The sequence below is a fragment of the Triticum aestivum genome, chromosome 7A, assembly GCF_018294505.1.
Source record: "Triticum aestivum cultivar Chinese Spring chromosome 7A, IWGSC CS RefSeq v2.1, whole genome shotgun sequence".
Classification (NCBI taxonomy): Eukaryota; Viridiplantae; Streptophyta; class Magnoliopsida; order Poales; family Poaceae; genus Triticum; species Triticum aestivum.
Window position 1 is genome coordinate 719653233 of NC_057812.1, and position 72089 is coordinate 719725321.

General features: G+C 45.0%; 1 protein-coding gene across 1 annotated transcript; it reads left to right on the forward strand.

Moving 5' to 3' along the window:
- The first annotated feature begins 24804 nt into the window (after window positions 1-24804).
- LOC123147048 (V-type proton ATPase subunit C-like) lies at window positions 24805-27850 on the forward strand. Its single transcript, XM_044566301.1, has 4 exons — window positions 24805-25282; window positions 26421-26537; window positions 26732-26857; window positions 27639-27850. Exons 1-4 carry the CDS (start codon window positions 25187-25189, stop codon window positions 27648-27650), a joined length of 351 nt encoding a protein of 116 aa, XP_044422236.1. The 5' UTR covers window positions 24805-25186; the 3' UTR covers window positions 27651-27850.
- The last annotated feature ends 44239 nt before the right edge of the window (window positions 27851-72089 follow it).

Genomic DNA, 72089 nt, shown 5'->3' on the forward strand with positions numbered 1-72089 from the left:
CCTACAAAAGCCATGTTAATCCTGTCATTTCTTGCAATTGCACCTTTTTTATATACATATTCAACCAAGGTATTTCTTACCTTCCTTCTCCTCGAGCTGCTTCTTAGCACGCCCGAGCTCTTGCTCAGACTTCTCGAGGCTCTACTGCAGCGTGTCCACTTCCGCAGTGAGTACGGCGGACGCCAGCAGAGAAGCCTGCACACGCATATTGACTCCTTTTGTTAGACTCCTCCGAATTTTTTGATCCTCTATTCGGCTTTTCTTACCGAACGCCCAACAGAGCATCAGGGGCTACTGTCTATGCGGTAATATTATTTACATATTATTTACTTACCTCAAAGCCTGTCAAAAGGCTAGTACAAGCTTCAGTCAGTCCGCTCTTGGCGGACTGAACCTTCTGGACCACCGCACTCATAATAGCGCGGTGCTCCTCGTCGATGGAGGCGCCTTGGAGCGCCTCCAACATATTGTCCGGCGCCTCCTGGTGGACGGGGGTCGCCGGCACGGTGGACTTGCTCCTCTTGGAAGGAGGTCCCCCGCCGGACTCCCGAACCCTTGAAGGTTCCGGAGCGGTGTCCGGCCTAGAGCCGGACTTGGAGCCCTGGGGGGTTTCATCCCCTTTACTCCTGGAGTCCAGGAGGTCTCCTTGCGGCGCCTCCGGGACCACCTCCTCCCTGCTTGGAACCTGTTGGGACAACACCTCGGTGTCGTCCATAGGGCGGGGGGAGGAAGCCGTCGGAAGCGAGTTCACATCCGACGAGTCCAGTGAGCCGCTCGACGACGCGTTGAGCCGGTCTTTGGGTGGGCTGCATAAGCATGTTCGACATAAGGGAAAGCTGTGCAATAAACAAATACTATGAATTACTCCGGTATCCGGATACTTACGATTTTGCCAGGGGCTTGGCCCTGGGCTGCCACTCCTCTTCGCCATCGTTGGCGTCGTTTGAGTAGTCCGGAGGAAGGGTTTTCCCCTTCTTGCACCCTCCGGCCTCCTCAGAGAGGGCGACCTTCCTTTTCTTCTCTCCTCCCGCTGGAGGGGGAGAGGTCTCTTCTTCTTCCTCCTCGTCTTCATGAGAGGAAGGTGCTTCAGGACCGCCGAATGATGAATCCGACACCTCCTGGCGCCGGGCACTCTTTCGAGTCCCCGTGGCCCTTTTCGTGGCCTTCTTCTCCAGCACCACATAGGGCGCCGGAACCAGCAGCTTCACCAAGCGAGCGTCCGCTGGGCCTTCGGGCAAAGTAGCCGGACAGTTGATCTGTCCGGACGTCACCTCCCAATCCTGTCAAAGATAAGGGAGCTCAGATCCCGCATAGAGTTAAACTATGAAAAACTGATACCCTGTAAAAGGACAAAAACAGCTTACCGCATGAGCATGGTGCTGAGTACTGAATCCGCGATCCTCAGTAGCGGATGCGGGAGCCTCATCGCCTTTGAAAAGCATCCTCCAGGCATCTTCATATGTCGTGTCGAAGAGCCTGTTTAGATTTTGATGCTGCGCCGGGTCGAACTCCCACAGGTTGAAGGCCCGTCGTTGACACGGGAGGATCAGGCGGATGAGCATAACCTGGACTACGTTGACAAGCTTGAGCTTCTTGTCCACCAGGGTTTGGATGCATGTTTGGAGTCCGGTCAGCTCTCCTTTTTACCCCAAGACAGGCCTGTCTCCTTCCAGGAGGTGAGCCGCGTTGGGGGCTGGATCGAAACTCAGGGGGTGCGACCCATTCGGCGTCGCGCGGCTCGGTGACGTAAAACCACCATGATTGCCACCCTTCCTTTCAGGGTCTCCACAAAGGAGCCCTCGAGCCACAGGACGTTGGCCATCTTGCCAACCATGGCACCACCGCACTCCGCCTCGCTGCCGCACACCACCTTTGGCTTGACGTTGAAAGTCTTAAGCCATAGGCCGAAATGGGGGCGGATGCGGAGGAACGCCTCGCACACGATGATAAACGCCGAGATGTTGAGGACGAAGTTCGGGGCCAGATCGTGGAAATCCAGGCCGTAGTAGAACATGAGCCCCTGGACAAATGGATCCAGAGGGAAGCCCAGTCCGCGGAGGAAATGGGGGAGGAACACCACCCTCTCATGGGGCCTAGGAGTGGGGATGAGCTGCCCCTTTTCGGGAAGCCGGTGCACGATGTCGCTAGCCAGATATCCGGCCTTCCTCAGCTTTTTGATGTGTCCCTCCGTGACGGAGGAGACCATCCACTTGCCTCCTGCTCCGGACATGACTGGAGAAGGTTGAGGTGGTAGTGCGGACTTGGGCGCTAGAGCTCGAGTGCGCAAGAATGGATAGGCAAAGGAGGAAGAAGGCGTGGGTGAAAAGGTGGATCCTTATCCCCTTATATGGGTGGACGCAACTATATGTCCCCACCAGCCTGGTAAAACCCGCTTATCTCCAAGCGCCGTAATCGAAGGCGCGGTTGGGTTACCCACGCCCATATTGATGAGAATCCCGGAATAAGGGGACACGATCTCTGCTTTGACAAGACGTGCCAAGGAAACCGCCTCGCATGACGCACTGAGGTGGGATAATGAAACGACTCGGAAAAAAGCTTGGCCGTGGTGTGTCGCACTACGGAATACGTCAGCAGATTAGATTTGTGTAAATATTATTCTCTCTATGGCAATATGTGGAAAACTTATTTTGCAGAGCCGGACACTATCTTTGTGTTTAAAATGTTCTATAAAGTACTTGGAGGAGGAACCCGCCTTGCAATGCCGAAGACAATTTGCGCGCCGGACTCGTCATCATTGAAGCCTGGTTCAGGGGCTACTGAGGGAGTCCTGGATTAGGGGGTGTTCGGATAGCCAAACTATACCTTCAGCCAGACTCCTGGACTATGAGGATAGAAGATTGAAGACTCCGTCCCGTGTCCGGAAGGGACTTTCCTTGGCGTGGAAGGCAAGCTTGGCGATACGGATGTTCAGATCTCCTACCATTGTAACCGACTCTATGGAACCCTAACCCTCTCCGGTGTCTATATAAACCGGGGAGTTTTAGTCCGTAGGACAACATACACATCAACAATCATACCATAGGCTAGCTTCTAGGGTTTAGCCTCTCTGATCTCGTGGTAGATCTACTCTTGTACTACCCATATCATCAATATTAATCAAGCAGGACGTAGGGTTTTACCTCCATCGAGAGGGCCCGAACCTGGGTAAAACTTTGTGTCCCTTGCCTCCTGTTACCATCCGGCCTAGACGTACAGTTCGGGCCCCCCTACCCGAGATCCGCCGGTTTTGACACCGACAATCTCCATCTCCAAAACATCGTCATGATTTCCATCGTCACCGACATGACACCATGATCTCCATCATCTTGATCTGTATCAATGTGTCGTCACATGGTCGTCTCGCCAACTATTGCTCTTGCAACTATTGCTATCGCATAGCGATAAAGTAAAGCAATTATTTGGCGCTTGCATCTTATGCAATAAAGAGACAACCATAAGGCTTCTGCCAGTTGCCGATAACTTCAAAAAAACATGATCATCTTATACAACAACTTATATTTCATCACGTCTTGACCATATCACATCACAACATGCCCTGCAAAAACAAGTTAGACGTCCTCTACTTTGTTGTTGCAAGTTTTTACGTGGCTGCTACGGGCTGAGCAAGAACCGTTCTTACCTACGCATTAAAACCACAATGATAGTTTGTCAAGTTAGTGCTGTTTTAACCTTCTCAAGGACCAGACGTAGCCACACTCGGTTCAACTAAAGTTGGAGAAACTCACACCCGCTAGTCACCTGTGTGCATAGCACGGTGGTAAAACCAGTCTCGCGTAAGCGTACGTGTAATGTCGGTCCGAGCCGCTTCATCCAACAATACCGTCGAACCAAAGTGTGACATGCTGGTAAGCAGTATGACTTATATCGCCCACAACACACTTGTGTTCTACTCGTGCATATTACATCAACGCATAAAACCAGGCTCGGATGCCACTGTTGGGGAACGTAGTAATTTCAAAAAAATTCCTATGCACACGCTTGATCATGGTGATGCATAGAAACGAGAGGGGAGAGTGTTGTCTAGGTACCCTCGTAGACCGAAAGCGGAAGCGTTAGCATAACGCGGTTGATGTAGTCGTACGTCTTCACGATCCGACTGATCCAAGTACCGAAAGCACGGCACCTCCAAGTTCAGCACACGTTCAGCTCGATGACGTCCCGCGAACTCCAATCTAGTAGAGCTTCACGGGAGAGTTTCGTCAGCACGACGGCATGGTGACAATGACGATGTTCTACCATCGTAGGGCTTCGCCTAAGCACCGCTACGATATGATCAAGGTGGATTATGGTGGAAGGGGGGCACCGCACACGGCTAAGAGATCCAAGGGATCAATTGTTGTGTCTATGGGGTGCCCCCTGCCCCCGTATATAAAGGAGTGGAGGAGGGGGAGGGCTGGCCCTCCCTATGGCGTGCCCTAGGGGAGTCCTACTCCCACCGGGAGTAGGATTCCCCCTTTCCTAGTAGAACTAGGAGCCCTTCCAAGTAGTAGGAGTAGGAGGGAAGGAAAGGGAAGGGAAAAGGAGAAGGAAGGAAGGGGGCGCCACCCTCCCTAGTCCAATTAGGACCAGCCCATGGGGAGGGGTGCGGCCACCCTTTGAGGCCTTTCTCTCCTTTCCCGTATGGTCCATTAAGGCCGAATACGAATTCCCCTAACTCCCCGGTACTCCCGAAAATAACCGAATCACTCGTAACCTTTCCGATGTCCGAATATAGTCGTCCAATATATCGATATTTACGTCTTGACCATTTCGAGACTCCTCGTCATGTCCCCGATCTCATCCGGGACTCCGAACTCCTTCGTTACATCAAAACACATAAACTCATAATATAACCGTCATCGAACTGTAAGCGTGCGGACCCTACGGGTTCCAGAACTATGTAGACATGACCGAGGCACGTCTCCGGTCAATAACCAATAGCGGAACCTGGATGCTCATATTGGCTCCTACATATTCTATGAAGATCTTTATCGGTCAAACCGCATAACAACATACGTTGTTCCCTTTATCATCGGTATGTTACTTGCCCGAGATTCGATCGTCGGTATCTCAATACCTAGTTCAATCTCGTTACTGGAAAGTCTCTTTACTCGTTCCGTAACACATCATCCCGCAACTAACTCATTAGTTGCAATGCTTGCAAAGCTTATAGTTATGTGCATTACCGAGTGGGCCCAGATATACCTCTCCGACAATCAGAGTGTCAAATCCTAATCTCGAAATACGCCAACCCAACAAGTACCTTCGGAAACACCTGTAGAGCACCTTTATAATCACCCAGTTACGTTGTGACATTTGGTAGCACACAAAGTGTTCCTCCGATAAATGGGAGTTGCATAATCTCATAGTCATAGGAACATGTATAAGTCATGAAGAAAGCAATAGCAACAAACTAAATGATCAAGTGCTAAGCTAACGGAATGGGTCAAGTCAATCACATCATTCTCCTAATGATGTGATCCCGTTAATCAAATGACAACTCATGTCTATGGTTAGGAAACATAACCATCTTTGATCAACGAGCTAGTCAAGTAGAGGCATACTAGTGACAGTCTGTTTGTCTATGTATTCACACATGTATTATGTTTCCGGTTAATACAATTCTAGCATGAATAATAAACATTTATCATGATATAAGGAAATAAATAATAACTTTATTATTGCCTCTAGGGCATATTTCCATCAATGTCTGCGCGCACCTGTTGCTTGAACTATGTTTAGGGTTTACTGCCATCTATTTTAGTTGTGAGAGGATCATAGGAACAAAACGTGTTGGGTGAAAATATGGATGTACAAATTGCATATTTCGTTGTACAAGTTAACTAAAACCATGATATGTCTGCGCGCACCTGTTGCTTGAACTATGTTTAGGGTTTACTGCCATCTATTTCAGTTGTGAGAGGATCGTAGGAACAAAACATGTTGGGTGAAAGTATGGATGTACAAATTGCATATTTCGTTGTACAAGTTAACTAAAACCATGAGATTGATAACCCAAAAGTATAGGGGATCGCAACAATTTTCGAGGGTAGAGTATTCAACCCAAATTTATTGATTGGACACAAGGGGAGCCAAAGAATATTCTCAAGTATTAGCAGCTGAGTTGTCAATTCAACCACACCTGGAAACTTAATATCTGCAGCAAAGTATTTATTAGCAAAGTAATATGATAATAGTGGTAACGGTAGTAAAAGGTAACAGTAGTAAAAGTAATGTTTTTGGTATTTTGTAGTGATGATAGCAATAGCAACGGAAAAGTAATTAAGCGGAGAACAATATATGGAAAGCTCATAGGCAATGGATCAGTGATGGAGAATTATGCCGGATGCGGTTCATCATGTAATAGTCATAACCTAGGGTGACACAGAACTAGCTCCAGTTCATTGATATAATGTAAGCATGTATTCCGAATATAGTCATACGTGCTTATGGAAAAGAACTTGCATGACATCTTTTGTCCTACCCTCCCGTGCCAGCGGGGTCCTTACGGAAACTAAGGGATATTAAGGTCTCCTTTTAATAGAGAACTGGAACAAAGCATTAACACATAGTGAATACATGAACTCCTCAAACTACGGTCATCACCGGTAAGTATCCCGATTATTGTCACTTCGGGGTTAACGGATCATAACACATAATATGAAACTATAGACTTGCAAGATAGGATCAAGAACACTCATATATTGATGAAAACATAATAGGTTCAGATCTGAAATCATGGCACTCGGGCCCTAGTGACAAGCATTAAGAACGGCAAAGTCATAGCAACATCAATCTCAGAACATAGTGGATACTAGGGATCAAACCCTAACAAAACTAACTCGATTACATGATAGATCCCATCCAACCCATCACCGTCCAGCAAGCCTACGATGGAATTACTCACGCACGGCGGTGAGCATCATGAAATTGGTGATGGAGGATGGTTGATGATGACGATGGCGACGGATTCCCCTCTCTGGAGCCCCGAACGGACTCCAGATCAACCCTCCCAAGAGGTTTTAGGGCTTGGCGGCGGCTCCGTATCGTAAAACGTGATGAATCCTTGTCCTTTATTTTTTTTCTCCCTGAAAGCAAATATATAGAGTTGGAGTTGAGGTCAGAGGAGCTCCAGGGGGCCCACGAGGTAGGGCGCACGCCCTAGGGGGCAGGCGCGCCCCCACCCTCGTGGCCAGGGTGTGGGCCCCCTGGTCTTCATATTTTGCAAGGATTTTTTTATTATTTCCGAAAAGATGTTCCATGAAGTTTCAGCTCATTCCGAGAACTTTTGTTTCTGTACATAAATAACACCATGGTAATTCTGCTGAAAACAGCGTCAGTCCGGGTTAGTTCCATTCAAATAATGCAAGTTAGAATCCAAAATAAGGGCAAAAGTGTTTGGAAAAGTAGATACGTTGGAGACGTATCAACTCCCCCAATCTTAAACCTTTGCTTGTCCTCAAGCAATTCAGTTGACAAACTGAAAGTGATAAAGAAAAACTTTACAAACTCTGTTTGCTCTTGTTGTTGTAAATATGTAAAGCCAGCATTCAAGTTTTCAGCAAAGATTATAACTAACCACATTCACAATAACGCATAGGTCTCAAGTTTACTCATATCAATAGCATAATCAACTAGCGAGCCATAATAATAAAACTCGGATGACAACACTTTCTCGAAACAATCTTAATATGATATAACAAGGTGGTATCTCGCTAGCCCTTTCCGAGACCACAAAACATAAATGTAGAGCACCTTTACAGACCAAGGACTGACTAGACATTGTAATTCATGGTAAAAGAGATCTAGTCAAGTCATATTCAATGTAAACTAACAATAATGAATACAAATGACAGCAGTTCTCTCCAACTGGTGCTTTTTAATAAGAGGATGATGACTCAGCATAAAAGTAAATAGATAGGCCCTTCGCAGAGGGAAGCAGGGATTTGTAGATGTGCCAGAGCTCGATTTTAAAATAGAGGTGAATAATATTTTGAGCGGTATACTTTCATTGTCAACATAACAACCAAGAGATGGCGATATCTTCCATGCTACACACATTATAGGCGGTTCCCAAACAGAATGGTAAAGTTTATGCTCCCCCTTCCACCACAAGCATCAATCCATGGCTTGCTCGAAACAACGAGTGCCTCCAACTAACAAGAGTCCCAGGGGGAGTTTTGTTTGCAATTATTTTGATTTAGTTTGCATAAAGCATGGGACTGGGCATCCCGGTGACCAGCCATTTATCTCGTGAGTGAGGAGCGGAGTCCACTCCTCTTGAGAATAACCCGCCTAACATGGAAGATATAGGCAGTCCTAGTTGATACATGAGCTATTCGATCATACAAAACATGATATTTATTTGAAGGTTTAGGGTTTGGCACATACAAATTTACTTGGAACGGCAGGTAGAGACCGTATATAGGTAGGTATAGTGGACTCATGTGGAATAACTTTGGGGTTTAAGGAGTTTGGATGCACAAGCAGTATTCCCGCTTAGTACAGGTGAAGGCTAGCAAAAGACTGGGAAGCGACCAGCTAGAGAGCGACAACAGTCATGAACATGCATTAAAATTAATCAACACCGAATGCAAGCATGAGTAGGATATAATCCACCATGAACATAAATATCGTGAAGGCTATGTTGATTTTGTTTCAACTACATGCGTGAACATGTGCCAAGTCAAGTCACTTATTAAATCATTCAGATGAGGATACCACCCTATCATACCACATCATAACCATTTTAATAGCATGTTGGCACGCAAGGTAAACCATTATAACTCATAGCTAATCAAGCATGTCAAAAGAAACTATGATCTCTAGTTGTCATTGCAAACATGTTTATTCATAATAAGCTGAATCAGGAACGATGAACTAATCATATTTACAAAAACAAAAGAGGTCGAGTTCATACCAGCTTTTCTCATCTCAGCCAGTCCATCATATATCATCATAATTGCTTTTCACTTGCACGACCGAATGATATGAATAATAATAATAGTGCACGTGCATTGGACTAAGCTGGAATCTGCAAGCATTCCATAAACAGGAGAAGACAAGTCAATATGGGCTCTTTTGTCAGATCAACAATAATGCATATAAGAGCCACTTCAACAATTTAATTATGGTCTTCTCCTATCGACCCCAAAGAAAAGAAAAGAAATAAAACTATTTACACGGGAAAGCTCCCAACAAGCAAAAGAAGAACAGGAAATCTTTTTGGGTTTTCTTTTTAATTACTACTACAAGCATGGAAAGTAAACTAATTAAAAGCTACAACTATTTTTTTGGTTTTTCTTAAGGTATATTAAACACACAAGAAGAAAGCATAAAAAGGAAAATAAACTAGCATGGATGATACAATGAAAAAGTATGAGCACCGACAACTAGCATGAGTGTGTGAACATGAATGTAATGTCGATGAGAAATACGTACTCCCCCAAGCTTAGGCTTTTGGCCTAAGTTGGTCTATGGCCATGGCTGGCCTGGCGGATATCCATAGTAATAGTTGGGTCGTACTGCGATGAAGAAGACTCTAATTGCCACTGGTTGGCAATCATCTCCGGATCCCAATGGTAATTAGACTGTCGTGGAGGATCAACTTGTGGTTCCAACTCTGGCTCTGTGGTTGATGTAGGGTTCCGGTAGGCGTGAATAGCCTCTAACGGAACAAGGTACTGGCCTGAAGATAAATCAAACAAGGAAGGAGCAGGCAGGGTAATAGTCTCAGGATGATGTTTATGAAAGAACAATTTGTATTTAAGCTCCCCTTCCCTATTCTTAACAATAAAATTGCGTGCTACCATACTATTATAATCTAAGTAAACACGAGGCAGCAATTTTTCTTCCTTCTCATAATGCCTAATAGGTATGTTAAAATGTGCAGCTAGGCGTGAAGCATAGATGCCTCCAAAGATGGGGCCCTTTGTACGGTTCAGACTTAACCGTTTAGCAATAATATCGCCCATACTAACAAAGTTATCACTGAATAAACCATGGAACAAAATAATAATATCAGGAACACTAAGGTTCCCACAGTTTCCACGACCAATTAAGCAACGACTAGCAAATATTGCAAAGTAGCGTAAAACAGGAAAATGTATGCTAGTGATTCGTGCATCGGAAACCTTCCTCGTTTCCCCTACAGTGATGGTATCAATAAACCCATCCACATCACCACGATGTGGTTCCTCTGTCGTGCCCTCGAAAGGGACCAAACAAACCCGACAAAAATCATAAAGTGACATCTCCTTATGCTCATCATATAAATAAAACTCCACCATAGGTGGTGAGCTCCTAGAATGGAAATGAAAGTTTTGCACAAAGATATTAGTGAGTAAGAGATACTAGTCGCGTTGGTCGTGGAGGAAGGCGGTGAGGCCTGCATTCTCAGCCAATTCATAAAAATCTCATAAATCCCGGCTGCTCTTAAGAAATCGTCGGAAGGCCATTCACACGGCCGAACCTCCGTGGTGCGAGGCAGATTATACTTAGGCTTCTGTGCTTCTTTTTCCTTCGAGCTTCGGCTCGATGAGCCCCTCAAAAGTCTCCTCATCATTTTCTGAAAAATTCTGAAATTTAGTAACTTCAAAATAAAAGTAAACCAAACTCAATAAATTGATAGCAACTACACCTACAAGTGCCTAGAGCCTATATCATGCATCAAAACTACTTTTGACCATATAAATTTGACATGCAAGCTCAAGAACAGGGTCACCTAAGCAGCAAAATTTGCAATGAATAAAGCACTAGAACAAAAACTAATTGGACCAATGGAGGAGTCACATACCAAGGAACAATCTCCCCAAGCAGTTTTGTGAGAGGTGCTTTGAGCAAGGAGATCGAAAATGGCAGCAAAACGAGCTTGGACTCGGGTTTGAGCTGGTTATTGTGTTTGGGGGAGGAAGAAGGAGTGTGTGGGTGAAGAATAAGTGGAGGAGGGCCACCGTGGGCCCACGAGGCAGGGGGGCGCGCCCTCCACCCTCGTGGCAAGGTGGTTGGCCCCCTGGTGTGTTCTTGTTCCATAAATCCTCAAATATTCTAGAAAAAATCATATTTAATTTTCAGGGCATTTGGAGAACTTTTATTTTCGGGTATTTTTATATTGCACAGATAATCAGATAACAGACAGAAAATATTTATTTTTATTTTATTTAATATAAATAACAGAAAGTAAAGTGGGGTACAGAAGGTTGTGCCTTCTAGTTTCATCCATCTCATGCTCATCAAAAGGAATCCACTAACAAGGTTGATCAAGTCTTGTTAACGAACTCATTCCGAATAACATGGAACGGAGAAATTTTGAATAACACTATGTTACCTCAACGGGGATATGCACATCCCCAATAATAAGAATATCATATTTCTTCTTGACAGTAGGAAGAGGAAATTCAAAACCTCCAAATATAATCGATGGAATTTTTCCAATAGAGTTGATACTATGAACTTGAGGTTGTTTCCTCGGAAAGTGTACCGTATGCTCATTACCATTAACATGAAAAGTGACATTGCCTTTAGTGCAATCAATAACAGCCCCTGCAGTATTCAAAAAGGGTCTTCCAAGAATAATAGACATACTATCGTCCTCGGGAATATCAAGAATAACAAAGTCCGTTAAAATAGTAACGTTTGCAACTACAACAGGCACATCCTCACAAATACCGACAGGTATAGTAGTTGATTTATCAGCCATTTGCAAAGATATTTCAGTAGGTGTCAACTTATTCAAATCAAGTCTATGATATAAAGAGAGAGGCATAACACTAACACCGGCTCCAAGATCACATAAAGCAGTTTTAACATAGTTTCTTTTAATGGAGCATGGTATAGTGGGTACTCCTGGATCTCCAAGTTTCTTTGGTATTCCACCCTTAAAAGTATAATTAGCAAGCATGGTGGAAATTTCAGCTTCCGGTATCTTTCTTTTATTTGTAATAATATCTTTCATGTACTTAGCATAAGGATTAGTTTTGAGCATATCAGTTAATCGCATACGTAAAAAGATAGGTCTAATCATTTTAGCAAAGCGCTCAAAATCCTCATCATCCTTTTTCTTGGATGGTTTGGGTGGAAAAGGCATGGGTTTCTGAACCCAAGGCTCTCTTTCTTTACCATGTTTCCTAGCAACAAAGTCTTTCTTATCATAACGTTGATTCTTTGATTGTGGGTTATCAAGATCAACAGCAGGTTCAATTTCTATATCATTATCATTACTAGGTTGAGCATCATCATGAACATTATTATTAACATTATCACTAGTTTCAGGTTCATTACCAGATTGTGTTTCAGCATCAGAAATAGAAATATCATTTGGATTCTCAGGTGTTTCAACAATAGAATCACTAGAAGCATGCAAAGTCCTATCATTTTTCTTTTTCTTCTTTTAGAAGACTAGGTGCATCTATATTATTTCTTGAGAATCTTGCTCAATTCTTTTAGGATGGCCTTCAGGATACAAAGGTTCCCGAGTCATTCTACCATCTCTAGTCATAACTCTAACAACATTATCATTATTCTTATTATTCAATTCATTGAGCAAATCATTCTGATCTTTAAGTACTTGTTCTACTTGAGTGGTAACCATAGAATCATGTTTACTAATAAGTTTGAGTTCACTTTTAACATTAGCCATATAATCACCCAAGTGTCCAAGCATATTTGAATTATATTTCAGTTGTCTACCAAAATAAGCATTAAAGTCTTCTTGCTTAGCCATAAATTTATCAAACTCATCTAAGCATGGGCTAGCAATTTTAGTAAATGGGATTACAACTTTATCATATTTATAGAGCGAATTTACCTTTACTACCTGTGTCGGGTTATCAAGACCATGAGTTTCTTCAATAGGTAATGGATTAAGATTACATGTTTCTTCAACAGGCGGTAAATTAAGACCATGTATTTCTTCAATAGGAGGTAAATTCTTAACATCTTCAGCTTTAATACCCTTTTCTTTCATAGATTTCTTTGCCTCTTGCATATCTTCAGGACTGAGAAATAGAATACCCCTCTTCTTCAGAGTTGGTTTAGGAATAGGCTCCGGAGGTGTCCAATTATTTTCATTTGTCAACATATTATTCAATAGAATTTTAGCTTCATCCGGTGTTCTTTCCCTGAAAATAGAACCAGCACAACTATCCAGGTAATCTCTGGAGGCATCAGTTAGTCCATTATAAAAGATATCAAGTATTTCATTTTTCTTAAGAGGATGATCAGGCAAAGCATTAAGTAATTGGAGAAGCCTCCCCCAAGCTTGTGGGAGACTCTCTTCTTCAACTTGCACAAAATTATATATATCCCTTAAAGCAGCTTGTTTCTTATGAGCAGGGAAATATTTAGCAGAGAAGTAATAAACCATATCCTGGGGACTACGCACACAACCAGGATCAAGAGAATTAAACCATATCTTAGCATCACCCTTTAATCAGAACGGAAATATTTTAAGGATATAAAAGTAGCGAGTTCTCTCATCTTTAGTGAACAGGGTAGCTATATCATTCAGTTTAGTAAGATGTGCCACAACAGTTTCAGATTCATAGCCATGAAAAAGATCAGATTCAACCAAAGTAATTATATCAGGATCAACAGAGAATTCATAATCCTTATCAGTAACAAAGATATGTGAAGTAGCAAAAGCAGGGTCAGGTTTCATTCTATCATTTAGGGATTGCTTACTCCATTTAGCTAATAATTTTTTAAGTTCAGTTCTATTTTTGCAAGCTAAAATGGCTAAAGAAGCATCTTGATCAAAAACATAACCCTTAGGAATGGCAAGTGGTTCTTCATCATCACTTTCATCAGTATCATCAAATTCAATATTTTCAATTTCTCTAGCCCTAGCAAGTTGTTCATCAAGAAAATCACTAAGTGGCACAGTAGTATCAGACATAGAGGTCGTTTCATCATAAGTATCATGCATAGCAGAAGTGGCATCATCAATAACATGCGACATATCAGAACGAATAGCAGAAGCAGGTGTAGGTGTCGCAAGCTTACTCATAACAGAAGGTGAATCAAGTGCAGAGCTAGATGGCAGTTCCTTACCTCCCCTCGTAGTTGAGGGATAGATCTTGGTTTTTGGATCTCTCAAGTTCTTCATAATGATAAGAAGATATATATATATCCCAAGTGACTCAAAGAATAGAGCTATGCTCCCCGGCAATGGCGCCAGAAAATGGTCTTGATAACCACAAGTATAGGGGATCGCAATAGTTTTCGATGGTAGAGTATTCAACCCAAATTTATTGATTCGACACAAGGGGAGCCAAAGAATATTCTCAAGTATCAGCAGCCGAGTTGTCAATTCAACCACACCTGAAAACTTAATATCCGCAGCAAAGTATTTAGTAGCAAAGTAATATGATAATAGTGGTAACGGTAGCAAAAGGTAACCATAGTAAAAGTAATGTTTTTGGTATTTTGTAGTGATGATAGCAATAGCAACGGAAAAGTAAATAAGCGGAGAACAATATATGGAAAGGTTGTAGGCAATGGATCAGTGATGGAGAATTATGCCGGATGCGGTTCATCATGTAATAGTCATAACCTAGGGTGACACAGAACTAGCTCCAGTTCATTGATATAATGTAGGCATGTATTCCGAATATAGTCATACGTGCTTATGGAAAAGAACTTGCATGACATCTTTTGTCCTACCCTCCCGTGGCAGCGGGGTCCTTACGGAAACTAAGGGATATTAAGGTCTCCTTTTAATAGAGAACTGGAACAAAGCATTAACACATAGTGAATACATGAACTCCTCAAACTACGGTCATCACCGGTAAGTATCCCGATTATTGTCACTTCAGGGTTAACGGATCATAACACATAATATGAAACTATAGACTTGCAAGATAGGATCAAGAACACTCATATATTGATGAAAACATAATAGGTTCAGATCTGAAATCATGGCACTCGGGCCCTAGTGACAAGCATTAAGCACAGCAAAGTCATAGCAACATCAATCTCAAAACATAGTGGATACTAGGGACCAAACCCTAACAAAACTAACTCGATTACATGATAGATCCCATCCAACCCATCACCGTCCAGCAAGCCTACGATGGAATTACTCACGCATGGCGGTGAGCATCATGAAATTGGTGATGGAGGATGGTTGATGATGACGATGGCGACAGATTTGTTGGGGAACGTTGCAGAAAACAAAAAATTTCCTACTTGTTTCACCAAGATCATCTAGGAGTTCATCTAGCAACGAGTGATTAGATGCATCTACATACCTTTGTAGATCGCGAGCGGAAGCGTTCAAAAGAACGGTGATGATGTAGTCGTACTCGATGTGATCCAAATCACCGATGACTAGCGCCGAACGGACGGCACCTCCGCGTTCAACACACGTACGGAACAGCCACGTCTCCTCCTTCTTGATCCAGCAAGGGAGGGAGGAGAGGTTGAGGGAGATGGCACCAGCAGCAGCACGACGGCGTGGTGTTGATGGAGCTGCAGTACTCCGGCAGAGCTTCGCTAAGCACTATGGAGGTGGAGGAGGTGTTGGGGAGGGAGAAGGAGGCAACCAAAGGCCAAGGCGTTCAGGTATGAAGTCCCTCCTCTCCCCCACTATATATAGGAGGGCCAAGGGGGGGTGGCCGGCCCTAGGAGATCCAATCTCCTAGGGGGTGCGGCGGCCAAGGGGGGTTTCCCTCCCCCCCCAAGGCACCTAGGAGGTGCCTTCCCCTCCTAGGACTCTTCCCCCTTAAACCCTAGGCGCATGGGCCTATGTGGGGCTGGTGCCCTTGGCCCATTAGGCCAAGGCGCACCCCCTACAGCCCATGTGGCCCCCCCGGGACAGGTGGACCCACCCGGTGGACCCCCGGGACCCTTCCGGTGGTCCCGGTACAATACCGATAACCCCGAAACTTGTCCCGATGCCCGAAACAGGACTTCCCATATATAAATCTTTACCTCCGGACCATTCCGGAACTCCTCGTGACGTCCGGGATCTCATCCGGGACTCCGAACAACATTCGGGTTACTGCATATACATATCCCTACAACCCTAGCGTAACTGAACCTTAAGTGTGTAGACCCTACGGGTTCGGGAGACAAGCAGACATGACCGAGACGACTCTCCGGTCAATAACCAACAGCGGGATCTGGATACCCATGTTGGCTCCCACATGCTCCACGATGATCTCATCGGATGAACCACGATGTCGAGGATTCTATCAACCCCGTACGCTATTCCCTTTGTCTATCGATATGTTACTTGCCCGAGATTCGATCGTCGGTATCCCAATACCTCGTTCAATCTCGTTACCGGCAAGTCACTTTACTCGTACCGTAATGCATGATCCCGTGACCAGACACTTGGTCACTCTGAGCTCATTATGATGATGCATTACCGAGTGGGCCCAGTGATACCTCTCCGTCATACGGAGTGACAAATCCCAGTCTTGATCCATGTCACCCAACAGACACTTTCGGAGATACCCGTAGTCTACCTTTATAGTCACCCAGTTACGTTGTGACGTTTGGCATACCCAAAGCACTCCTACGGTATCCGGGAGTTACACGATCTCATGGTCTAAGGAAAAGATACTTGACATTGGAAAACTCTAGCAAACGAACTATACGATCTTGTGCTATGTTTAGGATTGGGTCTTGTCCATCACATCATTCTCCCAATGATGTGATCTCGTTATCAATGACATCCAGTGTCCATAGTCAGGAAACCATGACTATCTGTTGATCAACGAGCTAGTCAACTAGAGGCTCACTAGGGACATGTTGGTGTCTGTTATTCACACATGTATTACGATTTCCGGATAACACAATTATAGCATGAATAAAGACAATTATCATGAACAAGGAAATATAATAATAATGCTTTTATTATTGCCTCTAGGGCATATTTCCAACAGTCTCCCACTTGCACTAGAGTCAATAATCTAGTTACATTGTGATGAATCGAACACCCATGGAATTCTGGTGTTGATCATGTTTTGCTCTAGGGAGAGGTTTAGTCAACGGATCTGCTACATTCAGGTCCGTATGTACTTTACAAATCTCTATGTCTCCATCTTGAACATTTTCACGAATGGAGTTGAAGCGACGCTTGATGTGCCTTGTCTTCTTGTGAAACCTGGGCTCCTTGGCAAGTGCAATAGCTCCAGTGTTGTCACAGAAGAGCTTGATCGGCCCCGACGCATTGGGTATGACTCCTAGGTCGGTGATGAACTCCTTCACCCATATTGCTTCATGTGCTGCCTCCGAGGCTGCCATGTACTCCGCTTCACATGTAGATCCCGCCACGACGCTTTGCTTGCAACTGCACCAGCTTACTGCCCCACCATTCAAAATATACACGTATCCGGTTTGTGACTTAGAGTCATCCAGATCTGTGTCGAAGCTAGCGTCGACGTAACCCTTTACGACGAGCTCTTCGTCACCTCCATAAACGAGAAACATTTCCTTAGTCCTTTTCAGGTACTTCAGGATATTCTTGACCGCTGTCCAGTGTTCCTTGCCGGGATTACTTTGGTACCTTCCTACCAAACTTACGGCAAGGTTTACATCAGGTCTGGTACACAGCATGGCATACATAATAGAACCTATGGCTGAGGCATAGGGGATGACGCTCATCTCTTCTATATCTTCTGCCGTGGTCGGACATTGAGCTGAGCTCAATTTCATACCTTGTAACACAGGCAAGAACCCCTTCTTGGATTGATCCATATTGAACTTCTTCAATATCTTATCAAGGTATGTGCTTTGTGAAAGACCTATGAGGCGTCTCGATCTATCTCTATAGATTTTGATGCCTAATATATAAGCAGCTTCTCCAAGGTCCTTCATTGAAAAACTTTTATTCAAGTAGGCCTTGATGCTGTCCAAGAGTTCTATATCATTTCCCATCAAAAGTATGTCATCTACATATAATATGAGAAATGCTACAGAGCTCCCACTCACTTTCTTGTAAACGCAGGCTTCTCCATAAGTCTGTGTAAACCCAAACGCTTTGATCATCTCATCAAAGCGAATGTTCCAACTCCGAGATGCTTGCACCAGCCCATAAATCGAGCGTTGGAGCTTGCACACTTTGTCAGCATTCTTAGGATCGACAAAACCTTCCGGCTGCATCATATACAATTCTTCCTTAAGGAAACCATTAAGGAATGCCGTTTTGACGTCCATTTGCCATATTTCGTAATCATAGAATGCGGCAATTGCTAACATGATTCGGACGGACTTCAGCTTCGCTACCGGTGAGAAAGTCTCATCGTAGTCAACCCCTTGAACTTGTCGATAACCCTTAGCGACAAGCCGAGCTTTATAGATGGTCACATTACCATCCGCGTCTGTCTTCTTCTTAAAGATCCATTTATTTTCTATGGCTCGCCGCTCAACGGGCAAGTCAGTCAAAGTCCATACTTTGTTTTCATACATGGATCCTATCTCGGATTTCATGGCTTCTAGCCATTTGTCGGAATCCGGGCCCGCCATCGCTTCTTCATAGTTCGAAGGTTCACCGTTGTCTAACAGCATGATTTCCAAGACAGGGTTGCCGTACCACTCTGGTGCGGAACGTGTCCTTGTGGACCTTCGAATTTCAGTAGGGGCTTGATCAGAAGTATCTTGATCATTGTCATTAACTTCCTCTCTAGTCGGTGCAGGCACCTCAGGAACATTTTCTTGAGTTGCGCCATTTTCCGGTTCAAGAGGTAATACTTCATCAAGCTCTACTTTCCTCCCACTTACTTCTTTCGAGAGAAACTCTTTCTCCAGAAAGGACCCATTCTTGGCAACAAAGATCTTGCCTTCGGATCTGAGGTAGAAGGTGTACCCAATAGTTTCTTTTGGGTATCCTATGAAGACGCATTTTTCCGACTTGGGTTCGAGCTTTTCAGGTTGAAGTTTCTTGACATAAGCATCGCATCCCCAAACTTTTAGAAACGACAGCTTAGGTTTCTTCCCAAACCATAATTCATACGGTGTCGTCTCAACGGATTTCGACGGAGCCCTATTTAAAGTGAATGCGGCAGTCTCTAAAGCATAGCCCCAAAAAGAAAGCGGTAAATCGGTAAGAGACATCATAGATCGCACCATATCTAACAGAGTGCGATTACGACGTTCGGACACACCATTACGCTGAGGTGTTCCAGGCGGCGTGAGTTGTGAAACTATTCCACATTTTCTTAAGTGTGCCCCAAACTCGTGACTCAAGTATTCTCCTCCACGATCTGATCGTAGAAACTTGATTTTCCTGTCACGTTGATTTTCAACCTCACTCTGAAATTCCTTGAACTTTTCAAAGGTTTCAGACTTGTGTTTCATTAAGTAGATATACCCATACCTACTTAAATCATCAGTGAGGGTGAGAACATAACGATAGCCACCGCGAGCCTCAACACTCATCGGACCGCACACATCAGTATGTATGATTTCCAATAAGTCGGTTGCTCGCTCCATTGTTCCTGAGAACGGAGTCTTGGTCATTTTACCCATAAGGCATGGTTCGCACGTGTCAAATGATTCATAATCAAGAGACTCTAAAAGTCCATCAGCATGGAGCTTCTTCATGCGTTTGACACCTATGTGACCAAGGCGGCAGTGCCACAAGTATGTGGGACTATCATTATCAACCTTACTTCTTTTGGTACTCACATTATGAACATGTGTAGCATCACGTTCGAGATTCATAAAGAATAAACCATTCACCATAGGAGCATGACCATAAAACATATCTCTCATAAAAATGGAACAACCATTATTCTCAGATTTAAAAGAGTAGCCATCTCGAATTAAACGAGATCCCGATACAATGTTCATGCTCAAAGCTGGCACTAAATAACAATTATTAAGGTTTAAAACTAATCCCGAAGGGAGATGCAGAGGTAGCGTGCCGACGGCGATCACATTGACCTTGGAACCATTCCCGACGCGCATCGTCACCTCGTCCTTTGCCAGTTTCCGCTTATTCCGCAGCCCCTGCTTTGAGTTACAAATGTGAGCAACTGCACCGGTATCAAATACCCAGGAGCCACTACGGGCACTAGTAAGGTACACATCAATTACATGTATATCACATATACCTTTGTTTTGCCGGCCTTCTTATCCGCTAAGTACTTAGGGCAGTTCCGCTTCCAGTGACCGCTTCCCTTGCAATAAAAGCACTCAGTCTCGGGCTTGGGTCCATTCTTTGGCTTCTTCCCGGCAGCTTGCTTGCCGGGCGCGGCAACCTCCTTGCCGTCCTTCTTGAAGTTCTTTTTACCCTTGCCTTTCTTGAACTTAGTGGTTTTATTGACCATCAACACTTGATGTTCCTTCCTGACTTCTACCTCTGCTGATTTCAGCATAGCAAATACTTCAGGAATGGTCTTTTCCATCCCCTGCATATTGAAGTTCATCACAAAGCTCTTGTAGCTTGGTGGAAGCGACTGGAGGATTCTGTCAATGACCGCATCATCCGGGAGATTAACTCCCAGCTGAGTCAAGCGGTTATGCAACCCAGACATAGTGAGTATGTGCTCACTGACAGAACTGTTTTCCTCCATCTTACAGCTGAAGAATTTGTCGGAGACTTCATATCTCTCGACCCGGGCATGAGCTTGGAAAACCATTTTCAGCTCTTCGAACATCTCATATGCTCCATGTCTCTCAAAACGCTTTTGGAGCCCCGGCTCTAGGCTGTAAAGCATGCCGCACTGAACGAGGGAGTAGTCATCGAACGTGCCTGCCAAGCGTTCATAACATCTTGTTCTGCAGGGAGAACGGGTGCGTCACCAAGCGGTGCTTGTAGGACATAATCTTTCTTGGCAGCTATGAGGATGATCCTCAGGTTCCGGACCCAGTCCGTATAGTTGCTGCCATCGTCTTTCAGCTTAGTTTTCTCTAGGAACGCGTTGAAGTTGAGGACTACGTTGGCCATTTGATCTACAAGACATATTGCAAAGATTTTAGACTAAGTTCATGATAATTAAGTTCAACTAATCAAATTATTAGTGAACTCCCACTTAGATTAGACATCCCTCTAGTCATCTAAGTATTACATGATCCGAGTTAAACTAGACCGTGTCCGATCATCACGTGAGACGGACTAGTCAACATCGGTGAACATCTTCATGTTGATCGTATCTTCTATACGACTCATGCTCGACCTTTCGGTCTTCTGTGTTCCGAGGCCATGTCTGTACATGCTAGGCTCGTCAAGTCAACCTAAGTGTTTGCATGTGTAAATCTGTCTTACACCCGTTGTATGTGAACGTCTGAATAAAACACCCGATCATCACGTGGTGTTTTGAAACAGCGAACTGTCGCAACGGTGCACAGTTAGGGGGAACACTTCTTGAATTTATTGTGAGGGATCATCTTATTTACTACCGTCGTTCTAAGTAAACAAGATGCAAAACATGATAAACATCACATGCAATCAAATAATAAACGTGACATGATATGGCCAATATCACATAGCTCCTTTGATCTCCATCTTGGGGCTCCATGATCATCTTGTCACCGGCTTGACACCATGATCTCCATCATCATGATCTCCATCATCGTGTCTCCATGAAGTTGCTCGCCAACTATTACTTCTACTACTATGGCTAACGCGTTTAGCAATAAAGTAAAGTAATTTACATGGCGTTTCTCGATGACACGCAGGTCATATAAAAGAATAAAGACAACTCCTATGGCTCCTGCCGGTTGTCATACTCATCGACATGCAAGTCGTGAATCCTATTACAATAGCATGAACATCTCATACATCACATATAGATCATTCATCATTCATCACAACTTTGGCCATATCATATCACAAACCACTTGCTGCAAAAACAAGTTAGACGTCCTCTAATTGTTGTTGCAAGTTTTACGTGGCTGAATTAGGGTTCTAGCAAGAACGTTTTCTTACCTACGTTAAAGCCACAACGTGATTTGTCAACTTCTATTTACCCTTCATAAGGACCCTGTTCATCGATTCCGCTCCAACTAAAGTAGGAGAGACAGACACCCGCCAGCCACCTTATGCAACTAGTGCATGTTAGTCGGTGGAACCGGTCTCACGTAAGCGTACGTGTAAGGTTGGTCCGGGCCGCTTCATCCCACAATACCGCTGAAGCAAGAAAGGACTAGTAACGGCAAGAAAGTTGACAAATCTACGCCCACAACAAATTGTGTTCTACTCGCGCAAGAAGAACTACGCATAGACCTAGCTCATGATGCCACTGTTGGGGAACGTTGCAGAAAACAAAAATTTTCCTACTCGTTTCACCAAGATCATCTAGGAGTTCATCTAGCAACGAGTGATTAGATGCATCTACATACCTTTGTAGATCGCGAGTGGAAGCGTTCAAAAAAACGGTGATGATGTAGTCGTACTTGACGTGATCCAAATCACCGATGACAAGCGCCGAACGGACGGCACCTCCGCGTTCAACACACGTACGGAACAGCCACGTCTCCTCCTTCTTGATCCAGCAAGGGAGGGAGGAGAGGTTGAGGGAGATGGCACCAGCAGCAGCACGACGGCGTGGTGTTGATGGAGCTGCAGTACTCCGGCAGAGCTTCGCTAAGCACTATGGAGGTGGAGGAGGTGTTGGGGAGGGAGAAGGAGGCAACCAAAGGCCAAGGCGTTCAGGTATGAAGTCCCTCCTCTCCCCCACTATATATAGGAGGGCCAAGGGGGGGGTGGCCGGCCCTAGGAGATCCAATCTCCTAGGGGTGCGGCGGCCAAGGGGGGTTTCCCTCCCCCCCCCAAGGCACCTAGGAGGTGCCTTCCCCTCCTAGGACTCTTTCCCCCTTAAACCCTAGGCGCATGGGCCTATGTGGGGCTGGTGCCCTTGGCCCATTAGGCCAAGGCGCACCCCCTACAGCCCATGTGGCCCCCCGGGACAGGTGGACCCACCCGGTGGACCCCCGGGACCCTTCCGGTGGTCCCGGTACAATACCGATAACCCCGAAACTTGTCCCGATGCCCGAAACAGGACTTCCCATATATAAATCTTTACCTCCGGACCATTCCGGAACTCCTCGTGACGTCCGGGATCTCATCCGGGACTCCGAACAACATTCGGGTTACTGCATATACATATCCCTACAACCCTAGCGTAACTGAACCTTAAGTGTGTAGACCCTACGGGTTCGGGAGACAAGCAGACATGACCGAGACGACTCTCCGGTCAATAACCAACAGCGGGATCTGGATACCCATGTTGGCTCCCACATGCTCCACGATGATCTCATCGGATGAACCACGATGTCGAGGATTCTATCAACCCCGTACGCTATTCCCTTTGTCTATCGATATGTTACTTGCCCGAGATTCGATCGTCGGTATCCCAATACCTCGTTCAATCTCGTTACCGGCAAGTCACTTTACTCGTACCGTAATGCATGATCCCGTGACCAGACACTTGGTCACTCTGAGCTCATTATGATGATGCATTACCGAGTGGGCCCAGTGATACCTCTCCGTCATACGGAGTGACAAATCCCAGTCTTGATCCATGTCACCCAACAGACACTTTCGGAGATACCCGTAGTCTACCTTTATAGTCACCCAGTTACGTTGTGACGTTTGGCATACCCAAAGCACTCCTACGGTATCCGGGAGTTACACGATCTCATGGTCTAAGGAAAAGATACTTGACATTGGAAAACTCTAGCAAACGAACTATACGATCTTGTGCTATGTTTAGGATTGGGTCTTGTCCATCACATCATTCTCCCAATGATGTGATCTCGTTATCAATGACATCCAGTGTCCATAGTCAGGAAACCATGACTATCTGTTGATCAACGAGCTAGTCAACTAGAGGCTCACTAGGGACATGTTGGTGTCTGTTATTCACACATGTATTACGATTTCCGGATAACACAATTATAGCATGAATAAAGACAATTATCATGAACAAGGAAATATAATAATAATGCTTTTATTATTGCCTCTATGGCATATTTCCAACAAGATTCCCCTCTCCGGAGCCCCGAACGTTCTCCAGATCAACCCTCCTGAGAGGTTTTAGGGCTTGGCGGCGGCTCTGTATCGTAAAACACGATGATTTCTTCTCTCTGATTTTTTTCTCATCGAAACTCAATATATGGAGGTGGAGTTGGAGTCGGAGAGGCAACAGGGGGCCCACGAGGTAGGGGGGCGCGCCCTAGGGGGGCAGGCGCGCCCCCACCCTCGTGGCAAGACAGTGGGCCCCCTGGCCTTCATCTTTGGTAGGTATTTTTCTTATTTTCTGAAAAGTGTCTCTGTGAAGTTTTAGGTCATTCCGAGAAAGTTTGTTCCTGCACATAAATAACACCATGGTAATTCTGCTAAAAATAGCGTCAGTCCGGGTTAGTTCCATTCAAATCATGCAAGTTACACTACTAGAAAAAGGGCTATAGATGGGATTGGCACTAATGGCGCACCAGACAAGTGGTGCGCCATTAGTATATACTAATGGCGCACCACCTCCTGATGCGCCATTAGTGTTGAAACTACTAATGGCGCACCTGGCCCATGGTGCGCCATTAGTATCAAGTTTTTTTTTGAACTAGTGCGCCTGTCCAAACATACTAATGGCGCATCCATAGAAAGTGCGCCATTACTAGTTGTAACTAGTAATGGCGCACCAGTCAGAAAGTGTGCCACTAATGTTGTTTTTTTTATTATTTTTTTACTCCTTTTTCTGCAAAACTACTAATGGCGCACTCACCCGCGGTGCGCCATTACTAGTTTAAACTAGTAATGGCGCACCGTGTGGGAGTGCGCCATTAGTATCTTCCCATCGGACAATGAAAAAAGAAACCCCCACCCGTAGCCCAAACCCTAACTCAGATGAGATCCAATCGACCCCCTCCTCCCATCGCACTCATCCCCCTCATCCCCATCTCCTCGCTGCCGCCACCGATAGAATCGAGCGCTAGGGTTGGAGCGCCGCCGCCGGACCCGTCCTCGCCTCCGACCACCGCCCCTCTTCCTCGCAAGCGAGCACAGTGCACCAGGTGTCGGATGAGTTGATGCGGCAGGACAAGGAGAGGCGAGGTGAGGCAGCGCGGGAGGCAGGGGCGGCCAAGGTGGGGAGGAAGGTGAATCTAGGGAATCTGGCAGGAGCGGCGGTTTGGCTGTGGGTGTGGGGGAGGGCGGTGGGGCTGGGCGGACGGCGCGAACAAGGGCGGCGAGGGGGAGGACTGCAGGCTCAGGCCCTGGCGGCGGAGGCTGCTCGCGTCCATGGCGTTCTCATGGCTCTCGGCCCTCCGCCTCGCTATGGGTGCCGTCCTGCTCACGGCCGCCAGCATCGCGCTCTTCACGCTCCCCATTGAAAAGGTGCGCGCCTGATGTTCCCCATCGTTGACCTGATTTCGACTCTGCTACTGATGATAGATGCGATGATGTTAGGGCGTCTACTTTTTGACCTATACAGCTTACAACAAGCTTGCTGTGGTGGGTCACAAGAAAAGTCTTTTGTGCTGCTGAAATGTAGCTCTGTCCTGGCTGCTGATTAGATGTATCCCACCCATCGATTACCCTTACTTTTGTCATGGTGGTTTTGCAGGAACAGGCATTTTGGTATGGCATTGTGTTATATATGGCTGAAAGTTTCCCAGCAAATGGAGTCAGTTGCTGCTGGCATGCATTCAAAAGTTCAGGATCGTTACAAATGTAGGCTTGCATTGAGTAGACTGTCATTGCATTTTAATATAGTATGATAGTGTCACATAACAAGTGAAATCATTTGCGGGCAGAAAATCATCTGTTGTTCTAATTTTCATGCTTGTACTATAAATCTTTGCCTCCAAGCTTATTGGTTATATACTTGACCCCCTTGCACTTTGTCCAAGATCATCACTATAAAAACCGTGACATGTTTAGCTAGAGGAGTTTGTTTATACTCTAAAATGATGTTAAAATTTGAAACGATGAAATTTGATAAATGTGCTTCTCTTGCACATGATATTGTCTTTGTTGCAACAAGAAGGATCGTGAGGCCACCAAAGTACATTAGTTCGTAATTTGCTATTAATGTACTTGTAATCTGCTATGCAACTAGACCATCCATAGTGTCAGATGATGCACCTAAATATATTCAGTAGCTGACTTACATTGTAGGGAAAGTCGGCTCCCACCATTGTGGACTTCCTGTATGAGTGGGGATTGTGGTAGTTCTGTCACAACATTCTGTTAGCTAAAATGAAATTAGACAATGAGCTTTGTTTGTTCTTGTACTCTTTGTTTGTTCCTTTTGTTCTTTTTTAATTTAATGACAATGAACCAATATAACCAGTCACTAGTAGCTTGTGTGCATTGCAGTAAAACTGTTCTACTTTGTATGGAATCGTCTATAGATATTATTTCTTTAAGTGTTGTTGGCTATAGTAAAATTATACTGTGAGGCATTGTAGCATTAGTGTGTTGTTTCTCTTTTAATCTTCTCTATCTATGCTTATAATTATTGTTTATATAGGTTCCGAGATCATCAAAAAAGCTTTACGAGGACAATGAGTATGCACTCTACACTGTAACATTATTTGCCAAGGTTGTTGACAACTTTAAGGTCCATTCTCATGAGAAAGGTTTCCAGGTAACTTTGTTGCCCTGATCCTTTCTTTTAAACCATTGCTTGCATTTAACCTTAATTTGACACGGTGGCAGTACTCCATGTAGCCTTTGGTATAGCTCCTAATAGCTAGGCAAAAATTTATCTTGTCAGTTGGTACCTACCATTCTAGTAACTATTTTGTCATCCACTAACATCTATTTCGCACTTGATTTCAGATCCGTGACTTTGAGTATAGTCCTAAAGCACAGGAGAGTCGGAAGCAAGAGCTAGAAAAACTGCTGCAAGACCAGGAAGTTATGAGGACCTCTCTATTGCAATGGTGCTATGCAAGCTACAGTGAGGTACATGTCTGTTGCAGTGTATTATGTCCTAATATCGTCTATGAACCGTATGGTGAACAAACCACATGCCCTTAGTTCCTGTACATTTCCAAAGGTACTGTAGAAATAAGTCGGTCAAATATTTCATTTGATTGCACAGATGTTCTTCATCAAAACTCATCCATTATGAACTACTCTCCAGCTCGTGGTTGGTTTCTACAGTAGTTTCCTCATCTATTTACTATGTTAGCCTACACAAACTTTTGATTTTTCTTTCTAGTTCAATCGCAAGCCTGAACATGAAGGTTGTGAATTTGTTCATTGTTTAATTGGTTATTTGATCTTCTTCAGTGGTAGTCTGAAAACCAGAACATGGTGTGATCATATCATGCTGAATCTGAATTTCTATTTTGATAGTGCGAACTCACATAGTTGTCACTCTCTGGTAGTTTTCTCTTGTTAAAACTGTAAGGACAATGGTTGAGTTGCAACTTCCATGGCATAATGGAATCTGGGGCATATTTTTGTTAATGTTGTTATTCTCTCACCAGTGCATCCCTTTTTAGGGCGAAATCATATTGCGGTCAACTCATTAAGCAGATTGGGATGCATCCCCTTTTTTTCTGATCCGTGATTGTTAGTTCAAAGCTACAAATGATGGCTGCTAATTCTATTCATTCGTTTAAGCTCTGCAGAATTTCAACATGTGCCCATTCTCATAAAATCGTAGTAATAGGCAAAACAGATCGGCTTCTCTATTGATGGAAACACTACTGTGATGTTATTTTTCTGTGTATGGCAGTGCTACTCCTAGTGGTCATCATGGCCGAACTTAACTGATGAGAGTATACCTAGAATATTGGGCTTCAGTTGCTTGGTTGCTGGACATTAGTGGCATTGATGATGCTCATTCTAACTAGCGGGAGAGGGGAGGGAGCGTTGGAGGAACCGGATGAAGACGAGTTTCATCGTGATGATGCTCATGGTGATGACCGCAGCTCTCTTCTATGTGATGGTAGTTTAGATGATCGATATCGACTTGTAATGTGAAGACAAACTCGCTACTCGCGGTCGACTTGTAATATAATGTTCTATCTTTGTTCGGTCTTTTCAATTCAGAGACTAATATGATGAATTGTATTCGGAGACTAATATGATGAATTGTATTCAAAGACTAATCTTCTATTGTATTCGATGAATCTGTTGTTGATGTGTGTTGTCTATATTTTGTCAAATTATACATTTTGTAACCTGTGCAAAAAACAGAAAAAAAAATAAAAAAAAATCTAATATTCATACTAATGGCGCATCACATGACAGTGCGCCATTAGTATGACAAAGCATACTAATGGCGCATCACTGGACAGTGCGCCATTAGTATGCCGCGGTTACTAATGGCGCATCTCGTGGACGTGCGCCATTAGTATGCCAAAGCACCTGGGTATACATGGCCCCTGGGAGGCATACTAATGGCGCACCGTGGCCTATACTAATGGCGCACCAGTGATGCGCCATTAGTATACCAGATACTAATGGCGCACCACTGGTGCGTCATTAGTAAAAATTACTAATGGCGTGCTAGTAATGGCGCACCAGTGATGCGCCATTAATGGCCAAATTAGGTGCGCCATTAGTAGGGGTTTTTCTAGTAGTGTTAGAGTCCAAAACAAGGGCAAGAGTGTTTGGAAAAGTAGATACGTTCGAGACGTATCAGATATCTCTGCAATGTGTGTGGCTCTTCGCTATATAGTAGCTTTTCATATGACTGCAACTTGTTGACCATTTAATTCAGTAGTTTCTTGTGCAGAAAAATGCCATCTGACTGTCACATTACTTGTTTGTCACTATCAAATTACTAGTCATGGATGATTACCATTTAGCGTTGTCACTGCCAAGCTGATAGGTCTCCAACGTATCTATAGTTTTTGATTACTCCATGCTATATTATCTATTTTTTTGGACATTATTGGGCTTTATTTTCCACTTTTATATTATTTTTGAGGCTAACCTATTAACCGGAGGCCCAGACCAGAATTGTTGTTTTTTTTGCCTATTTTAGGGTTTCAAAGAAAAGGAATATCAAACGGAGTCCAAACGGAATCAAACCTTCGAGAACGTGATTTTCTCACCAAACATGATCCAGGACACTTGGACCCTACGTCAAGAAACAAAAGAGGAAGCCACGAGGTAGGGGGGCGCGCCTACCCCCCCCCCCCCGTCCCCAGGCGCGCCCTCCACCCTCGTGGGCCCCTTGTTGCTCCACCGACGTACTCCTTCGTCCTATATATACCTACGTACCCCCAAACGATCAGATACGGAGCCAAAACCCTAATTCCACCGCTGTTACTTCCTGTGTCCACGAGATCCCATCTTGGGGCCTGTTCCGGAGATCCACCGGAGGGGGTATCCATCACGGAGGGCTTCTACATCAACACCATAGCCTCTCTGGTGAAGTGTGAGTAGTTTACCTCAGACCTTCGGGTCCATAGTTATTAGCTAGATGGCTTCTTCTCTCTTTTTGGATCTCAATACAATGTTCTCCCCCTCTCTTGTGGAGATCTATTCGATGTGATCTTCTTTTTGCGATGTGTTTGTTGAGACCGATGAATTGTGGGTTTATGATAAAGTCTATCTATGAACAATATTTGAATATTCTCTTAATTCTTTTATGTGTGATTCGTTATCTTTGCAAGTCTCTTCGAATTATCAGTTTGGTTTGGCCTACTAGATTGATCTTTCTTGCAATGGGAGAAGCGCTTAGCTTTGGGTTCAATCTTGCGGTGTCCTTTCCCAGTGACAGTAGGGGCAGCAATGCACGTATTGTATTGTTGCCATCAAGGATAACAAGATGGGTTTTTTATCATATTGCATGAATTTATCCCTCTACATCATGTCATCTTGCTTAAGGTGTTACTCTGTTTTCATGAACTTAATACTCTAGATGCATGCTGGATAGCGGTCGATGAGTGGAGTAATAGTAGTAGATGTAGGCATGAGTCGGTCTACTTGTCTCGGACGTGATGCCTATATACATGATCATTCCTAGATATTCTCATAACTGTGCTCAATTCTGTCAATTGCTCAACAGTAATTCGTTCACCCACCGTAGAATACTTATGCTCTTGAGAGAAGCCACTAGTGAAACCTATGGCCCCCGGGTCTATCTTCATCATATTAATCTTCCAATACTTAGTTATTTCCTTTGCTTTTACTTTGCCTTTATTTTACTTTTCATCTTTATCACAAAAATACCAAACATTTATCTTATCATATCTATCAAATCACACTCTCGTAAGTGACCGTGAAGGGATTGACAACCCCTTATTGCGTTGGTTGCGAGGAGTCATTTGCTTTGTTCAGGTACTAGGGGACGCACGCGCAACCTCCTACTCGGTTGATGCCTTGGTTCTCAAAAACTTAGTGAAATACTTACGCTACTTTGCTGCATCATCCTTTCCTCTTCGGGGAAATCCAACGCAGTGCTCAAGAGGTAGCAAGAAGAATTTCTGGCGCCGTTGCTGGGGAGGTTCACACAAGTCAAGATTTGACTTCCAACAACGAGCCATTTCTGGCGCCTATGCAACAGTCAACATACCAAGTACCCATCACAATCCTAATCTCCCGCATTATATTATTTGCCATTTGCCTCTCGTTTTCCTCTCCCCCACTTCACCCTTGCCGTTTTATTCGCCCTCTCTCTCTCTCTCTCTCTCTCTCTCTCTCTCTCTCTCTCTATCCTCCCTTTCTTTTCCGTTTGCCTCTTTTCCGTTTGCTTATCGTTATGGCGAGTCCTCTATCTTCTCCGTTGTCTCCCGAGAATGAAGTTCTAAATTTGAAGCAAAGGGAGGTATAAAATCTAAAAGATGCTTGGTATAGAATTTGCAATGCTCAAAATAGATCTACCAAGAAGCAATCTACTTCCATTCTTCTTCGCAATTTTTATGTAGGCGTTTCTCCTAGGTACAGATATGTCCTTGATACCATTACTGGAGGGAATTTCTTGGGTAACCACACTTTTGATTCTTATAATGCTATGATAGATTTATTTGGCCCACCACCTCTTTTGGTTAATGGAACTGTATTAACTTTGGAGCATGTAATGCAAAGGCTCGAAATTATTGAAAATAAGGTTGCTACCGTAGAGTCAATTGAAAATTTGGATAAAAAGATCCACAACCGAATCTCTCAATATGGATCTAAAGTAGGAGTCACTTTGAAAAATATTAAAGAGAAGGAACCCATAGTCAATGAAAGAATAAATCATGATTCCACTAGGATCGATAAACTTGAAGATATCATTACCAACTTGGGAACCTCTTTTTCTTCCGTAAAGAATACTCCAAGTCCTCCTACTAAAATTGCCAAGCTTATGTATGTTCCTAAAAATAAGGGTGAATCCTCTAGTAAGGAAACTGCGGATCTAAAATCTATAAGTATTCACCCCAATCTTGTTGCTATCATCAAGGAACCATTTGTTACGAATGAATTTTTTGATCTTGTTCCTAAAAGTTTGATAATAACTAAAAATAAATAAATTCCTAAGGATGGTAGATGCCTCATTGAAGAATTACCGACCAAAGATGGCAATACCTAGATCTATCCTTGCTTTTTATGACTAGCTAGGGGCGTTAAACGATAGCGCTTGTTGGGAGGCAACCCAATTTTATTTTTATTCCTTGCTTTTTTCTCCTGTTTAGTAATAAATAATTTATCTAGCCTCTGTTTTGGTTGTGTTTTTTGTGTTCAATTAGTGTTTGTGCCAAGTAGAACCGTTGGGAAGACTTGGGGAAAGTCTTGATATCTGGCTGTAAAAAACAGAAAAACTTTAGCGCTCACGAGAACTGCTGCCATTTTTATTTGGAAAGTGATATTTAGTTAATTCTTTTTGCAGATGATTAATAGATAAATTCTTCACGTCCAGCAATTTATTTGAGAATTTTTGGGGCTCCAGATCTTGCGCTAGCTACAGATTACTACAGACTGTTCTGTTTTTGACAGATTCTGTTTTTCGTGTGTTGTTTGCTTATTTTGATGAATCTATGGCTAGTAAAATAGTTTATAAACTATAGAAAAGTTGGAATACAGTAGGTTTAACACCAATATAAATAAAGAATGAGTTCATTACAGTACCTTGAAGTGGTCTTTTGTTTTCTTTCGCTAACGGAGCTCACGAGACTTTCTACTTTGAGTTTTGTGTTGTGAAGTTTTCAAGTTTTGGGTAAAGATTTGATGGATTATGGAACAAGGAGTTGCAAGAGCCTAAGGTTGGGGATGCCCATGGCACCCCCAAGATAATCTAAGGACACCTAAAAGCCAAAGCTTGGGGATGCCCCGGAAGGCATCCCCTCTTTCGTCTACTTTTATTGGTAACTTTACTTGGAACTATATTTTTATTCACCACATGATATGTGTTTTGCTTGGAGCGTCTTGTATGATTTGAGTCTTTTCTTGTTAGTTTACCACAATCATCCTTTCTGTACACACCTTTTGAGAGATCCATACATGATTTGGAATTTGTTAGAATACTCTATGTGCTTCGCTTATATCTTTTGAGTTATATTGTTTTGCTCTAGTACTTCACTTATATCTTTTAGAGCACGGTGGTGGATTTGTTTTATAGAAACGATTGATATATCATGCTTCACTTAGATTATTTTGAGAGTCTTAAATAGCATGGTAATTTGCTTAAATAATCCTAATATGCTAGGTATTCAAGATTAGTAATTTTTTTCCTATGAGTGTTTTAAATACTAAGAGAAGTTTGATGCTTGATGATTGTTTTGAGATATGGAGGTAATAACATCAAAGTCGTGCTAGTTGAGTAGTTGTGAATTTGAGAAGTGCTTGTGTTGAAGTTTGCAAGTCCCGTAGCATGCACGTATGGTAAACGTTATGTAACAAATTTGAAACATGAGGTGTTATTTGATTGTCCTCCTTATGAGTGGCGGTCAGGGACGAGCGACGGTCTTTTCCTACCAATCTATCCCCCTAGGAGCATGCGCATAGTGCTTTGGTTTTTGATGACTTGTAGATTTTTTCAATAAGTATGTGAGCTCTTTATTACTAATGTTGAGTCCATGGATTATACGCACTCTCACCCTTCTATCATTGCTAGCCTCTTCAGTACCGTGCATTGCCCTTTCTCACATTGAGAGTTGGTGCAAACTTCGCTGGTGCATCCAAACCCCGTGATATGATACGCTCTTTCACACATAAACCTCCTTATATCTTCCTCAAAACAGCCACCATACCTACCTATTATGGCATTTCCATAGCCATTCCGAGATATATTGCCATGCAACTTTCCACCATTCCTTTTATCATGACACATTCATCATTGTCATATTGCTTAGCATGATCATGTAGTTGACATAGTATTTGTGGCAAAGCCGCCGTTCATAATTTTCATACATGTCACTCTTGATTCATTGCATATCCCGGTACACCGCCGGAGGCATTCATATAGAGTCATCTTTTATTCTAGTATGGAGTTGTAATCATTGAGTTGTAAATAAATAGAAGTGTGATGATCATCATTTTCTAGAGCATTGTCCCAAGTGAGGAATATGAAAAAAAAGAGTGAAAGTCCATAAAAAAAGAGAAGGCCAAAAAAAAGAGAGAAAAAGAGAGAAGGGACAATGCTATTGTCCTTTGCCACACTTGTGCTTCAAAGTAGCACCATAATCTTCATGATAGAGAGTCTTTTGTTTTGTCACTTTCATATACTAGTGGAAATTTTCACTATAGAACTTGTCTTGTATATTCCAACAATGGGCCTCCTCAAGTGCCCTAGGTCTTCGTGAGCAAGCAAGTTGGATGCACACCCACTTAGTTTCTTTTGTTGAGCTTTCATACATTTATAGCTCTAGTGCATCCGTTGCATGGCAATCCCTACTCCTTGCATTAACATCAATCGATGGGCATCTCCATAGCCCATTGATTAGCCTCGTTGATGCGAGACTTTCTCCCTTTTTGTCTTCTCCACCTAACCCCCATCATCATATTCTATTCCACCCATAGTGCTATGTCCATGGCTCGCGCTCATATATTGCGTGAAATTTTATAGGTTTGAGATTCCTAATGTATGAAACAATTGCTTGGCTTGTCATCGGGGTTGTGCATGATGAGAGCATTCTTGTGTGACGAAAATGAAGCATGACTAAACTATATGATTTTGTAGGGATGAACTTTCTTTGGCCATGTTATTTTGAGAAGACATAATTGCTTAGTTAGTATGCTTGAAGTATTATTATTTTTTATGTCAATATGAACTTTTATCTTGAATATTTCAGATCTGAATATTAATGCCACAATTAAGAAGAATTCCATTGAAATTATGCCAAGTAGCACTCCGCATCAAAAATTCTGTTTTTATCATTTACCTACTCGAGCACGAGCAGGAATTAAGCTTGGGGATGCTTGATACGTCTCGAACGAATCTATAATTTTTTATTGCTCCATGCTATATTATCTACTGTTTTGGACATTATTGGGCTTTATTTTCCACTTTTATATTATTTTTGGGACTAACCTATTAATCGGAGGCCCAACCCAGAATTGTTGTTTTTTTTGCCTATTTTAGGGTTTCAAAGAAAAGGAATATCAAACGGAGTCCAAACGGAATGAAACCTTCGGGAACGTGATTTTCTCACCGAACATGATCCAGGAGACTTGGACCCTACATCAAGAAACAAAAGAGGAAGCCACGAGGTAGGGGGGCGTGCCTACCCCGCCCACCCCCCAGGCGCGCCCTCCACCCTCGTGGCCCCCCTGTTGCTCCACCGACGTACTCTTTCTTCCTATATATACCTACATACCCCCAAACGATCAGATACGGAGCCAAAACCCTAATTACACCGCCATAACTTCCTGTATCCACGAGATCCCATCTTGGGGCCTGTTCCGGAGCTCCGCCGGAGGGGGTATCCATCACGGAGGGCTTCTACATCAACACCATAGCCTCTCTGGTGAAGTGTGAGTAGTTTACCTCAGACCTTCGGGTCCATAGTTATTAGCTAGATGGCTTCTTCTCTCTTTTTGGATCTCAATACAATATTCTCCCCCTCTCTTGTGGAGATCTATTCGATGTGATCTTATTTTTGCGATGTGTTTGTTGAGACCGATGAATTGTGGGTTTATGATAAAGTCTATCTATGAACAATATTTGAATATTCTCTTAATTCTTTTATGTGTGATTCGTTATCTTTGCAAGTCTCTTCGAATTATCAGTTTGGTTTGGCCTACTAGATTGATCTTTCTTGCAATGGGAGAAGTGCTTAGCTTTGGGTTCAATCTTGCGGTGTCCTTTCCCAGTGACAGTAGGGGCAGCAAGGCACGTATTGTATTGTTGCCATCGAGGATAACAAGATGGTTTTTTTTATCATACTGCATGAATTTATCCCTCTACATCATGTCATCTTGCTTATGGCGTTACTCTATTTCCATGAACTTAATACTCTAGATGCATGCTGGATAGCGGTCGATGAGTGGAGTAATAGTAGTAGATGCAGGCATGAGTCGGTCTACTTGTCTCGGACGTGATGCCTATATACATGATCATACCTAGATATTCTTGTAACTATGCTCAATTCTGTCAATTGCTCAACAGTAATTCGTTCACCCACCATAGAATACTTATGCTCTTGAGAGAAGCCACTAGTGAAACCTATGGCCCCTTGGTCTATCTTCATCATATTAATCTTCCAATACTTAGTTATTTCCTTTGCTTTTACTTTGCCTTTATTTTACTTTTCATCTTTATCACAAAAATACCAAAAATATTATCTTATCATATCTATCAGATCTCACTCTCGTAAGTGACCGTGAAGGGATTGACAACCCCTTATCGCGTTGGTTGCGAGGAGTTATTTGCTTTGTGCAGGTACTAGGGGACGCGCACGCAACCTGCTACTGTATTGAATCCTTGGTTCTCAAAAACTTAGGGAAATACTTACGCTACTTTGCTGCATCATCCTTTCCTCTTCGGGGAAATCCAACGCAGTGCTCAAGAGGTAGCACAAGCCACCTTTGATCCCTTCCGTAACCGAACAGACTGGTGTCTGGGAAGATTATACATGGATTGGAAACTGAAACCCCATGGGGAATAGAGTAGCAGGAGGGGTTAATCTGAAACCATAGGTGTTGATCCGGGGAATCAAACCCCAAGAACCGAACAGGACCTTAATGAAGGAGGCTACTTTCATTGACTTAATGCTAAAATTATAGAGGAGATGGGATTGAAGGAATCACCTGCTTGACGGGGCGGAAGTCTGAAGATATTGGACGGTGCCAAGAGCTGCCTGTGGATGGTTTATTGACGCAACACGCAGCGGAGCTTCCGGTAGAGGATGACCCCGGCATGGATGCAACTTGGTGACGGTGAAGATGACGTCCGTGAGGAGCGCGACTTGGCGACGGTGAGGAAGTCGGACGCCAACGGGGCTCCAACTGGCAAGATCGTTGGCGGAGGAGAAAAGGAAGTCATCGGCGGAGATTAGCACTTGGGTGAGGCTGCATCCATGCCGTATGTGGGAATGGGTGGCACACGGGATGGGCAGGTGCCGGCGGAACCGATCCGGAGGTGGGGAGATGGTGGCGGGGGGTGGGGGAAAAGACTCGGAAGGATTACGTGGAGCGAAAATAATCCAGCAGAAACACGGGAAGCCCTAGGCGGTAAACGAAAAAAATAGGAACCCCAAATTTGATAAAGCGAAAAATAGTTTGCATGCACAAATTTTTTAGTATTTTTAAAATAATTAACATAAATGGTAAATACGTGCCCCTAATATCTCTTCGATCTACAATAAATAGTATTCCCTCCGTAAAAAGTATAGTATAAGACGTTCAAAACTCTATTCTGGTTCAGATGCATTTTAATATATTTGTTCACTCACTTAAGTACATATGTATTTTATAATGAAATATCTAAAATGTCTTATATTTGTTTATGGAGAGTTTAATTTTGAGGAGTTTCACCAGCGGCGGGTAGCCAAAGCCACCCAACACTGATAAGTAATGTACTCCCTCCGTCCGGAAATACTTGTCATTGAAATGGATGTATCCAAATATTTTTTAGTTCCAGATACATTCATTTTTATCCATTTTGATGACAAGTAATTCCAGACGGAGAGAGTATTAGGGATGGGCCTCCCGTCCGCTATTGATAGCGATTTTGCGTACGCCACTGGTACTCTGTTATGGAGTTGTGGCGGCTGGGAGCTCCGGCTGGGAAGAGCATCGTCCAGCCGCGGAGGAGCTCTGGCTTACGGCAACGCCTTCGATCAGCATGGGAGCAAAATCGAGCCACAGAGGAGTTTGGGAAAAGGTGAGCGTCGGTTGGGCCCATTAGTAGTGGGGCAACATGCCTATTAGGAATGTTCGGTTTGGGGATTATTAGATACTCCCTTCGATCCATATTACGTAGGTACACACCATCCTCCACCACTAGCATGCTCGCCGCCGCATGCCTTCTTCACCAATGAGCAGGGGGGGGGGGGGGGCTCCTCTCTACCTCTTAAACGGGCAGGGCTCCCTGACTGTCCTTGCCCTCGGCGATGTCTTCGAACCAGTGGTGGCCAATGCTTCGGTTAATCCTGTCTGTCAGTACCTCCACTCACCTTGTGATTGCATTCATCTGAAGTCAAGTACATGCTCCGCTATGTTCGGCAGACAGTCTCTCATGGCTTACACCTCTCTCCAACATTCTTTTTGCTTTCTTGGATGATGTCTAGGTCTTAGATCGGTCAAGGGCCCAGGCTTCTACAAGATTGGGGCCATTGCGGTCTAGTACTACTAAATGGAGACATTATATTTATGCAGCTGACCAGGTTGATAGTTTGGCGCAAGCACACATGCTACAATGCACTGATTCCATTCCCAAGCAGCAGCACAACTTCTTAGCATGTTTGCCTATCCACAACCCACAATCAAACGCGAGCCAGCTTCTTCATGCACACATGCCACTACGCACCAATTCCATTCCCAAATAGCACCACATCTTCTTAGCCTCCACCACAACTTAGTATGTTTGCCTATCCAAAACCCACAATTAAACTTGAGGCAACTTCTTCATGCACACACGCCACCATGCACCAATTCTATTCCCAAACAGCGCCACAACTTCTTAGAATGTTTTCCTATCCAGAACCCACAATCAAAATGCTTCCAATAACAGTTTTTAAGCATTATTTTGTCTTTTGCTGAGGCCTCCACAAATGGTATTTCATCACGAAATTGGAACGCATGTGAAACACACATCAATGTTTGTTGCAAAAAAAATCAGATTTTTTTGAACTTCTTAAATATGTTTTTCGATTGTACTGTAGCAAAGGGTGCATGTGAGCTCGAGCTCACATACTCCATGTCCGGCCATGTGGGACTATTTAAACGAAATATCCATGGCATTAATACCACAAGGTGGGAATCCTATTTTTAGCACGACGATGGTGCGCGCGCGCTGCGGTGGAAGAGGTCCAACAGTTAGAACGCAGGCGTCATGTAGGGAGTCCCGCGGCTAGGCCGGCCCACTGGGGCGAGTGAACATGATGTTTTCTTTAGTGCGCGATAGAAAAAATTAGAAAACTGCAGTGCGCTAGGAAGGAGCTGAATCGCAACCTCATAATACAGAGTGCACACTATTAACCACTAGAACTGAAAGCTGTTGTTGATTTGCTAATGGGCAATATATGTAAAGAACACACTGCAGCACCGAGATTTGAAAAGATATTTATGAAATATTTGAATGTATTTTTTTGTCGAAGAAAGTGAATTATCTTTTGAAATTGGATCATTTTCAAATTTTGAACACATTTTTAAAAATTCGGACATTTTTTAATCTGTGGATAATTATGGAAATGGGAAGTTTTTTGAAATTTTGAAGAAATTTGAAAACACAAACATTTTAAAATTTTTGAAAAATATGAAACCTTGATTTTTTTGTAAAAACGCCAACATTCTTTGGAATCTCGAACATTTTTCAATCTGTGAAAACTTTTTGGGAATTGGAACATTTCTTGAAGTTTTGAACAAAGTTTGAAAATGTGAACATTTTTTGAAAAACTGAACAAAACTTGAAAGTGAACATTTCTTTTGGGTCTGTGAGCAATTAGCTGTCTCATCAATTGGTCATCGTATTGCATCACATACTTCTTGGGCCAACTAGATGGGCCGTACAAGGTTTTCGTCAGGGAGCGCAGGTTCAGGCCCAGCTTGTTGTGCGCATTAGCTGACTAAAAAAAACTAACACGACGGATCAAGTAAGATCTAACCCCCAAGTTTAAATCAGCATGCGTTAGTCCTGTTGGTATGACACTGGACTCCACATCAATCTTCAAGGTCGCAGGTTCAAATTTTGTTTCTTACAATATGTTTTTGGGGTTGAGTTATGCTGATATTGTTCACTGTTGTGGCTGGCCCAGCATGAAGGCCCAACGGTAGATTTATCTTTTTACCACCTTTGACACATATGATTTGGGGCATGCTGTGCTTCGGCCGGGTGATGTTTAGAAACATCCGCCGCCTCGGTAGCCGTAGGATCACGAGCTCGACAACCATCATATCTTCTTCCCGTGAGTGTGCATCAACCAATGCAACAAGGCTTGTCGAGTTTTGCAACACGGGCCTTTTGCGCTTCTATTGAACTGTTTTTTCTTTCAAATATGGCCTATGTTTCAGAAACAAGACCTTTGCTATACAAAATAAACTTGGTTGTTGCCCCTTTGCAACAAACGTAGTGTTGCGCTTGTTTCCTCTACAACAAAAGGCTTGTTGCCGAAACAATAAAAAAACTACAATTAGTGGTTGTTCGCATGTTGTTGCAGAAACTCGTCTCGCGGCAGCGGTGCTGCTAGCGACGACGGCCCAAGAAGGTTCCGATGGTGGTCATGGCTTCAAGAGCTCGGTCCGGTTGGGAAAGAAAGAGGGGTGTGGGAGGAGAAAAAAGTGAGAGGAAGGAAGGGCGACAGTGGAGGCCTGCCTCGACGGCGAACTGCGGTTGAGGGTGCGAACCAGTCGCAAGCACGAGCACCATGCGCGCGGCGAGCGTCTCCCCCTGGTGGAGCTGAGAGACGAACGAAAGAAATGGAAAGGAGATGTGATGCCGCGCGAAGTTTCTATAGAAGGGCGTGTGTTCTGCAGGACCATGGGACACGTGTCAATCCGCGGAGGAGGTCGAGTAAAAATAGAATTCGTTGGTTGGACACAGTCATTTCTCATATGATTTTAGCAGCTTCCCGCGGCAGACGAAAATAATCCTATACAGTGAACAAACCAAAAATTTGGAGAAACACGCCTTACTTTATTTTATTATATATTAATAATTAATAACTTAACATTAAAAATTAAAGTATAGAAGTGTAATTGTGGCCGGATGATTGGCGCTCGCACATGCGACGAGCTTATGATGCAATAGGTTTGAATGGGGGCTTCCCTTTTTTGCACACCGTTTTCCCATTCTAATTTCTATTTTAAATTTTAAATTCCTACAGTCCGTCTTATATAAATCTAATTGTCCTCGTTAAAAGTCAAACGTCAGCTGGTCTAGTGGCCATTTATGCGTCCGAATCGAGAAGGTTGTGTGTTCGATTGCTTAGGATTTTTTGTGTAAATAAATAAAATGCACCCGCAAAAGAAAAATGCAACAATGCTTTCAGAAGGAAAAAAACAGTGCACGCGGGCTACCCACCACCTCAACCACTGAGGGTGGGCCCTCGCCATCTTGGCATGCCACGCGTGCACGGGGTACATCCGGATACGGTAGAAAGCACCGTATATGAATGAGAGGACACATTAGACGATCAGAAAACATGTATTTTGTAATTTTATGCACCAAACTGGCTGTACAAGTTCTAAGGCCCTAGGATTATTTATCTCTTTTCTTTGGTCTAAAATAAAAATAGAGTCGCACATTAAAACGTCTCACAAATTGTCTCTAAGAATAGAGTCGCACATTAAAACGTCTCATAAATTGTCTCCAAGAATAGAGTCACACAGAAAAACATCTCATGAATCGTCTCTAAGTTAATTAAAATTAAATACTTATTTTATTGAAGGCTAATTATAATCAAAAGTTTGTGGCGTTTTGAAAACGTCATAAAAAGCGTCTTTAGGTCGCTAGTGTTCATGAGTGTAGAGACCAATAAAAAAGCGACCCAAAAAAAGTGACCATACGAGATGTTTTTGTTGTAGTGGATGGACGGTGACAAGGAGTCGGTCAAGTACGGCAACGGCGGTTCCAAGACGAGCAAGAACGGCGAGAAAGTGAAGAAGGACGGCAAGTCAGTAACAAGTGGTGGCGGAAAGGGCGTGCGTCCAACTTGAACTTTTGCTCGCCTCTACGAAGTTCGCTGGCTCCTCAACTCTGAGCAAACACAGTCCAGAGTACTCGAGCGTAACTGGCTTTGCATACTTGTAGACTTTCTTGAGGGTCTTGTAACGATGAGGCCCGGAAGAATCCGTCGTGGCTTGCGAAGGGGGCGACACAAGTTGTGTGGGCGTCGATGCACCTGAGGAAGACCGTTGAGTCTTGGGCGTGGTAGATGCCGGATCGTTGGCATCCTCATCGGCGTAGTCGTCGTGACCGTGACCATCATTTTAATTGTCATCGTCACTATGCACCTTGTTGTTGAGTTCTCCGTCCGTGTCGTGCGCGTCGTTGTCGCTATCACCTTGCGACCCATGCACGTCGTTGTTGGTGTCGGCTCCATTGCGGTCACTGCCATTGCGGTCACCTTGGTTGGGTGTCTTGCCAACCACTTGGACATCCTCCCCTGCATCATCGTCAGTTGGAAATTCAATTGTGAGTATGTTACCGTTTGAGGCATCGTCGGCTGCCGCGTTCCATTTTCACGCTTGGTTTTCTTCAAACACAACGTCATGTGAAATCCGTAGACGCTTGGTTCGCGGATCGTAAAAGTGATATGCCTTGGTGCCGGAACTTCTCTCGTATCCGATGAACACCATATTGGTGCTACGATCGGCAAGCTTTGAGAGATGCGGCTCCGCCATCTTCACATGGGCCACACTCCCAAATGTCCGTAGATGAGACACATTCGGCTTATGTCCGAAAATTGCTTCATACAGAGTCTTACCGATCACCGCCTTCGTTGGAGCCATGTTGAGAAGATAGACCGCCGTCGAGACAACTTCTCCCCAAAAAGTTCCCGACAAGTTCTTGCTCTTTAGTAAACTCCTTGCCATGTCAAAGATGGTTCAATTTCGCCTTTCAACAACCCCGTTCTGCTGCGGCGTATAAGGTGACGTGAGGAACCTTTTTATGCCAATCTTCTCGCAATAGTCGTTGAACTCGTTCGACGTAAACTCTCTGCCGCGATCTGTTCGTAGAGCCCGAACCTTCAACTTGTGTTCCATCTCCGTTGCAGCCTTCAGCTTCTTGAACGCTTCAAACGCCTCATCTTTAGATCGTAGGAGAATGACCGACATGTATATTGAGTAGTCATCTACCACAAGGAAGAAGTACTTCTTTCCTCCATGAGTTGCTGGGGTGATAGGGCCACATAGATCACCATGGAGCAGCTCGAGTGCATCACTTGCGTGATAGGTAGACTGAGCAGGGAACGGCCCGCGATGCTGTTTTCCAACCAAGCATCAATCACATACTCGATCAACATGGTCAATAAACGACATCCCAGATACCATCTCCATCTTCGACATCTTCAAGGCGTAGAAGTTAACATGTCCAAATCTAGCATGCCATAACCACGAATCATCATCACTCTTGGCGGCCCAACACTCCGGTTGAGACTGATCAAGGTTGAGGATATAGAGACTGTTCCACGTGCGATCCACACGCGCTAGCATGTTTCGGAGGTTGTCGAAGATCGTCATCACTCCGTTCTCAATATCCACCTTGCATCCATTCTCGTCAAGTTTCCCGATAGAGAGGATGTTGTTCTGAAGCTGTAGGATGTAGTACACTCCGGTGAGTATGCGATGTTCTCCTGTGAGACCATCGAAGAGGACAAAACCTTGCCCGCAAATATCCACACTTGAACCGTCACCGCACTTGACCGAGCCTTGAACATCATATTCCAGCTCGAGGAACTTCTCCTTGCACCCCGCATGTGGTTACTGACAGCCATGTCAAGATACCATGACACATTCTAGTTTCCGGATAACTTCGGTATTACTTCCTTCTCATGAAGTAGCACCTTCCGGCTTGGTTTCACACAAGTGAAGCAGCAAGCGCTCGCCTTGGAGGAAGTCAAAGCAGAGACAGAGGACGACGTGCTGTTGCAGCAAGCGCTCGGGGTAGAGCTTATCTGGTTCGCATCCTCTAGCCATGTGCTTGAAAAACTACTACAGGCTATGGATTCCTTAAGCCCAGACGATGAGGTGACTAGAATGAGGGTGCTTGCCGCCAACATAATGGCGCACCTTGCCGGCAGACCCGTGTGATGCAATTCTCACAAGTGATCAACATCTCTCAGCAGCAAGCTGAAGAATCAGGACTGCATGCTGAAAATTATAGGAAGTTGCTTATGGAGAAAGGCTTCGATATCCTGGACAAGCTCGCCGCCGCTGATGAAGAAAACTGCAGAGCCATAAGCAACTCCCAGGGCCTGCTGTCCAAGGTAGTGGCGCCCCTAAGCTCCGACCTTCTACACCCAAACGACCACGAGGCATCATCAACCTCCATCGTAGACAAGTCGCTGGAAGTCGTGTCCCTGACTCCCTGCTCATGGCTTCTCCGGGAGAGACCGGAGCCCAGCTGCGTAGCCAGATCTCAAACGACGAAGAAGCGATCTAACACATGGAGAGGATCCTAAGCTGTCGTGGATGCAGTGAACACGTTCGCATATTAACCAATAAGGTTATCACACAGCTCGGCATGGGAATCAATTAGGAGTCTCTGCGTGTGAACAAGATGCTCCTTGGAGACATCCTAGGTAGGGGTTGAGCAAAATGTGGTTGGCATGCATGATTCGGCGCATCCCATGAAAAATAAAGTAGACACACAGAACCACTGCACTATGTATGCAGTGCAGAGACTGTATGAACTCTGTGTTGGAAGGCACTGCTATTGTTCTTATTAGTATGTGTGTCTGAGTCCTAGCTATCCTATGTTATCATTTCCGAACTGCTAAATTAAACGACTGCTAGCGCAAATATTTTAGCACCCCTGTGACTGAGCCTAGGCAAGCTGCATTATCTATGGAGTAGTAATCCTGCATAACACCGTTCACGAGATGCACTAGAGAAATATGAGAGGAGTGGTTTTCAAGATTGATTGTGAAAAGGCATATGACAAGGTCAAATGGACATTCCTTGAACAAGCCCTGAGAATGAAAGAATTCCCTAGTAAATGGCGGCACTGTATCCAAAACTTTGTTACATGAGGTAGTGTGGCAATTAAAGTCAATGATGGCATCGGTCATTATATTACACTAGATGATTCCCCGCACGTTGCTGCGGGAACATCTGCATACAAATTACTGTAAATACTTATTTTACCATGAAATTGAATTTATCAATTTGCAATTTAATTACTTATTTTATGAGTTCATTCTTAGCATTTATTAGGAGATGAACTCAACTTAGATCCTCTGAGACCAATATAGCATTAATGAGGACAATACAATAATGGGTACAACACAAAAAGAAGGTGATCAACAGTGGGGAAAAGAAATCAAAATTGTGTTCATATTTTTCTTCCCAAGTGAAACAGTTCTGTTCATTCACTACCAACTTTACATCTGTATAATGGAACACATGGCACTCATACATCCTTGATAGATGAGTATGATGTTAGCTCATCAATTTATTCTTCAAGAGAATGTGTCACAAAAAGGAATAATGAGAGGCACGATACCTAGTTCAACTCAGCCGGCTACCGAAACGGGTAGATCTGAAGCCAATGCATTCTACAACTATTATTTCATCAGAGTTGGGTTTAACTAAAGCTGAAAGTTGCTGGTTACATGGTTCTAGCATCAGGCCCATTATCAGACTACATCTTCATAGTCCAACAATACCACGACAATGGCTACACCATGGCCCCAACCATTATCCTCTATGTAATCAAAGGTTTCAAAATGTTGTAAGGCCCTCACTGTTTCTTCTCACATGTACAATACTTTTTCAATAACTGAACCGAGATGTACCATCTTTAGGTCTCTACTAAAAAGAAGTGATCCAAGAAATGAACTGATTGATGTACGTTTATCAAATTTATCAAAAAGCATACTACTCATCAGATCGATGATCGAGTATGAAAAGATCCAAAATTTTCAACGTGTATAGAACAATCAAGATAGAACCAGCGCTAACCACACAGGCAAAGATTGTAGCAAAGACGGGGCTGCTGAACCATTCATGTAGGCTGACCGGGACAGCGAGCACGGTGAAGATGGTAAAAAACAACGCTGAACATTCCGGCGAGCCCCACCATCTACTTCGCGTCCCATCGGTTCACTTTTTGTACCTACACAAATGCTGTGATAGAGAGCTCAAATCGAGCCCGCGACAGATGTCGAGGTAGGGTGGGTGAAGTGCGAACGTACCATGTGATGAAGACCGTGATGGACTGGGTGATGGCGAACACAAGACAGCGAGGAGCCAGGAGTTACCAAACATGGCCGAGAAGATGGTGACGGCGCCGTCGGTGGCTGCGCGGCGGAGGAATCTTCTCCGGCGGACACCGTCTCCTCTTCGAGACATGTAAGGCCAACATGTGGGCTTCCAATTCGTTAGCCTTCCGCTTATCTTCAAGGGCTAAACCTGAATACTCTCGGGTAGAAGCGCTACTGGTTTTGGCCTTTGCGGTAGAACATCTCTGTATTATATTACTCCTCTATTTATTCGGTGAAGAAGAAGAGAAAGCGCCGGTTTTAGAAGACATAGAGATTGATGGGAAATCAATCATAGTGGGAGTTGATTAGGAAGATAATAAATGTGCATGCCAACTATTGGGCCATGAAGCTAGCATGCAAAACGCAGCGACCAGGTTTTATCTGACTACTAAACCGTGCACATGCATTAGAAAACGTGCGTACGTAGCAGGAAAAAATGTGCACACCGCAGGGGTATGATCTATCGATGACGTTGTTGTTGTTCCGGTGATGGGTCCCTCATGTAAGCTAATGTAAGCTAGAGGAGGAAAGATGACGTGGCTGACTGCTGATGTGGATATGCTGCATGCCAAGATAAATATGGTAGTGAGGATGAACTATTTAGGTATAGTAGATTCAAATAAAAAAGGACTATGTTAGGGTGACTCCATGTCTCCAACACTACTGCAAAATAGACTAGCAATAGCGGGGCATAAAGTCCAGCACTGCCGGGCGAGGCAATAAGGGGCGCCCACCACTAATCTCCCGCCACTACTATAGGAAGGGCGCATGCCGATCTTATAGGTAGCAATGGCGGTCCCTCTTCTTCACCTACTATAGTCATGTGTGGTAGCAGTGGTTGGTTCGTATTTATGCTCAACACTGGTAGAAATCCAGGCCAAATGGAGAAACGATGTCGCAACAACATTCTTGCTGCTATGTCAGCGTTTTAATCACTTTATTGCAGTATTTTGCGTCTGATCATCTCATTGCATTGCATTACACATATAAATTGTTCCCTCAACATTCAAACATTCATCCATACATATCGAAACTGCATGACACATTAATCGTACATATTACGTGAACGCGAGTGCCCAAACCGATAGAATGGGGATCAGCGGGCCACCTGCTCTAGAATCGGAGATCTGGCCTCTCGGCGAGCCAATTTAACTACCTCATCCGGCATGGGTATGGTGGTTGGACTCAGACCCAACTAGATCCGCAACCTCTCATCAGGGTCGCCCCCATCAAGATGCACAATGCGAGGTCATTGAATCACCTCTCTGCTATCTTCTGAATTGCTACGAAACCACACCGAGTCACTGGAACACTTATAAACCGAGCTAACATCACCTCCCCGAGTTGCTCTGACCGATGCTTGTCCCGCGTCCACTGCTCCATGTCTGCCACAGAGACCCTCCCATAATTCTTCTCGTGAATTGTTAGCACATAGAAACATGCACAAAAATATCAATCACCAGTAACTGACTCGTCCACTGGAACAACCTGGTTTTGGCAACACTGGAAATCGGATACAACTGTAAGAATATATTATATTATCCGAGAAAGTATAGATGTGGTAGCTTTGTAGGAAATGGTCAAGTTTGACTTTAGTTGTTTAGACTTGAAATCTATGGACCCCTTGGAGCATTTTGATTGGCGGTGGGTGGCTTCAGTGGGGCCTTTGGGTGGAATTATGTTTGCCATAGTCATGACTGCTACAAGGATGTTGGCTAGGCAAAATGTTGTTTCTTTCTTTCAGCTACCATTCGTCACCGCGTCACTCTCAAAGAGTGAGTGGTGTTGGTGGTCTACGGCCAGAAAATCAAACTCGCTCTGCCGACTTATTGATGGAAATCCAATCTAATGCCGCGGCTCCCTCCTGGGCTCCGTTGCCCATAGTAGTGGGTGGGTATTTCAACTTGATCTTCTCGGGAGAGGACACGAACAATGCTAACATAGACTCACCTAGGATGCATCTCTTTAATAATGTGAATGCCTCTATGGAGCTTCGAGATGTGGCCATATCAAGGACTAGATATACCTGGACTAACAAGCTGCTTTCCCTAGTCAGCAGAATGCTTGATTGGGTTTTTCGTCTTCCCGGATTGGGAAATGTGTATCCTTCTATTTTCTTCCCTTTAGCTACTTGGACAGGGAGCTGTGACACGATTTGAGGAGAAAGGGGGAATACTGATGGTGCACCAAAATCCGGGATGTCCTAGTTCTCCTAACCAAGGCCCTTGACACGCCTTGATAGTTTCTGCAAACTTAATCGCGGGGTAAGTCCTAGTTCTCCTAACCCTAGACTCATTAACAACGACACAATTGGACCATATTTGTCTTTGAAGCACTAGAAGGCCCCTTCTTTATATTTTGTGGGAGGCAGGTGAAGCTGCAGTTGAAAAATGCCCAATGGTGGTCAGTATCAATGAAATTCTCACAGAGCGACACGAAACTGGCGAGATTACTCATGGCACATTGGGTGGAAAGTGGTGGATTTGTGCGCCAAAGTAATTCAGAAATGCACGGAAGAAAGGATGCGGCAACATAGAGAAACCCCTATCTATATGAGTTGTGAGGAGTACCAGTTCATCTGGATTCGGGGCCAGCTCCACTTCGCTGGCATCAGGCAACCTCCATCCCACTTCTGGCATGAGTCCGTCGGCGGTGAGATCCCGCACCGAAGGAAATATGCCCTAGAGGCAATAATAAAGTTATTATTTATTTCCTTATATCATGATAAATTTTTATTATTCATGCTATAATTGTATTAACCAGAAACATAATACATGTGTGAATACATAGACAAATAGTATGTCACTAGTATGCCTCTACTTGACTAGCTCATTGATCGAAGATGGTTAAGTTTCCTAGCCATAGACATGAGTTGTCATTTGATTAACGTGATCACATCATTAGGAGAATAATGTGATTGACATGACCCATTTCGTTAGCTTAGCACTTGATCGTTTAGTTTGTTGCTATTGCTTTCTTCATGACTTATACATATTCCTATGACTATGAGATTATGCAACTCCCGTTTACCGGAGGAACACTTTGTGTGCTACCAAACGTCACAACGTAACTGGGTGATTATAAAGGTGCTCTATAGGTGTCTCCGAAGGTACTTGTTGGGTTGGCGTATTTCGAGATTAGGATTTGTCACTCCGATTGTCGGAGATGTATCTCTGGGCCCTCTCGGTAATGCACATCACATAAGCCTTGCAAGCATTGCAACTAATAAGTCAGCTGCGGGATGATGCATTACGGAACGAGTAAAGAGACTTGCCGGTAACGAGATTGAACTAGGTATTAAGATACGGACGATCAAATCTCGAGCAAGTAACATGCCAATGACAAAGGGAACAACGTATGTTGTTATGCGGTCTGACCGATAAAAGATCTCCGTAGAATATGTAGGAGCCAATATGAGCATCTAGGTTCCGCTATTGGTTATTGACTAGAGACGTGTCTCAGTCATGTCTACATTGTTCTCGAACCCGTAGGGTCCGCATGCTTAACGTTACGATGACAGTTTCATTACGAGTTTATATATTTTGATGTACCGAAGGTTGTTCGGAGTCCCGGATATGATCACGGACATGACGAGGAGTCTCTAAATGGTCGAGACATAAAGATCGATATATTGGACGACTATATTCAGACACCGGAAGTGTTTCGGGTGATTTCGGAGAAAACCGGAGTGCCGGAAGGGTTACCGGAACCCCCCGGGGAAGTATTGGGCCTTAGTGGGCCTTAGGGGAGAGAGAGGGCAGCAGCCCAGGAGGTGGCGCGCCCCCTCCCATAGGGAGTCCGAATTGGACTAGGGGAGGGGGGCGCGGCCCCTCTTTCCCTCTCCCTCTCCCTCTCTTTCCTCCCCCCTTCTCTCTTCCTAGTTGGACTAGGAAAGGGGAGTCCTACTCTTACTAGGAGGAGGACTCCCCCCTCCTTGGCGCACCTCAAGGGCCGGCCGGCCTCTCCCTCTTGCTCCTTTATATACAGGGGCAGGGGGGCACCTCTAGACACACAAGTTGATCTTCATGATCGTTCTCTTAGCCGTGTGCGGTGCCCTCCTCCACCACAATCCTCGATAATATTGTAGCGGTGCTTAGGCGAAGCCCTGCGATGGTAGAACATCAAGATCGTCACCACGCCGTCATGCTGACGGAACTCTTCCCCGACACTTTGCTGGATCGGAGTCCGGGGATCGTCATCGAGCTGAACGTGTGCTAGAACTCGGAGGTGCCGTAGTTTCGGTGCTTGATCGATCAGGTCGTGAAGACGTACGACTACATCAACCGCATTGTGCTAACGCTTTCGCTTCCGGTCTACGAGGGTATGTAGACAACACTCTCCCCTCTCGTTGCTATGCATCACCATGATCTTGCGTGTGTGTAGGAAAATTTTGAAATTACTACGTAACCCAACAGTGGCATCCGAGCCTAGGTTTTATGCGTTGATGTTGTGCACGAGTAGAACACAAGTGAGTTGTGGGCGATATAAGTCATACTGCTTACCAGCATGTCATACTTTGGTTCAGCAGTATTGTTGGATGAAGCGGCCCGGACCGACATTACGCGTATGCTTACGTGAGACTGGTTCTATCGACGTGCTTTGCACACAGGTGGCTAGCGGGTGTCAGTTTTTCCAACTTTAGTTGAACCGAGTGTGGCTACGCCCGGTCCTTGCGAAGGTTAAAACAACCCCAACTTGACAAACTATCGTTGTGGTTTTGATGCGTAGGTAAGAACGGTTCTTGCTAAGCCCGTAGCAGCCACGTAAAACTTGCAACAACAAAGTAGAGGACGTCTAACTTGTTTTTGCAGGGCATGTTGTGATGTGATATGGTCAAGACATGATGCTAAATTTTATTGTATGAGATGATCATGTTTTGTAACCGAGTTACCGGCAATTGGCAGGAGCCATATGGTTGTCGCTTTATTGTATGCAATGCAATCGCGTTGTAATGCTTTACTTTATCACTAAGTGGTAGCGATAGTCGTGGAAGCATAAGATTGGAGAGACGACAACTATGCTACGATGGTGATCAAGGTGTTGCGCCAGTGACGATGGTGATCATGACGGTGCTTCGAAGATGGAGATCACAAGCACAAGATGATGATGGCCATATCATATCACTTATATTGATTGCATGTGATGTTTATTTTTTATGCATCTTATCTTGCTTTGATTGACGGTAGCATTGTAAGATGATCCTTCACTAAATTATCAAAGTATAAGTGTTCTCCCTGAGTATGCACCGTTGCGAAAGTTCTTCGTGCTGAGACACCACGTGATGATCGAGTGTGATATGCTCTATGTTCAAATACAACGGGTGCAAAACAGTTGCACACGCGGAATACTCAGGTTTAACTTGACGAGCCTGGCATATAACAGATATGGCCTCGGAACACGGAGACCGAAAGGTCAAGCGTGAATCATATAGTAGATATGATCAACATGTTGATGTTCGCCATTGATACTACTCCATCTCATGTGATGATCGGACATGGTTTAGTTGATATGGATCACGTGATCACTTAGAGGATTAGAGGGATATCTTTCTAAGTGGGAGTTCTTAAGTAATATGATTAATTGAACTTAAATTTATCATGAACTTAGTACCTGATAGTATCTTGCTTGTCTATGTTTGGTTGTAGATAGATGGCTCATGTTGTTGTTCCGTTGAATTTTAATGCGTTCCTTGAGAAAGCAAAGTTGAAAGATGATGGTAGCAATTACACGGACTGGGTCCGTAACTGGAGGATTATCCTCATTGCTGCACAGAAGAATTACGTCCTGGAAGCACCGCTAAGTGCCAAGCCTGCTGCAGGAGCAACACTAGATGTTATGAACGTTTGGCAGAGCAAAGCTGATGACTACTCGATAGTTCAGTGTGCCATGCTTTACGGCTTAGAACCGGGTCTTCAACGGCGTTTTGAACATCATGGAGCATATGAGATGTTCGAGGAGTTGAAGTTAATATTTCAAGCAAATGCCCGGATTGAGAGATATGAAGTCTTCAATAAGTTCTATAGCTGCAAGATGGAGGAGAATAGTTCTGTCAGTGAACATATACTCAAAATGTCTAGGTATCATAATCACTTGACTCAACTGGGGGTTAATCTTCCTGTTGATAGTGTCATTGACAGAGTTCTTCAATCACTGCCACCAAGCTACAAAAGCTTCGTGATGAACTATAATATGCAAGGGATGAATAAAACTATTCCTGAGCTCTTTGCAATGCTGAAAGCCGTGGAGGTAGAAATCAAGAAGGAGCATCAAGTGTTGATGGTCAATAAGACCACCAGTTTCAAGAAAAAGGGCAAAGGGAAGAAGAAAGGGAACTTCAAGAAGAACAGCAAACAAGTTGCTGCTCAGGAGAAGAAACCCAAGTCTGGACCTAATCCTGAGACTGAGTGCTTCTACTGCAAGCAGACTGGTCATTGGAAGCGGAACTGCCCCAAGTATTTGACGGATAAGAAGGATGGCAAAGTAAACAAAGGTATATGTGATATACATGTTATTGATGTGTACCTTACTAATGCTCGCAGTAGCACCTGGGTATTTGATACTGGTTCTGTTGCTAACATTTGCAACTCAAAACAGGGGCTACGGATCAAGCGAAGATTGGCTAAGGATGAGGTGATGATGCACGTGGGAAATGGTTCCAAAGTCGATGTGATTGCGGTCGGCACACTACCTCTACATCTACCTTCGGGATTAGTAGTAGACCTAAATAATTGTTATTTGGTGCCAGCGTTGAGCATGAACATTATATCTGGATCTTGTTTGATGCGAGACGGTTATTCATTTAAATCAGAGAATAATGGTTGTTCTATTTATATGAGTAATATCTTTTATGGTCATGCACCCTTGAAGAGTGGTCTATTTTTGATGAATCTCGATAGTAGTGATACACATATTCATAATGTTGAAATCAAAAGATGCAGAGTTGATAATGATAGTGCAACTTATTTGTGGCACTGCCGTTTAGGCCATATCGGTGTAAAGCGCATGAAGAAACTCCATACTGATGGACTTTTGGAACCACTTGATTATGAATCACTTGGTACTTGCGAACCGTGCCTCATGGGTAAGATGACTAAAACGCCGTTCTCCAGTACTATGGAGAGAGCAACAGATTTGTTGGAAATCATACATACAGATGTATGTGGTCCAATGAATGTTGAGGCTCGTGGCGGATATCGTTATTTTCTCACTTTCACAGATGATTTAAGAAGATATGGGTATATCTACTTAATGAAACATTCGAAAAGTTTAAAGAATTTCAGAGTGAAGTTGAAAATCATCGTAATAAGAAAATAAAATTTCTACGATCTGATCGTGGAGGAGAATATTTGAGTTACGAGTTTGGTCTACATTTGAAACAATGCGGAATAGTTTCGCAACTCACGCCACCCGGAACACCACAGCGTAATGGTGTGTCCGAACGTCGTAATCGTACTTTATTAGATATGGTGCAATCTATGATGTCTCTTACTGATTTACCGTTATCGTTTTGGGGTTATGCTTTAGAGACGGCTGCATTCACGTTAAATAGGACACCATCGAAATCCGTTGAGACGACACCTAATGAACTGTGGTTTGGCAAGAAACCAAAGTTGTCATTTCTAAAAGTTTGGGGCTGCGATGCTTATGTGAAAAAGCTTCAACCTGATAAGATCGAACCCAAATCGGAGAAATGTGTATTCATAGGATACCCAAATGAGACTATTGGGTACACCTTCTATCACAGATCCGAAGGCAATACTTTTGTTGCTAAATTCGGAGTTTTTCTAGAGAAGGAGTTTCTCTCGAAAGAAGTGAGTGGGAGAAAAGTAGAACTTGATGAGGTAACTGTACCTGCTCCCTTATTGGAAAGTAGTACATCATAGAAACCGGTTTCTGTGACACCTACACCAATTAGTGAGGAAGATAATGATAATGATCATGAAACTTCAGATCAAGTTACTACCGAACCTCATAGATCAACCAGAGTAAGATCCGCACCAGAGTGGTATGGTAGTCCTGTTCTGGAAGTCATGCTACTAGATCATGATGAACCTACGAACTATGAAGAAGCGATGGTGAGCCCAGATTCCACAAAATGGCTAGAAGCCATGAAATATGAGATGGGATCCATGTATGAGAACAAAGTGTGGACTTTGGTTGACTTGCCCGTTGATCGGCAAACAATTGAAAATAAATGGATCTTCAAGAAGAAGACTGACGCTGACGCTAATGTTACTGTCTATAAAGCTCGATTTGTTGCAAAAAGTTTTCGACAAGTTCAAGGGATTGACTACGATGAGACCTTCTCACCCGTAGCGATGCTTAAGTCTGTCCGAATCATGTTAGCAATTGCCGCATTTTATGATTATAAAATTTGGCAAATGGATGTCAAAACTGCATTCCTGAATGGATTTCTGGAAGAAGAGTTGTATATGATGCAACCAGAAGGTTTTGTCGATCCAAAGGGAGCTAACAAAGTGTGCAAGCTCCAGAGATCCATTTATGGACTGGTGCAAGCCTCTCAGAGTTGGAATAAACGCTTTGATAGTGTGATCAAAGCATTTGGTTTTGTACAGAATTTTGGAGAAGCCTGTATTTACAATAAAGTGAGTGAGAGCTCTGTAGCATTTCTAATATTATATGTGGATGACATATTATTGATTGGAAATAATATAGAATTTTTGGATAGCATAAAGGGATACTTGAATAAGAGTTTTTCAATGAAAGACCTCGGTGAAGCTACTTACATATTGGGCATTAAGATCTATAGAGATAGATCAAGACGCTTAATTGGACTTTCACAAAGCACATACCTTGACAAGGTTTTGAAGAAGTTCAAAATGGATCAAGCAAAGAAAGGGTTCTTGCTTGTGTTACAAGGTGTGAAGTTGAGTAAGACTCAATGTCCGACCACCGCAGAAGATAGAGAGAAAATGAAAGATGTTCCCTATGCTTCAGCCATAGGCTCTATCATGTATGCAATGCTGTGTACCAGACCTGATGTGTGCCTTGCTATAAGTCTAGTAGGGAGGTACCAAAATAATCCAGGAGTGGATCACTGGACAGCGGTCAAGAACATCCTGAAATAGCTGAAAAGGACTAAGGATATGTTTCTCGTATATGGAGGTGACAAAGAGCTCACCGTAAATGATTATGTTAATGCAAGCTTTGACACTGATCCGGCCGATTCTAAATCGCAAACTGGATACATATTTTTACTAAACGGAGGACCTGTCAGTTGGTGCAGTTCAAAACAAAGCGTCGTGGCGGGATCTACATGTGAAGCAGAATACATAGCTGCTTCGGAAGCAGCAAATGAAGGATTCTGGATGAAGGAGTTCATATCCGATCTAGGTGTCATACCTAGTGCATCGGGTCCAATGAAAATCTTTTGTGACAATAGTGGTGCAATTGCCTTGGCAAAGGAATCCAGATTTCACAAGAGAACCAGGAACATCAAGAGACGCTTCAATTCCATTCAGGATTTAGTCCAAGTGGGAGACATAGAAATTTGCAAGATACATACAAATCTGAATGTTGCATATCCGCTGACTAAGCCTCTTCCACGAGCAAAACATGATCAGCACCAAGGCTCCATGGGTGTTAGAATCATTACTGTGTAATCTAGATTATTGACTCTAGTGCAAGTGGGAGACTGAAGAAAATATGCCCTAGAGGCAATAATAAAGTTATTATTTATTTCCTTATATCTTGATAAATGTATATTATTCATGCTAGAATTGTATTAACCGGAAACATAATACATGTGTGAATACACAGACAAACAATATGTCACTAGTATGCCTCTACTTGACTAGCTCCCTCCTGGGCTCCGTTGCCCATAGTAGTGGGTGGGTATTTCAACTTCATCTTCTCGGGAGAGGACACGAACAATGCTAACATATACTCGCCTAGGATGCATCTCTTTAATAATGTGAATGCCTCTATGGAGCTTCGAGATGTGGCCATATCAAGGACTAGATATACCTGGAATAACAAGCTGCTTTCCCTAGTCAGCAGAATGCTTGATTGGGTTTTTTGTCTTCTCGGATTGGGAAATGTGTATCCTTCTATTTTCTTCCCTTTAGCTACTTGGACAAGGAGCTGTGACACGATTTGAGGAGAAAGGGGGAATACTGATGGTGCACCAAAATCTGGGATGTCCTTGCAATAAAACCAAGGCCCTTGACACGCCTTGATAGTTTCTGCAAACTTAATCGCAGGGTAAGTCCTAGTTCTCCTAACCCTAGACTCATTAACAACGACACAATTGGACCATATTTGTCTTTGAAGCACTAGAAGGCCCCTTCTTTATATTTTGTGGGAGTCAGGTGAAGCTGCATTTGAAAAATGCCCAATGGTGGTCAGTATCGATGAAATTCTCGCAGAGCGACACGAAACTGGCGAGATTACTCATGGCACATTGGGTGGAAAGTGGTGGATTTGTGCGCCAAAGTAATTCAGAAATGCACGGAAGAAAGGATGCGGCAACATAGAGAAACCCCTATCTATATGAGTTGTGAGGAGTACCAGTTCATCTGGATTTGGGGCCAGCTCCACTTCGCTGGCATCAGGCAACCTCCATCCCACTTCTGGCATGAGTCCGTCGGCGGTGAGATCCCGCACTGAAGGAAATATGTCCTAGAGTCAATAATAAAGTTATTATTTATTTCCTTATATCATGATAAATGTTTATTATTCATGCTAGAATTGTATTAACCGGAAACATAATACATGTGTGAATACATAGACAAACAGTATGTCACTAGTATGCCTCTACTTGACTAGCTCGTTGATCGAAGATGGTTAAGTTTCCTAGCCATAGACATGAGTTGTCATTTAATTAACGGGATCACATCATTAGGAGAATAATGTGATTGACTTGACCCATTTCGTTAGCTTAGCACTTGATCGTTTAGTTTGTTGCTATTGCTTTCTTCATGACTTATACATGTTCCTATGACTATGAGATTATGCAACTCCCGTTTACCGGAGGAACACTTTGTGTGCTACCAAACGTCACAACGTAACTGGGTGATTATAAAGGTGCTCTACAGGTGTCTCCGAAGGTACTTGTTGGGTTGGCGTATTTCGAGATTAGGATTTGTCACTCCGATTGTCGGAGATGTATCTCTGGGCCCTCTCGGTAATGCACATCACATAAGCCTTGCAAGCATTGCAACTAATAAGTTAGCTGCGGGATGATGTATTACGGAACGAGTAAAGAGACTTGCCGATAACGAGATTGAACTAGGTATTAAGATACCGACGATCAAATCTCGGGCAAGTAACATACCGATGACAAAGGGAACAATGTATGTTGTTATGTGGTCTGACCGATAAAAGATCTTCGTAGAATATGTACGAGCCAATATGAGCATCCAGGTTCCGCTATTGGTTATTGACCGGAGACGTGTCTCGGTCATGTCTACATTGTTCTCGAACCCGTAGGGTCCGCACGCTTAACGTTACGATGACAGTTTCATTATCAGTTTATATATTTTGATGTACCGAAGGTTGTTCAGAATCCCGGATATGATCACGGACATGACGAGGAGTCTCGAAATGGTCGAGACATAAAGATCGATATATTGGACGGCTATATTCGGACACCGGAAGTGTTTCGGGTGATTTCGGAGGAAACCGGAGTGCCGGAAGGGTTATCGGAACCCCCCGGGGAAGTATTGGGCCTTAGTGGGCCTGAGGGGAGAGAGAGGGCAGCAGCCCAAGAGGTGGCGCGCCCCCTCCCATAGGGAGTCCGAATTGGACTAGGGGAGGGGGGCGCGGCCCCTCTTTCCCTGTCCCTCTCCCTCTCTTTCCTTCCCCCTTCTCTCTTCCTAGTTGGACTAGGAAAGGGGAGTCCTACTCCTACTAGGAGGAGGACTCCCCCCTCCTTGGCGCGCCTCAAGGGCCGGCCGGCCTCTCCCCCTTGCTCCTTTATATACAGGGGCAGGGGGGAACCTCTAGACACACAAGTTGATCTTCGTGATTGTTCTCTTAGCCGTGTGCGGTGCCCCCCTCCACCATAATCCTCGATAATATTGTAGCGGTGCTTAGGCGAAACCCTACGACGGTAGAACATCAAGATCGTCACCACGCCGTTGTGCTGACGGAACTCTTCCCCGACACTTTGTTGGATCGGAGTCTGGGGATCGTCATCGAGCTGAACATGTGCTAGAAATCGGAGGTGCCGTAGTTTCCGTGCTTGATCGGTTGGGCCGTGAAGACGTACGACTACATAAACCGTGTTGTGCTAACGCTTCCGCTTCCGGTCTACGAGGGTACGTAGACAACACTCTCCCCTCTCGTTGCTATGCATGACCATGATCTTGCGTGTGCATAGGAAAATTTTGAAATTACTACGTAACCCAACACGCACCTCCTTCTTTGTTACCCTAGATGGAAACCAAGTCTCTTGGACCTATCCGAGCGGCCGAGCGAAAGAGGAAGATGAGGCCTTCATCGCCCATTTCTTCTTTTCCTTCCTATCGTGGTGAGATTCTTGTCCTTGCCCATGGCAGGCGATGACGGCAACAACAACAGAGGGAGAGGAATGGAGCAACGACGGTTTTGGTGACAAACTAGCGAGTGGGGAACGGTAGTTTCCAATTTACCCCCTCTATCTTTTATTGATAACAAAGGGACGTGTTGCATTGACGAATCTCATCCAGGAAGCGACCGAATCGGCAGTTCGTCTAGAGCCCACGATGGGACGGTTACAACGCAACTGATATGGTGGGGGTGCGCGAGTCGATGCATCCCGAAGCATGTCATCATTGCTGCTACAGTATCCAAAATGTACGCCTGGTATTCCACATATCACTCTCGATATTAAAGCCAAAAATCCCACTGATTCCCCAATGAAGTACCAAAATCACATTGTACCGCCCAGACGAATCCTTGACGAAGCAATGGTCGCTCGGGAGAAGTTTTGATTTGAAAATAAATCATGCAAAGAGTTGAAATATGGTGAATTGGGCATTTCAGATCTATTTTGACCTTCTTCTAGGTTTCAAAGTCCAAAATTCACAAGTGTATCTGGAGCTGACTGAAATTGGTGTTTCCCTGGGATAATGAATGGCATCGCTCCCAGTGCATGATGCCATCCATCAAATCTGGCACTCGGAATTTATGATACATCCATATTTGGATCACTAGTCGGACTCCCCTAGCAGATGAATGAGTATCACCAAACTTTTCCTACAACTCAGTTATCCAGCTCAAACCCTCAAAAGTTTAACTCTGAAAATCCATTGTGATCTTTACCCGAGCAAGTTTTATGAAGATCCCTATAACTAGTAAAATAGTTTGGATATCGACTTTTCTGAACATTCGGTTGAAATTCGTGCTCTAAAAAAACTATCTGCGAAGATCCCGATGGACTCAGGGGCTAATGATGTGGTTATATATTCGGGGTAAGCCTAAAGTGGCCTTATGATCTCTAGGGCCCACTGGGCCTACACCATGAACCAACAAGACTCAGATAATGAAGCATCCAAAGGAAGGTTTTTCGGACCGACCTAAAATGTGGCTTAACCGAATGATCTCACGGCACCGGTTCACTCGAACGATCTCATGATGATGTTCAACTCTGATGACTAAGACAATCACTTGGTTGACATGCGTGTAGAGTATAACTGCCTTGGGGTAACTGAAGGAAATATGCCCTAGAGGCAATAAAAAAGTTGTTATTTTATATTTCCTTATTCATGATAAAGGTTTATTATTCATGCTAGAATTGTATTGACCAGAAACCTTAATACATGTGTGAATACATAAACAAAAACACCATGTCCCTAGTGAGCCTCTACTTGACTAGCTCGTTGATCAAAGATGGTTAAGGTTTCCTAACCATGGACATGAGTTGTCATTTGATAATGGGATCACATCATTAAGAGAATGATGTGATGGACAAGACCCATCCGTTACCTTAGCATAATGATTGTTCAACTTTATTGCAATTGCTTTCTTCATGTCAAATACATATTCCTTCAACCATGACATTAGGCAACTCCCGGATACCGGAGGAATGCCTTGTGAGCTATCAAACGTCACAATGTAACTCGGTGATTATAAAGATGCTCTATAGGTATCTCCGAAGGTGTTTGTTGAGTTGGCATAGGTCAAGATTAGGATTTGTCACTCCGAGTATCGGAGAGGTATCTCTATGCCCACTCGGTAATACACATCATAAGCTTGCAAGCAAACGACTAAGGAGTTAGTCATGGGGTGATATATTATGGAACGAGTAAAGAGACTTGCCGGTAACGATATTGAACTAGGTATGAAGATACCGACGATCGAATCTCGGGCAAGTAACATACCGACAGACAAAGGGAATAACGTATGTTGTCATAACGGTTCAACCGATAAAGATCTTCGTAGAATATGTAGGAGCCAATAGGGGCATCCAGGTTCCGCTATTGGTTATTGATCGGAGAGGTGTCTCGGTCATGTCTACATAGTTCTCGAATCCGTAGGGTCCGCACGCTTAACGTTCGATGATGATAACCCGTAGGGTGACCGATTGTTATTCGGAGTCCCAGATGAGATCACGGACATGACGAGGAGTCTCGAAATGGTCGAGAGGTAAAGATTGATATATATGATGATAGTGTTCGGACGCCGGAAGTGTTCCAGATGGTACTGAGTACATATCGGGTCACCGGAAGGGGTTTCGGGCACCCCCGACAAAAGATATGGGCCTTATGGGCCAAAAGAGGAAACACACCAGCCACCAGGGGCTGGTGCGCCCCTCATATGGGCAGAACCAAAGGGAGAAGGAACTTTCCTTCCCCCTCCGGTAAATAAGGAGGGGGGGGGGGCAAGGAGGAACCCAAGTAGGATTTGGTCCTACTTGGGGGGCCTCCTAGCCTCTCCCCTCTCCCCTCTCCCTCCCACCTATATATATATATATATATGTGGGGGGGGGGGCTCCCCCTAGCACACCCCAGATAATTGTTAGTCGTGTGCGGCACCCCCTTCACTGTTTACTCCCACGGTTATATGTTCGTAGTGCTTAGGAGAAGCCCTGCGAGAATCACTTCACCATTACCGTCACCATGCCGTCGTGCTGACAGAACACATCTACTACCTTGACGTCTTGCTAGATCAAGAAGGCGATGGATGTCATCGAGCTGAACGTGTGCAGGACACGGAGGTGCCGTGCGTTCGGTACTTGATCGGTTGAAGCGCGAAGAAGTTTGACTACATCAACCGCGTTGAGAAACACTTCCACTTGCGGTCTACGAGGGTACGTAGACACACTCTCCCCCTCGTTGCTATGCATCTCCATTGATAGACCATTGTGTGTGCATAATTTTTTTTGTTTTCCATGCAACATTTCCCAACTGTAACTCAAGTGGCACGAGTATTATGTGAGACATATATTGTATACTCAAATTATATGTTACATCTTGCAGTGCCTGTAGTTATGGCATCGAAACTGAACCCTTGTAACAGGCAAGAAAAAGAGGGCATGCGAACTCTAAATAAGTTAGCTCCCTTCACCTAGACTGGGGATCACATCCCTTGTAATCATACACTCATAGGTAGAGAAAGAAAGCTCCAATAGCACAGGACGTGCGGCTTGTTACTCTTCAGAGAGGGGTCTAAACCAACCAAAAATCTCTTTGTCTCACACTTGTACCCAGTGAGAGCACCCTCCTTACCCCTCTAGTAATGTTAGAATCATCCCCACGACAACCGACAGAATTGTGGGATCAAGCTAAGAGGGTGTCACAAGAAGAAAATGATACGTTTGCACTAACTTTCCTACCCCAAGAGATAGATGAACGATGTTGTCCATGAAAGTAGATACTACTGATACGTCTTTAATGTATTTATAATTTTTTATTGTTCCATGTTGTATCAATCTTGGATGTTTTATGTGCAACTATATGCAATTACACACACACACACACACTAGCAAAAGGGCCTACAAAATATCATATGTGGTTCAAGATTTTAGCAATCCAACCACCGACTTGTATATGTCTAGTTCATTCAAGCACTGGCTCTTCTGTCATGACCTCTAAGCTCATCCTCGCTTCACTGTGAAGTCGAGAGAGTATCCATATCGGCACATATGCCAGATTATTGCTACATCTCACCCTTAGTCTTTTTATTTTTGAAGAGGCTTGTTGATTGTCTATTTGGGGACATATATAAATTGATGGGATCATATGTAAATTTGTGTGGTGATACTATTTTTGTTTAGAGTAGATGATACTTCTAATTAATAAAGATTTTTTTATGGTATCGAAAGCTGGCCAATGACCCAATAAAGAGAATAGAAAAATGGATGTGGCTGAATCATCTTCTAAAAAAAGGGATGTGGCTGATGTCGTGGATCTAAATCTGACAGTAGAGTGGGGGTAGGTATGGAGAGGCAAGGTCCTAGCTATGGAGAGGTTGTAAACACAAGAGATGTACGAGTTCAGGCCCTTCTCGGAGGAAGTAAAAGCCCTACGTCTCGGAGCCCGGAGGCGGTCGAGTGGATTATGTGTAAATGGATTACAGGGTGCCGAACCCTTCTGCCTGTGGAGGGGGGTGGCTTATATAGAGTGCGCCAGGACCCCAGCCAACCCACGTAATGAAGGGTTTAAGGTACATTAAGTCCGGGGCGTTACCGGTAACGCCCCACATAAAGTGTCTTTACTATCATAAAGTCTACTTAATTACAGACTGTTGCAGTGCAGAGTGCCTCTTGACCTTCTGGTGGTCGAGTGAGTCTTCGTGGTCGAGTCCTTCAAGTCAGTCGAGTGAGTCCCTCGTAGGTCGACTGGAAGGTGATCTCTTCTTAGGGTGTCCTTGGGCAGGGTACTTAGATCAGGTCTGTGACCCTACCCTAGGTACATGACTCCATCATTAGCCCTCGAATGGATTGAGGCTTGAGTGATGAAGGAGTTGATGTTGTTCCCGATTAGCCTTCGCATACTGGTCGTGCATTGTTTTGAACCAAAAAATCTCTTTGTTGATAGTGAACAACTTTTCTTCAGTCGACTCGATCCATTCTTTTCCTTCGTCGAGTGATCTTTTGGACTTCGCCGATTTCCGAGCGATGGATCGCAGGAAATCCCGCGTCTGGCACACCGATCTGCCGTTCGCGGATTCCGCGGGATACGAAATTTGGGGAAGCGCACGAAGCGGGGCGGACCGCGGCGCTCGGATGGGACAGGGCCTAGACGCTTTGATCCCCGCGCCGCTTTTTTCGCCACGTATCGCGCAACTGTTTCAGGATATGATTAGATCGACCGGGCCCACCTGTCATCCACTCGGAAGGGATCTTATAAACGCGCCCGGCGAGGGTTTTTTGAGCAGTGCCTCAGCATTCTCTCTCTGCTCCCTTCGTCTCCGCCCAACGCGCTCGCTCTCGCCTCCGCACAACTTCTCCTCGCGCGTCTCGTCGACAGCCATGGTCAAGGAGAAGACAGCGGCGCTGGAACGCGCGAAGAAGGCGTCGGCGACGGAGAAGGCGAAGGGGAGATCCACCAGTCGCGGCGGGTCTTCGTCTAGATCTCGCCTGCCGAAAGGCTGGGTCCAGGGAGATTGGATCCAATCGACCATCACGGAGACGGATCTCCTCGACATGGCCAACGAGGGCCTGATCCCTCATGGAGCTGCAAGGCTTCCGGGGAAAGAGTGGCAGCCCCAGCCGGAAGAGGGTGAGTGCGTGCTTCTGGCTACCCATGTCGACCGCGGATTTTCCTTGCCGCCGAGCGTTTTCTTCCGTGGTTTCTTGAACTTCTTTGGAGCGCAACTCCACCACTTCACCCCGAATTCTATCGCCTATCTTGCCGCGTTTGTGTCCATGTGTGAGAGTTTTCTGGGTTGTCGACCGCATTGGGGCTTGTTCAAGCACATATTCACGTGTCGCTCTCAGACCGTGAAGAAGGCGAGCCCAGGCGACGAAAAAACCCGAGTTGTCCAAATGTGTGGGGGTCTGGGGATCCAGGTGAGGAACAAGAGCACCTTCCCAGCCATGACATTTCCCGAGTCAGTCAGAGGCTGGCAGTCGACCTGGTTCTACTGCCAGGATCAGCCGACGCCGGGGCAGTCGAGTGGACTCCCTCAGTTCACCATGGGCCGAGTGAACAAGCCCTCCTCTCTGAAGGTGATTCCGGAGGAGAAAGCTGACGTGAAGATGCTGATGGAGCGTGTAGTTCAGTTGGTTCGGGAGGGAGTGACGGGTATGGATCTCCTGGAGGTTTTTCTTAGGCGTCGTATCCAGCCTCTTCAGTTCCGGAGCCATTGCATGTGGTTGTACCGCGGGACTGAGGATGAGACTCGGGTCAATCCAGAAGCAGTCGACGATGCCACTCTGGAAAGGTGGATGGCCGCTGTTACTGGGAACAAGGATAACCCTCATGGAGCCAGAAGGATTCCTCCACTCGACCACCACAGTGATCCAAACAAGGTATGTCTGCTCCACTTCCCATTGTATTCTTGTCACATTTATTTCTGTTTCTCTGTCGATCGGTCGACTGATCTTTGTCTTGATGTCTATCAGGTCCTCACTGAGCTGTACTCGATGCCCAATGGAGCCCAGGCTCCGACTGAGGAGGGAGAAGCGAGCGGGGGCGAGAGCCAGGAGGAGGAGTGGGACTCGGACGCCGCTGAGGATGATGATGATGACGATGACGATGATGACGATGATGATGAGGACGAAGAAGAAGAGGAGGAGGAGGTCACACCACCGCGCTCGGAAAGGCGGTCGAAGCTTGTCCATGACCCTGCGACTGAACGTGGCAAGGGGGTTGCGACTGTTACACAGTCGAAGCAGCCCAGGGCGGCCCCGTCAAAGCCGACCAAGCTCCTGTCGAAGATGAAGGTGTCCATCCCCACCATATCAGGGTAATCATGCTGCTTAAGTCTTCTTGTTTTGTGCGAACTTTATCTCTGGTTGGCGCTGGAGTTAGTCAACTGATTCTTTGGAGTTGCAGTGCTTCTACTTCTAAGACCTCAGCCCGGGCTGACGACCATGAGATGGAGGACGCAGCAACCTCAAAACCTGGTACTATACTCTTAACACCGTTTCTAGTCGACTGACTCATGATCTCTAATTCTGATTCTTTTCTGTAGCTCCATCCAATGTTGTTATCACTCTCCCTGATGATGATGAAGATGAGGAACCACTGAAGCACAGAAGGAGTAGGAAAGCGTCTGCCGGCAGGGTGCCCCAGGATGTGACGGTGCCTGAGACTCTGGTCGCGGAGGAGGAGAACACCACTCGACACACTGTGTCCTTCGCAGATCCACTGATGAGTGCTCTGCAGCCCTCCCTCTTCACAACGCACCACGTCCCAGAGGACCAAGCTGGCGCCGCGAAGGAGGCGATACGCCAGGTAGGGATCATGATGGAGCAGTTGAAGACCATCCGGGATGCGAGCCAGGCAGCTTACAACGCCAGTTCCGCCCTTCAAAGCAATGTTCAGGTCAGTCGACCACCGCTTGTTCTGTTAGGATATGCTATCAAAAACTTTTCTTTCCAGAATTTATAGTAATCACCCACTGGGTGTGTCGATTTAAACTCCGTGTTAGCGGGGGCACGCTGAGTGCACCCGCTGGGTGTAGTCCCCAAGGCTAAGGTCGACTGCTGGTAGTCGGCCTTAGGCTTTATAAGTTCAGTCTTTCCGTCATTCGACTATGGCGAATGGATTTCGCAAACCGGTGGGGGCATGCTGAGTGCACCCACTGGGTGTAGTCCCCGAGACTGTGGTCGACTGCTTGCAGTCGATTACAGTCTTAAAAAATACATCTTATTTTTTTTGAGGTCGACTGGTCGACTCTGTCTTCAATAGGATTAGTGGGGGCACGTTGAGTGCACCCACTGGGTGTAGTCCCCGAGACTACGATCAAATGCTTGTATTCGGCTGTTGTCTTAGAAACGCATGGTTTTTCCTTTTCCACTCGGAAGTGAATTATCTTTGACATTTAGTCGATTGATTCTTCGCAGAGATCCTGTGACCTTGCGGCTCGCTACACTGAGCTGGAAAACAAGAACATTCAGCTCGAGCTAGATTTGAAGCTGGTTCAGGAGAATCTGACGAAGGCAAAGGAGGAGACCAAAGGTATGTTTGGTGAGACCTCGACGACTGCTTTTTCCCTTTATTTGTTTCAAAATCTGATCTTGCTGTAACTTGCAGGTAAGGTGAAGGAGGCCCAACGGAAAAAAGACCTTGAACTAGCTGAGAAGATCAAGCTTGCTGACGAGAAGTTAGCTTCAGTCACCAAGCTTGAACAAGAAAATATCAATCTGAAAGCTGCTCTTGGGAAGAAAAATGCTCTGGAGGCCTTTCTGAGTGGTCTTGCCAAGAAGCTGTTCCTTATGCTTGAAGGTAAACCTTTACGCTCAACAATCATTTTCGACTGTGTTCCATTCGACCATTGCCTTGACTCGGTGATCGCCCTTGCAGAATTTTGTCAAGACTTTGAAGAAGAGACTAGCCGGCTGGAACCAAACCTTGACCCCGTCAATTCTCCGGTGAACGACGAAGTTGCCATGAATGTTTTCCGACTGGAGTCCCGTGTTGCAGCTGTCGTGGACTATCTTGCAAGGCTGAAGGTCGCCACATCTCGCATCGACTCAACGCTCTGGCCCAGGGAGACACCGCAGAACGACCTCAAGTCGCTGATGGCTCGCTTGAACATGGTCCCTGGTCGAGTGCAGGAGTGGAAAAAGTCCTCGGCTCGGTGCGGTGCAGATGTTGCTCTGTGTCTGGCCCGAGTCCACTGCAAAGATGCGCGAGAAGACAAGCTGGCGGCCCTCCGGGTGGCCAACACCAAGAAACACGACTTCAGGTCCTTTATGGAAACTTTCATTGCTGCTGCCACTCGGATCGCAGATGGAATTGATCTTGATGAGTTTGTTGCACCTTCCAGCCCTCCACAGGAGGGGTAAAAAACTTCTTTTAAGCTCGACGCTTTAAATTTGCCTCGGTATGCCGAGTGGAGTTGTAACCGATAAACCTTAACAGGCTTAGCGCCTGAGCACTTTCGGTTCCTTTAGGTATCGTTCCGAACTTGAATTTGATGTTTGAATATGATTGCTTTTGGCTTGAAATGTCTTTTGCAGGTTCAAAGCAAGACGCTCACTGCAGTCGACTTATTCCTTAATCCACTTAGGTGAGCGCTGGGCTGCAGCTAAGCTCCCGAGTGAGGGGTTTGCTCTTCACTCGGTAGGATTTTTATATCTTAGGCGAGCACTGGGCTGCAGCTAAGCCCCCGAGTGAGAGGTTTGCTCTTCACTCGGTAGGATTTTTATATCTTAGGAGAGCACTGGGCTGCAGCTAAGCCCCCGAGTGAGAGGTTTGCTCTTCACTCGGTAGGATTTTTATATCTTAGGCGAGCACTGGGCTGCAGCTAAGCCCCCGAGTGAGAGGTTTGCTCTTCACTCGGTAGGATTTTTATATCTTAGGCGAGCACTGGGCTGCAGCTAAGCCCCCGAGTGAGAGGTTTGCTCTTCACTCGGTAGGATTTTTTATATCTTAGGCGAGCACTGGGCTGCAGCTAAGCCCCCGAGTGAGAGGTTTGCTCTTCACTCGGTAGGATTTTTATATCTTACGCGAGCACTGGGCTGCAGCTAAGCCCCCGAGTGAGAGGTTTGCTCTTCACTCGGTAGGATTTTTATATCTTAGGCGAGCACTGGGCTGCAGCTAAGCCCCCGAGTGAGAGGTTTGCTCTTCACTCGGTAGGATTTTTATATCTTAGGCGAGCACTGGGCTGCAGCTAAGCCCCCGAGTGAAAGGTTTGCTCTTCACTCGGTAGGAATTTTATAACTTAGGCGAGTACTTGGACTGCAGCTAAGCCTCCGAGTGGAAGTCTGGCTTACCACTCGGTAGCATTTTGATAACTTAGGCGAGTACTTGGACTGCAGCTAAGCCTCCGAGTGGAAGTCTGGCTTACCACTCGGTAGGATTTTTATAACTTAGGCGAGTACTTGGATTGCAGCTAAGCCTCCGAGTGGAAGTCTGGCTTACCACTTGGTAGGATTTTTATAACTTAGGCAAGTACTTGGACTGCAGCTAAGCCTCCGAGTGGAAGTCTGGCTTACCACTCGGTAGGATTTTTATAACTTAGGCGAGTACTTGGACTGCAGCTAAGCCCCCGAGTGGAAGTCTGGCTTACCACTCGGTAGGATTTTATTTAATCTTAGGAGAAACGGATTCACAGCTAAGCCTCCGAGTGGGAGTCTGGCTCACCACTCGGTAAGGATTTTTACAAACTTAGGCAAAACGGATTCGCGACTAAGTCACCTACTGAGGGGAAAATTTTATTGGACAAAATAAAAAGTGACCCATTCGGTAGGATTTTTATATCTTAGGCGAGTACTGGGCTGCAGCTAAGCCCCCGAGTGAGAGCTTTGCTCTTCACTCGGCAAGATTTTTATATCTTAGGCGAGCACTGGGCTGCAGCTAAGCCCCTTAGTGAGAGGTTTGCTCTTCACTCGGTAGGATTTTTATATCTTAGGCGAGCACTGGGCTGCAGCTAAGCCCCCGAGTGAGAGGTTTGCTCTTCACTCGGTAGGATTTTTATATCTTAGGCGAGCACTGGGCTGCAGCTAAGCCCCCGAGTGAGAGGTTTGCTCTTCACTCGGTAGGATTTTTATATCTTAGGCGAGCACTGGGCTGCAGCTAAGCCCCCGAGTGAAAGGTTTGCTCTTCACTCGGTAGGAATTTTATAACTTAGGCGAGTACTTGGACTGCAGCTAAGCCTCCGAGTCGAAGTCTGGCTTACCACTCGGTAGGATTTTGATAACTTAGGCGAGTACTTGGACTGCAGCTAAGCCTCCGAGTGGAAGTCTGGCTTACCACTCGGTAGGATTTTTATAACTTAGGTGAGTACTTGGACTGCAGCTAAGCCTCCGAGTGGAAGTCTGGCTTACCACTTGGTAGGATTTTTATAACTTAGGCGAGTACTTGGACTGCAGCTAAGCCTCCAAGTGGAAGTCTGGCTTACCACTCGGTAGGATTTTTATAACTTAGGCGAGTACTTGGACTGCAGCTAAGCCCCCGAGTGGAAGTCTGGCTTACCACTCGGTAGGATTTTATTTAATCTTAGGAGAAACGGATTCGCAGCTAAGCCTCCGAGTGGGACTCTGGCTCACCACTCGGTAAGGATTTTTACAAACTTAGGCGAAACGGATTCGCGACTAAGTCACCCACTGAGGGGAAAATTTTATTGGACAAAATAAAAAGTGACAAAAATTATGGAGGAACTATGACACTATTATTTTGAAATCCATGAGCTACAGGAGTACTTTATTTCAACTCATCCGAGTGATAAACTTAAGTGTAAAATGGGCGGAGTAGTTCCGCGTTCCAAGCTCGGGGCTCGTAGATATTATGTTCGACGTTGTAAAGACGGTATGCCCCGTTGTGGAGAACTTTGGTGACGATGAAGGGTCCTTCCCAAGAAGGAGCAAGCTTTTGATGTTTCTTCTGATCCACTCGGAGAACTAAATCTCCTTCCTGGAAGGCTCGACCCCTCACATTTCTGGCGTGGAAACGACGCAAATCTTGTTGGTAGATGGTCGATCGGATCAGAGCCATCTCCCTTTCTTCCTCTAAAAGGTCGACTGCCTCCTGCCGCGCTTGTTCAGCTTCTGCTTCGTTGTAGATCTCAACTCGAGGAGCATTGTGGAGAAGATCACTCGGCAAGACTGCTTCAGCTCCGTAGACCAAGAAGAATGGAGTTCTTCCGGTTGATCAATTAGGTGTGGTCAGCAGTCCCCAAAGCACCGAGGGAAGTCCGTCGACCCACGCTCCAGCTGCATGCTTGAGATCACGCATCAGTCGGGGTTTCAATCCCTTGAGAATCAGGCCATTGGCTCGCTCTGCTTGTCCATTCGTCTGCGGATGGGCGACTGAAGCGTAGTCGACTCGTGTGCCTTGAGAGTTGCAGAAATCCCTGAATTCCTCCGAGTCAAAGTTCGACCCATTATCCGTTATGATGTTGTGCGGGACTCCATATCTGAATATCAGTTCCCTGATGAAGCTAACAACAGTACCGGCGTCAAGGTTCTTGATTGGTTTAGCCTCAATCCACTTGGTGAACTTGTCGACTGCCACCAGTACATGCGTGAAGCCACTTCGACCTGTTCTCAAAGGACCGACCATGTCCAACCCTAATATTGCGAAAGGCCAGACGAGTGGAATGGTCTTCAGAGCTGAAGCAGGCTTGTGCGACATATTCGAGTAGAACTGACATCCCTCGCACTTATCCACTATTTCCTTTGCCATCTCATTCGCCTTTGGCCAGTAAAATCCGGCTCGGTATGCTTTGGCCACGATGGTCCGAGAGGACGCATGATGACCACAGGTCCCCGAGTGGATATCATTAAGGATGATTCGACCTTCTTCTGGTGCTATGCACTTCTGACCAACTCCAGTCGCGCTTTCTCTATATAACTGTCCTTTGATTACGGTAAAGGCTTTAGATCGACGGACGATCTGTCGAGCCTCTTCCTCATCCTCCGGAAGCTCTTTTCTCAGGATATACGCGATATACGGAACTGTCCAGTTGGGAATGGCCACCAAGACCTCCATGACCAAGTCGACCACTGCTGCGACTTCAACCTCAGTCGGATCTGTGGCACTCTTGGGCTGTAGAGCTTCTTCGGTGAAAGGATCTTCTTTGACTGACGGAGTGTGTATATGCTCCAAGAACACACCACTCGGAATGGCTCCTCTCTTGGAACCTATCTTTGCTAGATCATCAGCTGCTTGATTTTTCAGTCGGGGTATATGATGGAGCTCCAACCCCTCGAACTTCTTTTCCAGCTTCCTCACTGCACTGCAGTATCCAGTCATGGCTGGGCTTCTCACGTCCCACTCCTTCATCACTTGGTTGACCACTAAATCTGAATCGCCATAGACCATCAGGCGACGGACGCTGAGTGAAATGGCCATGCGCAATCCGTATAAGAGGGCCTCATACTCTGCCTCATTATTGGAGGAATCAAAGTGAATCTGGAGCACATATCTGAGCTTATCTCCTCTGGGGGAAACTAGGACAACCCCAGCACCGGAACCATTCAACATCTTAGAGCCATCAAAAAACATGGTTCAATGCTCCGAGTGAACTTCAGTCGGCTGCTGCTGTTCAATCCACTCGGCGAGGAAATCTGCTATTGCCTGGGACTTAATGGCTTTATTTGCCTCAAACTTGATATCAAGGGGAAGAAGTTCAATCGCCCATTTCGCCACTCGACCAGTTGCATCTCTGTTGTGCAAAATCTCTGATAGTGGAGCGTCGCTGACGACTGTGATGGAATGATCAGAGAAATAATGAGCAACCTTCTTTGTGGTCATGTATATTCCATACACAAGCTTCTGATAATGAGGATATCTCTGCTTGGATGGAGTCAAGACTTCAGACAAATAATACACTGGGCGCTGAACTTTGAAAGCTTTTCCTTCTTCTTCCCGCTCGACCGTAAGCACTGTACTGACGACTTGTCCTGTGGCTGCGATATAAAGCAACAGAGGCTCTTTACTGATTGGAGCAGCAAGCACCGGCTGGGTGGAGAGCAGAGCTTTTAGCTCGGCAAACGCTGCATCAGCTTCTGGAGTCCACTCAAACTTGTCTGCCTTCTTCATTAGTCGGTAAAGAGGCAATGCCTTTTCACCGAGTCGTGAGATGAATCGACTTAATGCGGCCAAGCATCCAGTAAGCTTCTGGACATCGTGAACTCGCACAGGGCGTTTCATTCGGAGAATAGTGCCAATCTTTTCTGGATTAGCGTCGATCCCTCGCTCGGAAATGAGAAAACCGAGTAACTTGCCACTGGGAACTCCGAATGTGCACTTTGATGGATTGAGCTTGATATCATACCTTCTGAGGTTGGCAAATGTTTCGGCGAGGTCAGCGAGCAGGTCGGAACCTTTTCGTGACTTGACGACGATATCATCCATATACGCTTCCACATTCCGACTGATTTGAGTGAGTAGACACTTCTGAATCATTCGCATAAATGTGGCTCCGGCATTCTTGAGGCCGAATGGCATGGTGATATAGCAGAAGCACCCGAATGGAGTGATGAAAGCTGTTTTTACCTTGTCGGGTCCGTACAGATGGATCTGGTGGTACCCGGAGTAGGCGTCTAGAAAAGACAATCTCTCGCATCCCGCGGTCGAGTCAACAATTTGATCTATGCGAGGAAGAGGAAAATGATCTTTCGGGCAGGCCCGGTTGATGTGCTTGAAATCAATGCACATTCGGAGCGATTTGTCTTTCTTAGGAACCATGACGACATTAGCGAGCCATTCGGAGTGGTATATCTCTCGGATAAATCCTGCCGCCAACAGTCGAGCCACTTCCTCACCAATGGCTTTTCTCTTCTGGACGGCGGACCGCTGAAGATGCTCTTTGACTGGTTTTGCTGATGAGTCGACTCTTAGGCGATGCTCAGCCAGTCCCCTGGGAACACCTGGCATGTCAGCGGGCTTCCATGCAAAAATGTCCCAGTTCTCACGGAGGAACTGGATGAGCGCTTCTTCCTATTTCAGGTCGACTGTTGTGGAGATGTGGGTCGGGGCTGCATCGGGGTCGGTCGGGTGAATGTGAACAGGCTTCGTCTCACCGGACGACTGAAATGCAGATTCTGTGGCGGGTTTCTTGGATCGCAGCAAATCACTCGGATCTGCGTTTTGCTTGTATTCTTC

Excerpts from the sequence above, each read along its gene's own strand:
- LOC123147048 (XM_044566301.1), top strand. The coding sequence starts at position 25,187 with ATGGCGTTCTCATGGCTCTCGGCCCTCCGCCTCGCTATGGGTGCCGTC. Across the intron at positions 25,283-26,420 it reads TCACGCTCCCCATTGAAAAG|GTTCCGAGATCATCAAAAAA; the intron begins GTGCGCGCCTGA and ends TTGTTTATATAG. Across the intron at positions 26,538-26,731 it reads CTCATGAGAAAGGTTTCCAG|ATCCGTGACTTTGAGTATAG; the intron begins GTAACTTTGTTG and ends ACTTGATTTCAG.